The 68,015-nt window shown below is 37.8% G+C and overlaps 2 protein-coding genes and 1 long non-coding RNA gene across 17 annotated transcripts in view; 2 read left to right on the top strand and 1 right to left on the bottom strand.

The window, feature by feature from the left end:
- Positions 1-5,664, top strand: part of UFL1 (UFM1 specific ligase 1) — a 20,699-nt gene extending 15,035 nt beyond the window's left edge. For both annotated transcript variants that reach the window (XM_084513175.1, XM_084513174.1), the window contains 7 exons: positions 573-693; positions 1,341-1,504; positions 2,929-3,059; positions 3,203-3,283; positions 4,031-4,116; positions 4,535-4,715; positions 5,438-5,664. In XM_084513175.1, the coding sequence (XP_084369301.1) occupies positions 573-693; positions 1,341-1,504; positions 2,929-3,059; positions 3,203-3,283; positions 4,031-4,116; positions 4,535-4,715; positions 5,438-5,641 (968 nt within the window). In that variant the 3' untranslated portion in view covers positions 5,642-5,664. The remainder of the gene's footprint in view (positions 1-572; positions 694-1,340; positions 1,505-2,928; positions 3,060-3,202; positions 3,284-4,030; positions 4,117-4,534; positions 4,716-5,437) is intronic.
- A 4,998-nt stretch (positions 5,665-10,662) lies between these two features.
- Positions 10,663-40,029, top strand: FHL5 (four and a half LIM domains 5). Of its 9 annotated transcripts, XM_084514713.1 has the most exons (9): positions 10,665-10,958; positions 11,092-11,238; positions 12,886-12,946; positions 28,527-28,593; positions 28,669-28,850; positions 31,332-31,506; positions 33,682-33,851; positions 37,144-37,330; positions 38,338-40,029. In XM_084514713.1, exons 5-9 carry the CDS (start codon positions 28,692-28,694, stop codon positions 38,487-38,489), a joined length of 843 nt encoding a protein of 280 aa, XP_084370839.1. In that variant the 5' UTR covers positions 10,665-10,958; positions 11,092-11,238; positions 12,886-12,946; positions 28,527-28,593; positions 28,669-28,691; the 3' UTR covers positions 38,490-40,029. The 9 variants fall into 9 exon arrangements, 2 of the variants coding, with proteins under 2 accessions (XP_084370839.1, XP_084370840.1); XR_014691547.1 differs by lacking the exons at positions 12,886-12,946; positions 28,527-28,593 and having other exon boundaries at positions 10,663-10,958; positions 38,338-38,980; positions 39,144-40,029; XR_014691548.1 differs by lacking the exons at positions 11,092-11,238; positions 12,886-12,946; positions 28,527-28,593 and having other exon boundaries at positions 10,663-10,958; positions 38,338-38,980; positions 39,144-40,029.
- An 8,911-nt stretch (positions 40,030-48,940) lies between these two features.
- On the bottom strand, positions 48,941-59,904 carry LOC311434513. 6 transcript variants are annotated; one of them, XR_014691555.1, is made up of 6 exons: positions 59,768-59,904; positions 58,365-58,437; positions 57,857-57,976; positions 57,239-57,308; positions 53,665-53,715; positions 48,941-49,572 (listed from the first exon to the last, which is right to left on the bottom strand). It is a non-coding gene; the product is annotated as an uncharacterized lncRNA (long non-coding RNA). The 6 variants fall into 6 exon arrangements; XR_014691556.1 differs by lacking the exon at positions 48,941-49,572 and adding an exon at positions 51,730-52,691; XR_014691557.1 differs by lacking the exon at positions 48,941-49,572 and adding an exon at positions 51,730-52,691 and having other exon boundaries at positions 59,738-59,902.
- Positions 59,905-68,015: the final 8,111 nt, after the last annotated feature.

Genomic DNA, 68,015 nt, shown 5'->3' on the forward strand with positions numbered 1-68,015 from the left:
CAGATGAACTTAATATATTGCCCAAAACAAAAATACAGATGCAATAATTTATATGCAGCATAGAAAGTGATCTTAATACCCAAATTTCGTCCTAATTTTCTTACTGTATCCTGTCTGAAATTTTATGTAATCTTGAACTATAACCTCAAGTTGAAGATACTCTCTGTTACATGATCATCTACACTACTAACTGGGTTAAAAATATATCTTGTGAATATCAAGTAATAATATTCTATTCAGTTTTGACATTAAAAAAATATCTGTTTGGTCTTGGTAAGGTCATCCTTCCCATATATATAGGCCAGACAGTTTGAAATCTTCCACCAAAATGTTTTTGTATATTTCTTAAGTTGTCTGTAACAGAAAATAACTGTGATCAAAAGAGATTTCATCAATTTTTCGTATGTACAAAATTTTACTGTTGTCTGTAGTCATCCTTTTCTTTGTGTTGGTAATGCATTTCTTCTGAGGATGTTTGAACTATGAGGCGTTTCAATGTCTCATACACAGAGTAACTAAAGCAATGTTAAGTATAGAGTTTTGACAATGAATGTTGTTTATGGCTACTACAGATAGGAATAAGCACATGGAGTTCCCTTTCATGACCCAAGAGGAAATTCAGGATGTTTTAAAGACCCGTATGCAAGACTGCCCTGAGGAGCTTATTACAGAACTTGCTGAACATCTAATAAGGTAACTTCTGTAATTCAAACAGAGTTAGAAAGTCTGTGATTCATTTCAGATGAATCTTCTAAGCAAGAAAACAGAATCAAGAGAAAACAAATTTACTGATGGAAGTGAATCGATACTCTCTTTCTGTGCAGATCTGTGTTATATACTTCCTTTTGTATTAGAAAGCTGTACTGTCACAGTAATGAGAAATAATGCTTCTGCCAAGCGGTAGGAAGTTCTGTGTCCTGTGTCAGGAAGAGATTTCAGGGTCACGGTTATATTTCCACATCCTTACACTGATCTATGTTGGGATTTCACCAGTGCCATCTTATGTACAGCTCTTGTATGTCCTCTGTCCTTTGTGGCACTACTGGCACTTGTGTAACCGGATGGTAAGCTAGGTCAGCAAAGATGAATAATTTATTTTAAAAGATGTTCCATGAGAGAGTGTATGTGTTCAGGGCAAAAAGGACATGAGAAAACCATAAGGACATGAGAAAACCATAAACTTTATGGGCTTGCTTTATATCATCATTCTGTGGCTTTTATGTCCCACTCACTCTGTTGTGACATAGCTTTCTCTATTGGTATGTTTGGAAAAATCTTCAGCATTTTTACATTTTGCTTAATATTCCTTTTTTTTTCTGCTTCATCTTCCCTGTTCTAAGACCTCTAACAAAAAGTTACCAGGAAGTTGTGCGTTCCGTTTTTACATCTTCAACATCTTCCTCTGGAGCTAGCAGAAGACAGACTATGAAGGACCTGCAGGAAGAATTCTCAAACTTGTACAACAACATTCGGTTATTTGAAAAGGGAACAAAGCATTTCACAGGTATAATAAATACATAGTTAAAATGAATACACTCCTTCAAGGATGTTGAATTTATTCCAGAATCTATATTCAGAGGCAAAGAGGAGCAACAGTTTTAAGAAAATTAAAACTTAGGGATGTATTTACGGTGTCTAAAACTGACCTCCTGCTGGGGTGCACTGCTTTGCACACTTACTGAAACACATTCTCTTTATTTCATATCCACAGTCTTCATTCTGTCCAGGTCATTGTGTTCTTGGCCTTTCTTCCAAAGTGTTTGCGTCCCTTTTAGTTTTTGTTGTCTCTTTACTATTTTTTTAAACTGACTTCACTCTCACCTGTGTAACTAGTGAAAACAATGAATAGCATCTGACTCTTGAGAACTTACCTCTCAACCTTCTTCTGGTTTGGTGTTGAAAGTAACTGCTCCTTGTAAGTACTTTTTCAAAAAGGTGTAGGTTCATTTTGCAGTGGGTTACTCTGAAATGGGTCTTCTTTATCCACCTTTTTTTTTATTATTATTATTATTACAGAAAGGACTTCTCTTACAAGCAAAGACTTGTGGCTTTTTTCTTTTTTTTTTATTGGTTGGAAACAGAAGTGCTGAATTACTAACAGGCCAACTCCTGTTCTTACCCCTGCCATCAGAGTGGTTCCGAAGAGTGTTTATCAACATGGTCATAGGTGCTTTATATACACATGTGTACACACACACACACACACACACACACACACACATATATATATATACACACACACGCGTATACATATATATATATTATAGATTATATATATATATAAAATCTATGTTTATGTATAATCATGTAAATTACATGTATGTTATTTTTATGTATTTATATATAATGTATATATCTACAGCATTTTCCTAATGCTGTAAATGTTTCCAAGATTCTGTGCTCTTCAGTTTTCTTTGAAACTTTCCCTGTGGAAAGTTACAGCAAAAGGAAATATTAACACACACAGAACAAATAGATATAAACGTGTTTTTGAAATAAATTTAGTTATTTCCCATTAGCCTCTGTTCTTGTACACTGGTTCTTTTTTTCTTAAAATTCTGCTATTTCAATCTTCTGTCGCATGCCAGCTCATTTAACTGCTTGTCTTGTTGACTTTTCTTTTTCATACTTCTGCTTGTTGATTAATAGAATCAACAGTGTGTTTGTTCATTAGCAGTTCTTGCTCATACAGATACACCTTTGAAGTACTAACAGTGCATTCAAATGCTCTTACAGACCCGAAAGTCCACATTTTCACTGAGGAATGAAGAACTGTAAATGAGGGAAGATACTCTTCATGTATCTAGATAACTTTCTTGTACTGCTCTGGGTTGATAGAGTCCATGATTTAGGAAGTGTTGTGATAACTGTTCATATGAATCTGCTGTAATAAGTTACTTTCCAACTTTTAATCTTTTTTTTAAACAGATGAAACTCAGACTAACCTTGTCAAGCACCTGTTGAAGACTGTCTGTACAGACATTACAAATCTTATTTTCAACTTCCTAGCATCTGATTCAATGATGACAACAGAAAATTATTCTGCTATCACAAGTGAGGTATGCAGCTATCAGTTCCTTTTTTGACAGTCTCAAATAGATCAGTGATACCTATTTAATATTTAATAAACTTCTGTTTAAATATGCCTACAGTTAAAATAGTAATTCATATTGCAGATTGTTTCCATTCTTCTCTCATACAGGTCAGGACCAAGATTTTAAGTAAATTGCCAGAAGACACCAAAGGTCCTTTAACTAAACTGCATACTTCTCTGAATGGCAAGGTAAAGTATTCCAGAATCTTTTGAGTTCACATTTTCTGTTCTGGTGATACTATGCTAATAAACAGCTGAAACACATAGTGTAGTACGTAAATGGTGCTACTGCTGTAAAGGCTGAAGGCAAAGTCATCTTTCAAATTTATGTAAGTCAGTGAGAGTAAGTACATTTTCATATCTGTGAATTTTAAGAGGTGAAAAGGTGATCTCACATTCTGATATTGATAGTCACCTGGCTGTTTGCTTCCAGATGGACTCTAGTGTATCTTTTATAAGAAAAACAAAAGCTGATAGAGAATCTGCAGTTTAAAGTGATTGGTGTTTCTTGTATTTACTTTCTGAAGCTCCTGATGTTCTCCCATGTATTCCTTAACTAGTATTCTTGGGTATTTAAAAATAAATAAATAAATAAATAAAAACCAGATTATGGCAGTGTAAGTATAAAGGAATGCAATTTATAATTTCTTATATGCAAAAGACCATTTTTAAAGAAGAAAAATCTATAAAGAATTGTAGAATGAATTCCTATTTAGTATTTCATTTTTAATACTAACATGATAGTATAGTTTTTGTATTTAAATACGTTAACTATTGGAAGGTGGATAAACTTAATTTTTACTAAATACTTTTTTGTTTTTCTACCATGGTTTATTCTAAGTGTATTCATTGTCATCTATTTGAATGATTAATTATGAACAGTAGTTAGCTTATTTTCTAACCTACTTACACAGATTATTATTATTTTTTTAATAGAGTTTAGAAGATTTCCTTTCATACCTTGATTCTGCAGCAGATATTTGTGATATTATGGTGAAAAAAGGAGACAAAAAGAAAGAAAGGTACCTTAATTTTATTTATTCTGTTTACACTGTGTGAAATGTAACTTTATTGATGCACAAATGTCAAATGGTAGTTTGGTAGCAGTCACACAGAAAGTGTGAGAGGCAATCTTTCTTTCCAGACTGTTTAACTGAAAAATACAAAGTCAGGCAGCCTTAATTCCATGGGAGAAGTCAGAGAGGAGAGTTTGTATTTAGCTAACTTGCTTGGCTGGCTGGTTACTACAACATACCAGTTCAGGTTCACTAGGGATTTTTTCAAAATCTGAGCTACAACAGTGCTTTTTTTTTAATCAAGAACTGGTCGATCAGAGGAGAAAGTAGCATTATTAATGTTAGAAGAGCTTTAGAGTCTATTTTAATTATTATAAGACAGAATGGAAAACATATTTTAATCTAATATATTCCTGTTTCTTAGGCAAGTCTTATTTCAGCATAGACAAGCTCTGATTGAACAGCTAAAAGTAACAGAAGATCCAGCTCTTGTTCTGCACCTGACATCAGTACTGTTATTTCAGTTTTCAACCCACTGTATGCTTCATGCACCAGGGAGATCTGTACCACAGATCATTAATTTCCTAAGCGGCAAGATCCCAGAGGTATTCCTTTCTAGCCTTTTAGTAGGAAAGCACATTTTTTCTATGACTAAACATAAAGAGTTGTGCCTCATACTGACTCCTTCTGCTGTATAACACTAGCACCTTTGCTTTTCATGTCTAATTTTTATGTGCAGAGTATGCAGTTTGTCTGATCTATGTTTCTATTCAAGTATATCATTTCAGGAATCTCTTTTCAACATTTTTTAAATAAAATTAAAAATCCTTAAGTGATCTGTCTGTACTGTAGCTTTTGCTTTTATCTGTAGAGTCAGCTATCCATTACGGAATGTTATAAATTACTGAAAATTCTTAAAATTCTCTTTCCTCCTACCTAGAGCGTGGATGGTTTTGAACTTTTCTGATTCAGTCTTACAAAAGATGTACCTCTTCAAAAATAAAGTTTCAAATTCTATATCTAATCAGCACAAACTGATGGTGTTTACTGACTGCATTGCTTTACTGCTGCAGTGGTTAATTGTCCTGTTCCCTCAGTATGGGTGTACTTTTATTTTTCTATCTCTATCTTTCACAGAATTTAGGTTAGGTTGCAAAATACCTTGATGGAACTACATGCATCACTAACCTTTTTTAGACAAGAATGGAAGAATGTGTGTGGTTTTTTAACATTTATTCTTCAATTAATTAAAAGTTTGTGTACCTTCTCCATAATGTTGACATTTCTTTTTGTTGTTTGTTTTTTTTGTTCTTTTTTCCCCCTTCAGGATCAGCATTCTCTGTTAGTCAAATACCAGGGATTAGTAGTGAAACAATTGATCAGTCAGACTAAGAAGACTGAACAGGGGGACAGTGATGAAACAGAAGAGGACGAAGGAGCAGATGCCATTCGGAAAGAGCTCCAGGAAATCACTACCTCTATCAAAGATCTTGTTCTCAGACCTAGAAAATCTTCTGTAACAGAGGAATAAAATGATTATTGAGTGCATCCACATCCGTGATATACTCAGATTTTTTTTTGATTTTTTTTTTTTTTTTATCCTGAGGGGAAGGGTAGGAGAAAATGCTTGAAAAACTTCTAATATTTGGCTTCTCGCAAATCACAGCCAGGGAACACAGCTGTTGTGTGATAGTGACAAATGGAGTTTTGTTTATGTACTACTGCAGCATACCTGTAACATGCATAATAATGTATTAGATGTAGGTATGACAGAGCGCAACTGTGGGTACTTTGGGTATGAAAACAGTGGTTTTTTAATTGGCAACTTCATATGAGACCTCAAGAAATGGTTATTTTTCCTGTAACACTATTCTGTTACATGCTTCTAGTTATGCTCTTCTGATTTTGATTTATAATGATAAAAGGATTGCATATAAGTTTATATAAGCCTATGTATCAATCTTAAAGACTAGTTTTGAAATGATAATATTGCCATAAATGGTGTACAAATGAAAGGCCACTTTTACTTTTTGATATCATGAGTGGTTATTTTCAGCTTCTGTTCACTAAACTGCAAGAGTAAAAACACTGAGTACAAGTTTATGTTCCTAAACTTAAGTGACTCAGTATTAATGTGAGTTTCTAAAGGTACTGAAAGCTTTCAAAAATCAGCACACCCATACTATTCGTGTATTAACATCAATAATAGCAGCTCATTTGAAACTTGTAATTGGAACAGAAGAGGCAATAATCTTTTGCACTAATATTTTGAGGGTGAAGAAATAATGTTGCACCAGCCATATTTAACATACTACATGTTATTCAGCAGTCTTGTTGATTTCTCAGTCCAGTTCTAGTTGCAGTTTGAAGGCAGCTGCCTTGAGGGAACTTCTAGTATTCTGTTTACCCTGAGTTTCTTGAAAAAAAAATTTTAAAGTTAACTTTTATGATATTTTTACATAAACTTTATGGACTGAAATTTGTTTTTCTAACCTGAAATAGCAAAATATTGTTAAAAGTGTTTCACTCAAGTGTTTTCCCTGCCTTATTTTCACAAGTACTTTATGTATTCAGTAAAGCTGAAAATGTGTAGATTAAATAAATTGGAGTTCTGCCACTATTTATGACATAAAACTTGTCATAACACTATGTCAAACTAATTTCTAATTTGTCACATTAAATAAGGTCACTTTCAAACCATAAATATTTTAGTTGTATCAAATCCTTTTTAGATTTATATTACTTCAGTAAGGCCCATTGCTTTCACGTGTGTAATTGCAGGTTTTTGCATAAAACTAAATTTGAGTACTAAGACAAGAAAGCATTCTTTTCACTGAAAAAGTTGCTCAACCAAATTTCCAAAATTCTTTGATGCTGAAAGAAAGTAATTAGATTCTGTGCAAGTCCTACTTTGTTTAAATACTTTGTCAGCAAAACAAATACCATTCATGTATTCTACATGCTTAATCAAAATTATCTGCAAGCCTGAAATTAGAATAACAAAAGTTGACAAGGTGAGGTATGGAAACTCAGATTAACCAAGGTTGAGTTAATTTTGATAATGTACTTTTATATCTTTAAAATTGTTTTTTACTTTATATTTAATGATGTTCACATCATAATTCTGGTCTTTTACCCACTGTAAGACAAAAGCAGTGTGCTAGCTGTAAGGCAGAAGCAAAGGTAGTTGTTTGTTTTTCTTTGGATGGAGGCTATCTTAGATGACATTAAAGGACAGTGAGGAATAAGAGAAAAGTAGTGTTCTGGCTGTTCAGCTTTGTTTAAGAGAAAGTTTGCATACAGGGAACAGGCTTGATTTGTTGTTATTTAGCCAGAATAATGACAATTTTCCTATACTGAATGTAAACGATTTTATATAACATGGATCTATTTTGTAAATAATATGCCATATGACATTCTGTATGCAAATATGAAAATATTTTAATAACATTAAATGAAGTATTTAAAATGCACTTTGTTGATTTAACCAATGGTTGATGATCTTGCAACTTGAAGCTTTCAAACAGCAATCAGTTATATGCACTGTTTTATATAACATGCTGTTTTGAGCGTCCCTGTATTTTTGTTTGATTATGTTTTATGCTGGAATAATAACTTATAAAATCTACTAAACCATGCATTAGAGTTGCTATATGGTAGCCATTGTTATAAGAATTATAAAAATATGTGTGTTCTTCTAAGTAGATGAGAAAAAGATGCTAAAATTCAGAGGTCTTTTATGGAATTCTAGGACACACAAGTGGGAAAATTTTCCCACGGATACTTTTGTAGTCTCTTAGATATGGAAAAACAGTCTTTAGTTTATGAAGTAGACTTATCTTGAAAGAGAGGGAAAAAGAATATTTACAATTTCCTGAATATTATGCTAATTTGGGGGTTTTACCTCTCCATATGAGAAATTAAAGGTTAGACTTGGTGCTTAGGGACACAATGTAGTGGGTGACTGGTAGTATGGTGATGGTTGGACCAGATGATCTTGGAGGTCTTTTCCAACCTTAATAACTCTATGGTTCTGTGTATGTAAGAGTATTCTTGTCTTAGAAATCAGAGGTTCAGTTCACAAAACAAAAGTGTCTATTGGCATATCTAGGAAAATGAGAAGCGATGCACAATTACAACATTGTTACTTCGGCTTTAAGTAGTGTAAGCCTCTTGTAACCTTCACCTTAATCACCACCATTATAGCTTCTGTGAATGCATGTACATACATACGAACATTTATAAACAGACTTTTTGTAGTCTCATTTGCTGCTCTCAGCAAATTGGAGTAGGTGCATTAACTGTAGGCAGAAAAATATTTTTCTCAGCAGTAGCCTTTCCTTTCCCCATTACTACGTGGCAAATTGCAACTTTTTTAGCTGGTTATTTGCAGGTCTGCTGGAACTTGCAGCTTTCTTTCCTGTTCTCTTGGTGTGCAACGTCTTTGAAACAAGAATTGGCACAAGTTTCCAAATAATAGTTAGTATTGGGGGTTGTTGTCTGGATTAAAGCATCTTAACAGCTTGCTCAGATAAAGCTACAGGCTTTTTAGGGTCTTTTAGGCTTCTTCTGAAATACTGCTCTGTGATTTTCCTTTTTTAACTAGCAGTTACATTTCCTTAGGCCAGGAAAATGGAAATATCTAAAAAACTGAGTAGATTGTTGTTGCTGTTATTGGAATAGGAAGTTTAGTACTTACACAGAAAACATGGGAGTGATTGTACTGGGTCAGATCAACTGTCTGTGTAGCCCAGTATTGTTTCTCCAGCAGTGGCCAAAAGGGGATACCTAGGGAGGAGTATAAGCATAAGAGATGTACGTAGAGATTTTTCCCTTGTGTATTTCTGGAGCCTCCAAATACATGCTACTCAAACATTTTGAATGATGGTTGTACTTTAAACACAGAAAATGGTAATGATCTGAAGCTTTGGGGTAAACAGGATACTTGTGAGAACAGGAATCCTTCTCTCTGCTGGCCCAAATAGTAGCATATTCAGTAAAGTGTGAAGACATTTTCTCAGGAAAACAGCAAATAATTTGATAATGTTTTTTTAGGAATGCTTAAATATTTAAGCAAGGAATGATACCTTGGTTGTTTTGTTGTTGTTTGTTTGTTTTGTTTTTAATACAGTGAGATGGGAAGAGCAATTTGAGATTTTTAAACAGAAACATCATTTGGTCTATGAACTCCTAAATCCTCAACGTGAAGAGGAAGCTAGGTCAAGACAGATTGCATCTGGGGTCACACAAAATAAGCTGCTTTCTATTTCAGGAAGATCAGGAAAGGATGTGAGAGCTGTATGAGACATCATCTTACTGTGATATGAAAAAGCAGCAGAATTTTTGTTCTGTTGTATTCAATTTGCACCTGTTGGCAAAAAATACTTTCTTTTAAGAGCTTCTCCTGGCAAGACTTCTATTAACACAGCAATTATCTCTCCAATTAGAAAAAAATGAAAAGGATGGTCTTTGAAGTTTTAAGGAAGATGATATGACTAGAGGAGGTTCCTGTGTTTTTCGTGATTTCTGGAAATAACCTTCTGTGTTGAAACTAAGTGTCATTAGGTCTTCTGACAGATCAGTTTGGATAATATTTTTGTCTTGCTCATAGTTGCGGGTTTCAAAATGTACTTGATCAAAAAATGTATTTTCAGTTTTTTTCTTTTTGGTAGTAAAGGCAAGAGGAAATTTCATGATTCTCCCTTTGGACATGCATTCAGGCCTAACTTCCCAATCTACAAAAATTGCAAGCTTGAAAAATTAGCATTGAAGTGCTCAATATAAATAAAGCTTATAGTTTGTACAGTAGGAGGTAAAAGTTCAATCCAATTTTACTGGAAGACAGAATAAATGTGTGCAGAGTTTTAAGAAACCAGTCAGCCACAAATAGAAATGATGAATTTTCGGCAATAACAATCAAATGATCAGCCGTAATTGCAAGATACTACCCAGGATAACCTCCAGAACACATTATCCAGATTTGCCAGTTTATCAAAGAACATAATACATCTAACGTTTAAATGCTTCCTTCTTTCTTCTGCCTGTGATATGAAGCAGGTCCCACCCACTTGACATTATAGACTAAATGATTCAGATTCATTGGCTCTTAGCAGTGGAAAAATCTGCCTGGAGGTCAATAGTAGTTCATACCACAAGCACCCATCCTTGTTTTTTTCACTCTGCTTAGCTTGAGCCTCCTCTTTTAAATGGACACAATATACTTACTTTCGGCTAAAATTGATTAAAGTGCTGCATAGAGCCTGATGCAGTACTTTGCTTACAAGCTCTTCTGTGTGCTTCGTGCATGCAGTAGACTGTCTGCAAAACTTAGCTGGCCCCTCCTGTGTCCAAACAAAAAGAGATGACTGCAAGCTGAGGTAGGCCAGAACTGAGAAATATTGAGGGATAGCCTTGACGAGGCCGTGCCTACCACGAATGGTAATGCCGTATGTGCAACTTCCTGCATGCTGGAGGAGAGGCGACTTGTTCCAGCCCAGAAATTGCTTTAGCAGTGTTAGAGGAATTCAACTCGGTCCCCAAAAAATCTTTCCTTTAATTGGAGAAGTCTCTCTCCCTGCTCCCCCCCCGCCCATTTCCTGTACGCAGCAGTCATACGTTAGTAATCATGATTTTTCTGCTTCTTTTCTGAATTACAAGCCCAACTGAGGGCTGTTGGATTCATTCTGCGTGGACCACAGCGTAGCCGGGGATGAACGATGATCCATCTCTTCATTTTCTGCTGAACAGTTAGGGGATTAGGGGGTTTAACTCTTGAATTTTTTAACAGAAGTGCCTTTTTCCTTTTTGACAACTGTCTGAAATACAGTCCTTTAAGAACCTCCTACACGGTATGTATTTGCCATTTGTAAACAGAGTATGTCAAAAAAAAAAAAATATTTGATTAAGTGGTGAGGCAGCTAGTTATTTGCATGTCATGAGGTCTCAGGGAAACAAACTGACCCTCAGCCTTCTTCCATCCAGCCAAATTCTGATGGGACCCTCAAATAGCTCTGGCAAAGTGTTCTGTTTCTTTTGGACTTGATGAATGCTTGTTTCTGTGCAGACGTGTAATTATTTCTTCTTCATTTTGCTGCACAAGTTACCAGGAGAAGCAGCTTAAAACCAAATGTGAGTATTGAGGCTCTTTTCCATTATTCCTTTATATGATAATGCTTAGGTGTGGTACTGTACAAGGTAACTAACTTACCTTTTTGAGAAATGAAGCAGAAGTATTTTTTTTTCAAGACACAGAACTACTAATTCACATGGATACTGCTTCTTTAAATTCTATGCAGAATTCTATACATATTTAAAAAAATGATTCTGTGTACTGAAAGAGATACCACACTTTTTTCAGATGCAATAGTTTTTGTTTTATGAATTGGCTCACTCATTAATGTAAGGGAAGATTGTCTATGGTTCCCTTTGTAATGAGATGAGGATTAATTTTGTTTACTCCACAAAACAAGCCAACATAAAGAGTGTGTTGTTTCCTATGACATTTCAATCCTCATTCTCATTTCTTAGTAAGCTTTCATAGCTATTTGCTATTGCAAGAAAATTTTCTAACTAATGCCTTTTCATGTAAGTCACTTTTTCTATAGTCACAAATAATATCATCGCCTAATATTGATTGTTCTTGCATTTCCTTTGAAGTAAAACCAGTTTCCAAGCTGCTATTTACAGAAATATTTTGACTTGTTACAGAAATCAAGTAGTATTTTGCAATTCTATAAATTATTATTTTCAATCTGTCATGTTTTTATGAACGTAATCTTGGTTTGGAATTTGAAGAGAGTGGAATTGAAAGGCTAAGCCACTGCTTGCTGGAATTTTGCTGGAATTTTGCTGGAAATGTGGGACTATACTACAGAATTAAAAAAGAAATACGGGTAATGGGGTGGAAATATTCCTTTTAGTCTACATATATTAATTGTACTGTTACCTGATCTCACAGTGGCAATTTTTTTTTTTTTTTTTTTTTTTTTTGAATAATTGGGTCAAAGTTAAATTTGGATGAAACTATCAGAACTGAATTAAAATATTTAAATAGTACCAATGTTGAAAATATTTTCTTTAACTGTCTCTGTTTTCAGAAGTTCTGTTTTTATATCTGGAGCTGGACACAAAGACTTTTATTTAGAAAATCAATTTCAGATGCCCGTGTTGTTTTTCTTTAATATTTTTCACCCATTTTTCTTCTATTTCTGTGATGGGTTGACATTTCTAGAGTATTTGAACAAAACAGAATGTATCTAAAGTATTAGTGTTATAACAAATTGCTGATGGTTTTGTCATGCAATTTGATAGCAGTGCCATAAAAGTCACTTTGATTCAAAGTTGTGTAACTGGTAGAAACCTAAGATAACATACTAATTGTCTTGCAAGATTAGAGCAACATGAAAGCAGAAGCTGCTTGAAAGAGATTCTGATCTATTGTGACCTGTGGTATCTCCGGGTTATTTTCAGGCAATCATATTTTGCTAAGTGTGTGCATTTGGCTGACTTGGTAAATTGTAAGTTGACTTGGTAAAATGTAAATTCTATGGGACGCATACCAATAATCACAGCTTTCTGCATACCTTTTTTTAAATTTTGAGTTTTTAAGAAAAAAAAATAAATCAGTATTGCCTAACCATGGACAGACAGAAAGAAATGTGAAAATCTTAACCAGTATACTTACTAACCTCAACCCTAAACTCAGAGGATGAAATCCTGACCCTGTTCAAATGAGTGGTCCTCCTGACAACTAAACAAGCTCTAAACTTATTTCAGGCTTTTAGATCATCTAGGGAATAAAACTAAGATTTTCTGCACGTTTCCCTGCCAGTTAAAGGTAAGATGATGTCTTAAGTCTAATTCTATGATGTTCATAAAATTAATGATTTCCAGCTCAACTTTTCTATTAAAATCTCCAGAGCCCAAAGTTCAGAAGTTGGAATGACGAAATGCTCCATTTCTGCTCCTGCAGAGGAATTCACTCTTCTGGGAACATGTTGCGCAGTTCTAGTTAGGAGGCTGTAAACTTCTGATGTCATATACTTATATTTTCCAGTAAAATGTAAGAGGGATGAAATAAGGGCAGCTTTGTAGAAACGCACTGATGTTATTCCAAAACACTGAACTAACACCCTAAAAATAACTTAATAAAACTCCGTGACTTAATTTTATGTAACAGAGATACAATGAGGGACAAAACTATTACAAAGGCTCACTAATTTCCCTTGGTTGCCTCTATAATAATGGCTAAATTAAGCTTGTGCTAGGAATCACTCTGGAGAGGAATTTCTCTCTCCTTTACCTATAAAAAGTGTCTTGTGAATTAGCCTCAGTAGGCTTAGGTTTGCTTTTGTGAATATCCCCGTTTTCCTCTGATATTGAACAGCATACGTCAACTATCCCTTCTTTTTTCCCTTTCTCAGACTAAGAGGGTTTTTCTGGTTTTGCTTCATTCATGCTAGTAAGTTACTTTCCTTCTCAGTCATGGTTGCCTTCAAGTTTGAATTTGTTCTAGGTCCATATATGAGTACTGGTAAATTGTTGCACATCTCAACATATTATGGTTAAGGGATCTAAGCAGGCTGCTCTGGTTCATTGCTGGAGATGCTCTTAAGACTCAGAACAATGCTCATTTTCCTATACCTGTCTTTGTATGCAGATAACAGAATTGATAGGAGGAGGGATACTGGTGACAGCGTGGCATAACTGTGGGCAGAACGTACGTGGGAGGCCACAACTCAGCCCAGAGACACTTTCAGCAAGATATTCTTTGCCTCAGTTCCCCATATGTCGAACTGAGTTTGTTACTTCAGGGAGGAAAAAATGAGTTCAAAACCACGTTTATTGACTGGAAACAGCCTTAATAACCAGGAATTCTCTCAACCAATTGTGTAAGAATACTGATCATAACCTCAGAGTCCTTAAGGACAATTGTAATTTTCACACCTGGAACATTTTATTGCTTCAGCTAAGTTTGAAATGCCTTTTACCTGTAGCACTGGAAGCTGACCACCTGGCAACCTTTGTCCAGTGCTTTTAACTACCCTGGATCAGCACCATGCCCACAGCCTAATGAGCAGACCCACCAAGTGGCAAAGCTGTAATGTCTGGCTGCTTGTCTTCCCACTCCTCCAGGACTGCGCTCTGACCTTGAGCAAGCCAGTTGCTCTACTTGGACAAGCATTAACCTTTTCTGTAGACAAGTATCTCACAGCTGTGTTTTGCGATTGCTTTATTATCATTAGAAAATCATTCTGAAATCTTTGAAAGGAAGACTGTAAAATACTGACTGTAAAATACTTCAGAGTATTAGTTCATAATTCTATTTATCAGAAGCCCAGAACAGTATTAGGTTATAAATGTATAACCAGGAGCCCAGTCTTCCACAAGTGAGCGCTGCAAGTTTCTAATTCAACCACAACATGATTCATTTATGTATTATAATGTGAAATTGTGGCATAATTAGAGTTTTCTGAGTATCTGGGTTTGGGGTGCTATTTGCATGTGAAAAAAAGGAAAAGATTAGAGGAAAACTGTTTAATGCGATGAGCTGAGAGTCTGTTTAATTTGGAAATGAAGAGCATTGAGAAACATTTCAAATTAAAAGCTCAAAATGTTGGGGGGGGTATTTTGTCTTTTTAATGCAGGAATGGAATTTTTAGATGTATTTAATCATTGTCTTGCACTTTTTACTGGAAACATTTACCAACTTCATTGTAATTTAGCAAACCTGTATTTGTTTGTTAACAATTCCTGCTAATTCTTGTCACCCTGCCCCCCTCAGAACAAGAGCAGCCTCACCCACTATAGCTGGCCAGGTAGGGACTCTGAGCGTCATCCCCTATTGAAACAGGTAGTTTCCATTCCAGGTTCACTAAGATGGTTGCTTTGCTATTGCTAGGTATCAGGCTTCACGTTATCATTTGAATAGACTTTAATGGTTTCAACGGGCTTATTATTCCACAATATCCTTGAATTAAATAACCTGATCTTAAAATGTTCCTAAATGTTAGAAAGGAATTTCTTCATTCTTACTGTTTCCTCCAGCAGTATGAGAATTAACTGATGGTTTTTATTCCTTGTAATTCATCTGAGTCAAATGTTGGCTGTCTGAGGTGTTCAGATAATCTTTAGTTTTAATTTTCCTTCAATGAAAGTAGGGCAATCCCACACTGGAACCAGCTTTAAGATAGCATGTATTTGTAATCACAGAAAGAAATCCACTGTGAAAGTCATAGTGCCTATATATATATATTTTTTTATTATTATTTATTTTATTATTATTATTATTATTTTTTTTTTTTTTAAAAAAAGGACCTTTTCACATGCCAGGACATTACAAAGCTCCCAGCAGAGCAGTAACTGAAAGGTCAGTAACCTCACATCATAATAAAGACAGAATACCAAGATCTATTCATTTCTGGGTCTAATTTTAAATCATTGCCACTTTTAGGAGGATAGACTATGTTAAAAATAGAAAGAAATATGTCTAATGTCTAGCACAGAGATTTTAAGCCTTAAAGGAAATATTAGGATGCCCAGTCACATAACTATTCTGAAGACCTTATCTCCTAAGTAGGCAGAACAGGTAAAGAAAGAGGCACGCAGATTTCAGGTACATGAGAAAGACTGTACTGCAGTCACTGGCAGGGCATGAACAAAACCCAGAGCTGAGAATATCTGAGGACTGGTCAGTGGTGCTGCTCACATCATATAAGAACTGAAGTTAAAACAGAGCTGATGCCATGATACTCATCTTGTTTGGCAAGATGTTATCTACTCAACTGCTCCAGATTCAAGAAATCTTCAGTTAATATTTTTACTCTGGTTAATGTCTAATTCACAAAACCACATATAAAAAAATATTTTTATATTAATCTATACTCAGTCGTAAAAACACTCCTTTATTTTTCCTCCTCCCTGCTAAAGGAAGAACAAGAAGTCACAGATCTCTGCTCCCAGCTCTTTTGATCAGCCACTCCACTCCTAAAGGGGTTCACTGCCTTGAAAGGCCTGCAGTGAACTGTCTTCCATAAGGGAGTTCTTACACTGAGAGTCATTTACCCTTTTGGAATGAAATACGCTGGTTTACAGTGAATGTCATAGATCCAAATATTTTGTCTTTTTTTTTTTTTTCCTAGAATGCTAAGAGCAGCAGCCTGAATTTGATTCATCTGCATAGATAACTATTTGGTTTTCCAGCTTTACAGTATGTTTAAAACAAATACAGGGCAGAGAATAAAAACAAGAAGTTACTATGCCACAATTCCAGATCTTCGGTGAAATGCACACACAGCCATATTGCGCTAGTTTTTTCTGCAGCCTTGGTGCAAATGTTCAGAGTGTGTAAGTGAATTGTGCCCAATAGATACGAGAGCACCAGTGCTATCATGCGGAGTTAAAAACCTGATCCAGCATATATTAAATCACCTAATTTAACATCCATAAATTGAGCGAAATTGCTCGGCTATGTTAAGTTGTATATATATGTAAGTGTTTTAAGGGTCCCCTTCTAAGAGAAGACAAACCACACATTCATGTAACCCTTAGGGGAAAGAGAGGAAGTCAAATAAGTCTACTTAAGACCATCCACAGTGTGTTTTCCTGGCAACATTTCTTACCCCTGTCTCAATTACATTCTATAAACAATTTGTTGCTGCAAAAGCATCAGAATGCAAAGAGTACCGCACCTTTCAGGTTTTGCACCTAGCAGATGCAACATATGCATACATATTTTAACCAGACTGTGTTTATTGCATCCCTGCTTTCCAAAGAGTTTGCAGTTATAGAGGATTGTTACTGCTAATGCACATAGTTAGCAGTACAAGCTAACTATTCATTACAACTAATACAATATTATATTGTTGTCAGTAAAAGCCCAGAGTACATACGCAGTCCTCACTTTGTGGTGAGGCTACTAGTGGCTGTACTCAGTGTCCTTGCCCATTCCTTCTCAATGGTCACCCACAACAGCTCCCACATAACATGAAGGGAGGCTGCAGATGCTACGCTTGTTTTTGCTGTTTTTTTGCTTGTTTTCTTAGGCTGTGCCCAGCAGTGGCTTCACAGACTGAATCATAGTCAGCAGCCCAGAGTCTGCCTGCAGAACCAGGTCATTTTTGTTTTCAGTGTAAAGTTTGGTAACAAGGTGACAGCCAAAACCGATGGAGCCCCAACAAAACTGGCTGTTCACTGGGACTAAAAATATAAATAAATAACTGGGAAAAATGAAATTGAGGTAGGGATCTCAACTCTCTCAGTTAGATATGTACTGATACTCCTTACCAGTAGCCTTTGCTCTTCCTAAGCTGTAATGCTACCTAACTCATAACAATCTTTTAACAGAGCTGAGATCAGAAATCCTTAGATTTCTTTCATTTCAATAAGGTGTCATATTTTTATTACAAAAGCGCTGCAGCTCAGTTTATTTTTTCCTCAGAAAACTAGGTCAGATTGGCCCAGTACTGTTGGGAGAGAAAAGTAAAAGGCTATGCTGCTGCAGCAGATGCTGTTACCACTTGGGGGTTTTATGTTTGGTTTTGGAGGAAGGAGGTCTTTTTTTTTAAAAAAAAAAAAAAAAAAAAAAAAAGATAATGAAAACCCTTTCCAATTTTAGCTTGCTTTAAAACGTATCTGCTGCTGTTGCTCATCTTCTTCTTATCGCTCATTTTATTTCTTAAAACATTCCTAAAGTAGGTCACCAGCTTTTAAAGAACCCAGCTAGACAAAGTTATAGTGAGTAGGGAATTGTCGTTATTCTTTCACAAGGATTTTAATTCATGTGGTGTCCCTGTTCTCACAGGACATGACACTCTCCATCCTCCCTTCTGTCCATGAACTAAAATGTGAGAGTGGGAGAAATCCAGTCTGCAGCTGATACATCTGCAAAGAAAAGACGTAGCTTATTTCTTATTAAGATCTCGAAGGCTGCAGTCAGCATCAATGTTGCCTGCCGAAGCTCTGTTACCTCTTGTAAGCAACAAGGCTGCTTTGTTTTATAAGCATGTCACTCCCTGTGAAGCACAGGCATCATTGCCTACAGCTATTGCTTTCCCCAGGAAAGCTTTCTGTCCTGAAGACAAGCTTATTGTGTTTTCAGGTAAATGTGTTCCTGCCCAGTAGTGTTAATGCATTGCTAAGATGCTGCCATTTTCTTGTTGGACCTTTGGCTTTATTGCACTGTATACAGGAATTGGGTGGGGTATTTCGGTGTGCAGACCCACTTCTAGCAGAGTTCAGTAAGAAGTGCTGCTCTCATTTGCACGCTGCAGATGAATTCACTGGCAAAAGTCTTGGATCAACACTTCAATACAATTCTCCATTTGTAACTTTCATTTTCTTTTTATTCAAGCACTTTTAAAGTACTTTCAACAATTAGGGGATTCTAGGTGAGAGTGGAGGCAGGAAAGGGGACTGAAAAAAGCCAGGTTGAAAAGCTGGGGAGAATTTGTATTCACTGCCAGAGATCACCTGTGACCTCAGTTCTTATCCTGACCATTTATTTCAACCCCAAATTATTAATGTTCTTTTTTCTCTTTCAAAGACATTTATTACTTGCTGGGTTGTGGGTTGATAGAAGGAAAATACATTAGTATTTCCATTCAAGTACAATATGTTATTCTCTACCTTTCCACCATTTTAATTGAAGAAACTATCACCCAGCACAAATGTCTTTTTGCCACAGAATTTCTTATCTCAAACTGAGATGACTCTAACTCAGATTCCCATCTTTTTTTTTCCTAGAATAAAATATACAGCTAGCTATAAAATTGTTTCTCCCAGTGAAATATTCAACTCTCTATCAAAAGCCAAAAAGTAAGCTTTTACTAAAAGATTTTCATTGGAGAATTTAAGGTTCATTTTAGACCGTCTTTTTCAGATTTCACTTTTGTGAATGTTACTTTTCTAAATCAAATTGATATTTTCCATTATTTTTTTTTTTTATTCACAAATATTTGCTACTAAAATACATCAAAATTAAAAAAGATAATAAAAAACCAACTGCTACAGCATTTTCAAATAAGCTTTCTGCAAAACTCTTTTTTTTTTTTTCCCCAAAAAAATACCCTGATGCAATAACCTCTTAATTTATATTGGTTTTGGAAGCTTATAAATGCTCAGGTTTCAGAGCATGAATTTAAACCTCTAAGAAGGATTAGGAAACTTTCCTCATGAGCAAGTTGTTGCCTAGGCACCTTGTGTAGGGTTTCTTGCATCTTCCTTAGGGTATTTTTGCCTGCTGAACTGAAAAAGATAAGTACCCCTGTAGTCATTTAGCATCACAAAATTATTTTTAGATCTGCTTCTCCTCGTAACTTTTAGTATGGACTATGTTTAATGTAGATGTCAGTCCTTTATTCCTTATTGTACCATACAGGGCAGAGGCTGAGCAGTGGAGCTCAGCCTACATTTCCTTCTGAGCCAAGCTGTCAAAATAGTCAAGGTGACTGAAGGCATCCAGACCTCCACATCTCTTCTGTAGCCTGGTCTGTACTAACATCAGCTGAAATATAAACTGGTGAAAAAAGGAAGTTTTTTTTCTTGCATCTGCCTGCAACAACCACAATAACAAAATCTTCCTTACTGTGGTAAACCAGATACCACAGACAAGCCAGTAACTCTTTTTCATCAGAAAGGGCCAAGGTTTTGGGCCATACTCAGATCTAAATATCAGGCTGGTTGATAAAAGATATGTTGATCACATTTCACACTCAGTGACAATATGAAGTAATATCAGTCTCTTAATTTCACACATGGCTGGGACTTGAGAATGCTGGAAGTGATTTTTCCCTGCAGAAATGCTGGATCTACTGAAAAATGTTTTTTGTTTCTGTTTTTTTTTTTTTTGTTTGATTGATTGTTTGTTTGTTTGTTTTATTATTATTATTTGTTTTGACAGAAATTGTTTAGAATCACTAGTTCCATTTGCTGTTTCCTCTGTAACCAAATTTGTGCAATTCCACTGACTGTATTTTAATTGAGAAAGATTTAGAGACTGTGTTTATCAGATCTGAAATATTAGGAAACATCAACATTAATGGTAATGAAGAACCTAATTGCTTCTATACTTTTTAAAATCCCATTTCTTGCTTATCCTTGGAAATATCTTTCAAAATCTGTGCTTCAAGGATACAGACAGCAAAGCACTAAACACGCATTCAGTTTTGAGCATGTAAATATTCCAGCTGAAAGCAATCACATTTCTCCTGTGTTTAGACTACATGTATGGGTGGCTTATACATGGAATCACAAGTCACCTACAGGACACCTTTATTTCTGTTATGAGAATGACCCAACTTCTTCCCAAATGCTTATAAGAGAACACAGGTTTTGTGGACTGTTTCATACAGCCTCTTTTATCATTCAGCAGTGATAAACCTTTCCATTTTCTGCCACAGAATAGTTGAGGTGGGAAGGGACATGTAGCTCATCCCCCTGCTCCAAGCAGGGTCCCCTTAAAGCTGTTTCACCAGGACCATGTTGGGTTTTGAACATTTCCAATGAAGGAGATTCCACAACTTCCCTGGAAAACTTCTTCCAGTGCTGTCACCATCACAGTGAAATAGTGTTTTCTGGTGTTCAGAGGGAACTTCCTGTATTCCATTTATGCCCATTGCCTCTTGTCCTGGCACTGGGCACCGCTGAAAAGAGCCAGGCTCTGCCCTCCCTTTGGGTATTTGTAGACATTTATAGAACATCCCCTCAGCCTCCTCCTCTCCAGGCTGAACAGTCCCAGCTCTCTCAGCCTTTTGTCATCAGGCTCCAGTGCCTCAGTCATCTTTGTGGCACTTCACTGGACTCTTTCCATGTCTCTCTTGCACTGGGGAGCCCAGAACTGGACGCAGTGCTCCAGGTGTGGCTTCAGCTCTGCTGAGCAGACATTAAGGATTCCCTCCCCTGACCTGCTGGCAGTGCTATTCTTAATGTCCTGCAGGCTGCTGCTGCTGTTCTTACCTGCAAAGGCACACTACTGGCTCATGTTCAACTTGTTGTTTACCAGGACTCCCAGGACCTTTTCTGCAGAGCCGCTTCCCAGATGGTGACCCCCACCATGTGCTGGTGCCTGGGGTTGTTCCTCCCCAGGTGCAAGGCATTGCATTTCTCCTTGTTGAACTTTATGTCAGTCCTGGCAGCCCATTTCTCCAGCTTGCCAAGGTCCCTCTGGATGGCAGCATGACCATCTGGTGTAGCCACCACTCCTTCTGGTTTTATGTCACCTGCAAACTTGCTGCGGGTGCACTCTGTCCCATCATCTAGGTCATTAATGATGTTATTGGTCCCAGTGTCGGCTCCTGGAGTACACCACTAATTAAATTACTTTAAACTTGCTCCTTTAATGTTGTACCTAGGATTCACTAATGATTTTTCATCCACGTCTTAAATTCATGACTGCTTTGCTTTTTGAGCCTGGGCAGTTGAAGCTAATCTATTTTAAACTATCTAAATGTCTTTTAAGTATCTAACTCACCAGGTACTGTGGGTATACTTCTCTACATGGCCCTTTTGTGCCAGATACAATCCTCAAACCTGTTCTATGGCTAAATATATACAGTATGACTGAGAATACTGCCATGATTTTACATGAAAAGGCATACCAGTACCTGACTGAAACATTTCATGGCTTCTGTAAATCTCACAGTAACCATAAAGCGCTGAGATCCACAGTGCACACTGGAGAAAGTTCTGGCTGTACCAGACTGTGAAAACCTGTAAAAAAAAAAAAAAAAAAAAAAAAAAATGTGTGGGTGAGAATGATTCCAGAAAAATAAAAGCAGCAATCTAAGTCTTGGCATTAACCTCACTTTTTTTTCTTGAATGGTTGCTGTTGACGATATTGACAGTGCCCAGGAATCTGAGCAGATAGAAAGGATTTGTGTTCCTGGGTAACAGCCTGAGAGAGACTTGAATCAATACCGAGCACTCCACAGACAGTTTGTCTCAGCTTAAACACAGAGCAGCATTACAGAACAGCAATACTGATGAGCAGTTGAGCCTTCTGCATTCACAATAATGGTGCTAGTTCTGACTAGAATTGCTGGGATCCGGTGTAATGTTTGTTTTAAAAGATGAATTGCACTCTCAGACTTTCATATGCTGATTTGTTAAAAAAAAAAAAAAAAAAAAAAAAAGCTTTCAGCTATTACATGTGATATGCTTATTTCTGACCTCTGTACACTGGGTTTACTGTGATGGGTTTACTGTGATTTCCCTGTACAGTGGGTTTACTGTGATGGTAATTCTTGATCTTTGATAGCAAGGCTCGCAATAGGGGAAGAATATGCTTCAGGAGAGAAACATACAAAGACATAAATTCAACTTTTGCCAACTAAATCCCTCAGGCTGACCTTGGTAGCACATACAAGTGGTGTTGGACAAGCTGGGTGCTGCTGGTGAAAGTTCTGTGGAGGAATTTAAGGAAATATCCAGCTTGCTGTAGCAACACTGGAGCAAGGCCATTCCAACACACTGTAGCTAGAAAGGAGACTTTGAGAGACACAGGCTAGTCATGGCTCTGCTGCAACAGAATTTTTATATGTCTGCAAGACAGCACACCTTTAGTCCAGGCGTTTTCACTGCTCTGGTGTGCTTGCTTGAAGTTTGAGTAAGTAAGTAGTAAATTATGTTGCACTACTGGGATGAAGGAAGAATTTAGATGACTAACACCAACGTTTGAATTTGCATGGCGTAAACAAAGCAGACAGCAATACCAATTAAGGAGAAAATTGCACAATACTTGGGGTGATCAATCCCCCAGTTAAGCCAGAGCTCTTGCCCTTTTCGCTCATGGTCACAGAATGTGCGAACATGGTACAACGCAGTATGGTGCCACTATTAGATCAAGCTCTAAATGAGCTGCTTTGCCAAGACAGTCCACCACATCACTGTCACTGGTGGACCTTGAAGCACTGTAGTCATGTCAATACAGCACAGCCCTGCTTAGCATGGCCATCCTGGCTACTGAAAACAGGACTTTGTCAGTGAGAGCTCTGCACCTGCTCAAATGCCTTCAGGATTGGACTCTGAACCAGTGTGCTGCACCACTGAGCTAAAACGGCTAGTTCAAAGTTAACATCTGTCTGTACTTTCCTGTAAGTACACGGTTTGACTTGATTTGTGCTTTATGTCCCTGGTTCCTATTGCTTCTCTAGTCATTTTTAGAAGAGCAAATATTCTGGTATCTTTGAACACTCAAATATAACTTCAGGGTATCACTAGGAAAACTGCAGTTACTCTAAGGGAGGGAGGAGAGAAAGCAAGGATGTTGTAAATGTTTTGAAAATAAGACATCCATTTAATTGTCCTTGGTTTTTGTGATTTTTTTTTTTTGTGTGTGTGTGCTTTTTTTTTTTTTTTTGGTTGGTTTGGTTTTGTTCTTTTTTCCTTTTGAGGGGTAGGGGGTTAAAAAAGCACAATAAAGTAACAAATTTCTAGGGGGTAGCAATCATGCAGAGAAATCAAAAACTGTAATCTCTGAAATGTTTCTTGGAGAACATTGCTGAAAACTTCCATTTATAAAATAATGGCATTCTTAGGTACTTTTCATCATAATGATGTTGGCTTTATAATGCAGTTGTAACTTTGAGTCACTAAGGTATTTTGTAAAAGTATGCGATGAATTGTCCAGCAGCTTACACACACACACAGACACACACACACAAGGGAAAATTAAATCAGCAAGTGCATGTGAATAAGCAAAATTATGTTCCAAGATGAAAATACGTACTTAACTGAAAGTAAAAGTGTGTCTGGAATAGCTTGCAGGGGTGTCACCCTTGTAATAATTCGATTTGTTTTACTTACCCTTCATTGTTGCAATAATTTATTTTGCTATCACTTTTCTTTATTCATGACAGTTTTAGAGCCTAACAGAGAGCCCTGTTCCATTCCTGGTATGCTCTTAATGAAAAAGATGATGTAGTTTAATGGCAGCCTTATTTAGATCAAAAAATAATCCATTAAAATCACCTCAAAGCAGAAGATACATCTTTACATGCATGCATCTAAGTAAATACATATGTATATTCATTCCCTTCTAAGTAGGATTTATGTTTGTGCTTTTTATGCTTACATAATCTAAGGTGTATTATCACATCTACAGAGAATATTAAAATAAATTAAGAGATATGTTAACATTATGGATGTGCTTCTTAGGTCCGGTGAGAAAACTAGCACTCCTTTCCTGATGGTTCCACATTTATGGAACCATTTATTTAGGTTTGGGTGGACTTGGCAACCATTTTATTATGGCTCTCTGTGCTAGAAGACTTCCAGTGCTCTACATCTTATAAGAAACCATTCGACTCTACAGAAAGTCCCTCTCCTAATTTGTCGTAGCTAAATTCTAGCTTAATCTGTTAGAACACTAGGCAGACTAGTCAACTCTGTTGTTTTATTTTCAGCTGCTTTATAATTTATACCATGAGGCTGCTGCATTCTCAGATCTGACCCCAGGGACATCAGCTGCAATATCCTCACATCCTTGGCAACATCTCTGTGCAGCCCTAGGAGTATCCTAACAGTACAAATGGCGTCGCATGACTGTGCCTACTATCTACACAAAAATCTGCTGTACTTTAGCTTTGCTCCAATCTAGATAACAAAATCATCTTTTCCCAAGGAATGAAGAAATGGCAGTCTCTCCCTGTGCTTAGGACGCAAGTGAGCAGCTGGAATGCTGGAGTCAGCATTTCATTCCATGAGAGTGAATAGCACCAGACCTCCAGAGATTTCTGAACCGACCTTCAAAACACGGAGTCTAGCTTCCAGCAAACTTAAAGTAAACACATTTCTCTAGAGATCAGGATCAAAGCACAGGAAAAACATTCTACTTAACTACATGGTGCTTGTAACATGATTTACTTACTGGAGCAAGGGTAAATGGGCTGGGGGAGCCGAGATTCACTTTTTTGTTGTATTGTCTAAGGGTAAAAGCAGTTCACAAAGATTACCCAGACCTTTGCCAAAGGATTTACAAAAAAAAAAAAATAATAATAATAATAGTTCTTTTTCATACCATCTATGCTTCATACCCAAACATGGTCTTATTTAATCATGGTCAAACTCTGAAGACTTTCTGAAGAAAACTTTCAAAGACTTGAGGGCTTTACTTGAGGAGCAGCCTAAGGGTACCCTCTGCCTTTGAATCTGGTCTTGGGGATACTCTTTTTATGTTCTTCAGCAACCACTGTCATCTATAAAACAAGAGTAATAGGACTTTGTTAGCATACCCATATAGGTTTTAAGGAGGACTTTACAGATTTGGAAGTTGTTAGCTATTAGAATAGTGCATCTTGTGCAAACGCATAACCTGGGCTTCCTGAAATAGATTGGCCTGGGGTGGGGGGGGAAGAAAATCAAGAGAGCCACATTTTGAACAAAATAGTTCAGTATAGAGAGGTTTCAATAACGTTAAAACCTATTGCCATTCATTACAAAAAACAACAACAGCACCAAAAGAGATGTATCTGCAGATATCTGAAGCTATTTTTTGATGAGCTTTGTGCAACACAACCCACTATAACTGATAGATAAGTTCATCATATTTGTCCTGTTAGGATTTTACCATCACCACTTGTAGGCTGAGGTGAAACTGTTATGAAGCTGAGGAACTGATTCAGCAGAGAGGAAATCAGGAAGGTAGTCTGGTCAGGGTTATCCTCAGAGGCATTTCATAACTAACTAGTTCATAACTCTGACATAATTCCATCAGTGTGCTCTTGCAGCCCAGAAAGTCAAACGAATCCTGGGCTGCATCAAAAGCAGCATGGCCAGCAGGACAAGGGAGGTGATTTGTGGCCAGCAGGACAAGGGAGGTGATTCTCCCCCTCTGCTGTGCCCTCATAAGACCCCACCTGGAGAACTAGGTTCAGCTCTGGGGCCCCCAGCACAAGAAGGACATGGATGTATTAGAACGAGTCCAGAGGAGGGCCATGAGGATGATCAAGGGGCTGTAACACCTCTCCTATGAAGACAGGATGACAGGATGAGGGAGTTGAGGTTGTTCAGCCTGGAGAAGAGAAGGCTCTGGGGAGACCTCGTTGCGGCATTCCAGTAACTACAGAGGGCCTACAGGAAAGCTGGGGACGGAGTGCAGTGATACGACAAAGGATAACAGCTTTAAACTAAAAGAGGAGAGATTTAGATCAGATATGATAAACAAATTCATTACTACGAGAGTGGTGAGGCACTGACAAAGGTTGCCCAGAGAAGCTGTGGATGCTCCATCCCTGGAGGTGTTCAGGCTGGATGGGGCTCTGAGCAACCTGGTCTGGTGAGAGATGACCCTGCCCATGGCAAGGGGGGTTAGAGTTAAATGATCTTTAAGGTCCCTTCCAACCCAAACCATTCCATGATTCTAACTCCCCCAAAATAAATAAATAAATAAATAAAATTCCTCTGAAACACAGTTTCAAGCCTGTCCTATGACCTTCAACGCGGAGCCCAGCTAACCACAAGCATTCCTTCTTGACTGTCTCTATAACCACCAATTTAGAAGAATTTCCCAATATAGAAGAAAATGAGCAAAATTTAACTTTGGTTTTAGTGAAAACTGTGTATGGATCATGCACTGAATTACTGCACTGTGCCTGGTTTTTATATGTGTTGCATGATGGATGTCATTTTCACTCATACTTTGGTTATTCTTTGCACACTCAAAGCTCTCTTTGATCTTAAGGAAATACTATTATCCCAAGGTTATCACGTAAAATACATCTTTAATATTTTTAAGAAAGCACATTTCCCACTGATCTGAGTTACAGATTATTTGATTTCCTTACTACACTCTGTCTTGGCTAGCACTAAGATTTAGGGCAGTCAGAAAAAACAGTAAATCAATTCAACTCCAAAGATTTTCAATTTACAGGAACTAGTTTTCCATAGCTTGTGCCAAATAAACAAGTCATTACTTTTGGTCTGAGATAAGCATTATAGCCTCTCTCCCTGCCACTTTTTCCACAGGCTTACTACAGCCCCTCTAGGAATAGATTAATAAATTCCTGGTTATATGCATTAGTGCCAGTGGAGACCTCCAGTAACTGTTCCTTCTCATAGTTGAAGCTATCAGTTTGGATTACATCTCACAAACCAGAAACCCAGAAAAAGTTAATTGCCTTTTTAAAGCTGAACCATGTGTATAAGATAGCTAGTGAATATATACAAACAAGTATGAGTGACTTCTCCTAAGTGGATTATATGTAAGCTCTGTGGTGGTAAGTGATCCTTCAAATCCTGTTTCTAATATGTTTCTCTTCCTTGCTATCAGGCCTTGCATCTGGTTAAGATAAACTAACTTGCACCATTAGTCAGCGTAAAAAGATTTCAGCTGCCCAAATTCACTGATATGTAAGTATTTTAGGAGACCTTCCCCAGTTGTTTTCAATCTAAAATTTATGACTGCTGGCACTGTATGCAGTGACAATCACTGATGAGTTTAATGAAGAGTGCAATCCAATGAATCCAGCAGATGTTTCTGGGTTTGCTTCACTGGGAACTTTCTGGATTCTTCGTCTTTCATTCCCAGGAATCAAGACCCAATTTTAGCAAAGTGCTGATGATCCAACCAGTAACAAGATGACTGAAAAAAGTCTGCATCTCCACAATCCTTAAAATATTCATCAGTAACTGAACTATAAGCAGCTAAAGTTTGGATACTTATCCAAGCCTCTTTAGCCTGAAAAACTGAAGGATGGGAAATTCATACAATTGGATCTCAATAGATTTGTGGTATTTCCTGCACTTGGCTGGCACAGAAATATCATCTATCTCACAGTGTCTTGGCTCTGCCAACAGGGAATCTGGCAATACAGAAATGTATAAGTAAAAACAATCTTTTCCAATAACAACAAGACAAACTTGCTTTGAGTTATAATTTTGCTTGGATTTTATTTTGTTTATTTCTTTTTATATTTTGATTTTTTGCTACCCAGGGGTATTTTTATTACCCTACACTGCCATCAAGTATTAGCAGCACAGTTGGGATTATGCAAAAATAGTCATAAAGCTTGGAGACCTTTGTCTTCCTTCTGTTTTGTTGGTTGGTTGGTTTGGGTGGGGAGGAACACGTTGAAAATACAGGAATGAGCAGAAAGACAGGAATGAGAAGGGAGAGCCAGGAGAACACCAGAAAGTGCTTGACATTTCTTTACAGCCTTTTAACTCCACAGTTTGATTAATTTTTGAATTCTCATTTCTCTCTCAACTCCTTGATTTCTGAATAAAACATGCCACACCATCCAGCATCCATAATGCTCGTGACATCAGTAGTTGTAGATACAGAACACAAAGGCACCTTCGTTTTCAGGTACCTGACTTATTGTAAATGCCAGTCAACTAAGCTGAAGTAACTTTCTTGCTCCCCATTATTTAGGTAACAAAATATATAGTATTTGTCATTAAAGACTGTCATTTTATTACAGAACAGCCCAGAATTAGAAATCCAGAGCACTGCAAAGGACTAAAACACACCTATACTGACTTTCACAGGTAATGCAGCAGTATGTATTATTTGGGCAAGCAAACTGCCATTCATTCAATTACATGATTTTTCCATCTTTCCAGATCACCCGGAAAACCCCACCAGAATGACCAGCAATCAGACAGACTGTCATTACTGCCTGCAGTCTCTTCGTGGAAGGAAGTATGCATTAAGGGAAGAAAATGCTTATTGTGTCACATGTTATGACAACCTGTTTGCCAACCCCTGTGAAGAGTGCAAGAAACCTATTGAGTGTGATTCTAAGGTAAGGATTTAACTTCCTTGGTCTTTTCTTAGATTACACACAAATCCCATTTTTTAAAGGATGGATTCTATATCAGTCCCTCTACATACTCCTGTGCTAGTGAAGAAACCTAAGCATAGTGATTGTACATATGTATACAGCAGAGCTATTTTCCCAGAATAGAAAAGCTTCAGGGCTTTTTCTAAATGATGAAATCTGTGCATACATACACTTCAAGCATGAGTTAAAGCTGTGGTGTCCGCATGGACCACATCTGGATTCTATCCATCTCTGCTCACTCACAAAAAGAAGATGTTCACCACAGTGCTTGAGGAATAGCAGGGTGCCAAAGGAGTTCAGTGGGTCAGGTTGAGAGAAGCTTTAGAATATCTGAGACATGCATTGGAAAAATTGACTTCAACTATTGTATAAAATACTTTGACTGCAGGTGTGTTGACCTACAGATGTCAAGCTGAAAAGAAGCAATATTTATAATATGTATTTTGTGCCTTCTGAATTTTGGAAATGCTGTGTTTTCATTTTAACTTCCACTTTGCTCGTCTCTCAGAGAAAACATTAGAGGCAGTGTTTCTGGACTTGACTTTCCTTCCACCTCTCCCCTTTCTGAGAATAATTAATATTATGAATTCCTCTGTGGCCTTTCACAGGGTTTCCAGTACTCTTGAATTGAATTTACTGCAAGACATCTTTTTTTTTTTTTTTTTTTTTTTTTTTTTTTTTTATATATATATATATAGTTTTAACTTGAAAGGAAACCTGTCAAAACACCCTGGTTTGCTGAGGTCAGTATGTACTGCTCACATTCTCCCCATGCTCATTTTGTCTATGTTCTTTTGAAATAAAAGAATCATAGAATCATCTAGATTGTAAAAAGCCTTCAAGATCATCAAGTCCAACCATCAACCTGGTCTACTGAGTCTCATCACTAAACCTTTTCCCTTTGTGTCACAAAGAATGCTGGGCCATAAAGTTAATAAAATAAGCCTCTTGGGAGGTCTCCCTGGTCAACATATTTGATGGTTTTCAAAGTACATTATCTGAGTATAGCTCAGTTCCATAAAGGAATCAAAGGAAAACATTAATTTGGATGATGATTGTTTTCAAACACTCACCAGTGTTTTTCAACTGCAAACTTCTATGTGCAGCTCCAGTCAGGGTCACCAGGAGAACTTACACTCTGCCCTCAATAACTCTACTACTACAATTTAAAATTAAATGGCAGGGCTACTGATATCAAAGATCATTAACTAAATCAAATCAAATAAAATAAAATAAAATAAAATAAAATAAAATAAAATAAAATAAAATAAAATAAAATAAATCATGTCTTTTGACTGACTAGGAGGAAAAATTGAGAGAAAAAAAAAAGCAGAGATAACATGAAAGGAGAGCCACAGTATGAGAAGTGGTCCACAGAGGCCTACAGCTGGTTTTACCAATTCTGCCAAGGTGCTACATGTAGAACTTAGATCTCTGCCTCTCCGTCTTACAAGTTCTTTGCCTCAGGCTGCTCTGGGGTGATAGCCCATTTTCTAAATGGTTCAGGGTTCTAGCTAAAGCAAATGAAAGTGGTAAACACTCAGCACCTCCTAAAAATGACGCCTGGTATGTATTTCATTTCTCATTTTAGCATTTTAAGGGGTGGGGAACTGACAAACTAGAAAAATGAGATTGGCTTTTTGCCCTTTTGAGCTTTTTACTTATAAAGGAGACCTGGAAGGGTCTGGTTTATTTTTTACGGATTTTTTTTTTTTTTGGTGATGCATTTTTCCCTTGTTTTTTTAACCTTGGAAAAATAAAATCTGGTGTTTGCTCTTTTTGTGAATTCTTAGTGGAAATCTCATACATATACTATTAGCTTTTTCATCTTCTAAGCCTGCTGAGTCTTAAACAAACATCTTTCTGCCAGCTTTTTAGGAGGACTTATATTAGGTGTAAACAAAAGCAAAGATTTTTTAATACTCTTCCTAAGAATCATTTTTTTCTCAATTAATGAGATTTTAATTGCTTGCTCTCTGCAATAATATGATCTTTCTTTAGTGTTATGTAGAGTCAGCTGGAAGAAAAAGCAGTAACATTAAAAAATGCATGAAGTTCTGTTTAAAAGTCTACAGAGAATGTATTTCTTGTCAGGTGGCCTGTGCACATAAAAATGTTAATTACTTGCTTTCCCTTGAAGGCCAACTGTAAAAATATATGATTGGTCTTCCAATATAAACATCGCTCTGATGTTGCACAGGGAAGAACAATTGCTTCAATTGCCTGTGCCAAAGCAGATCCTAACATCCTGTACGAGAGAGTTACAATATACCCTAACACAGAGACTATGAGGGCTGACACACCTTCTGCTGGATGCAACTGTATTCTCTTTGAATTGCTATCGAAATGTTCTGCATTTTTCACTTTATTTCTGGGAGGAGCTGAGGAAAAAAGAACACTGTAAAGAAACGTCTTCATTAACATGGACATACTTTCTCCAAGGATCTGGCCTACAAAGGCCGCCACTGGCATGAGAGATGCTTCAACTGTGCCAAATGCAGTCGCTCTCTGGTGGAGAAACCATTTGCTGCAAAGGATGAGCTCTTGCTGTGTACTGAATGCTACTCTAATGAGTATTCATCTAAGTGTTTCCACTGTCAGAAGACCATTATGCCTGGTAAGACAACAAGGACCTTTCACTGAAAAATGGAACTGCATTTTTAATTAAAATCACATCCTTTAATAACCCACCTATAAAATCCTTGACATTCAAAACAGCTTGCGGGTGACTGCATCTCCCTCTTGTAGTACCCTGCCAGCATTAAAGAGGCAAGACAGACACCTCTGGTCTAGCACTAGCAGGGCTTATGAATCCTTATAAAGAATATTAGAGTTCAAAATAGAAAAAGATGTGTTCATGCTGAGTCCTTGATTCTGCCTGCAGTTCTTAGGAAGTGTATCCCACTGTGAGTGTAGGTAGACAAACAGAGATCGTTAGCAGGAGTGCAGGGCTAGACAAGACATCTGCATTTTGTCTGTCGCCTTGGCAAGACCTTGAGTATCAGACCTGGCTCACAGTCTTTATAACCATTTCTTTCCCTCAGAAATATCTTTTGCTTTAATTGTCAAAACATGGTGTTTTATGCTCAAATCATTATCAACATTTTTACTAAAAAACACATACAGATTTGTTTACAATAGTTTTATTTCCTAACGTGAGCAACTTTGAAAATTTTGCACTTTCCTCTGAACCGCTTCTCAGTTTTTGGTAGTTGTTTGTCTAGGTCTTTCATTGCTTCCACACCAGTAAAGCTAATGCGACAGAGACACTGCTTAAATCTGCCTCTTCAGAGGCTGCCTCTAAGAGAAGCAAGAGCAGTTTGTGTGCCAAAATGGAGTAGTCTGCCAAGGAGAGTGGGTCGCAAACTTCTGGAAACCCGCAATGTTTACATCCTCTTACAGATCACGCATATAGGTCCAAATACCAGCAGCAAGCTATGTGCCTTGGTCTCATAACTACTAGATTGGGAACCTCTGGCCAAGAACATCAGTAAACTTACCAGCAACACAGGAAGTTTATTTTTCAGATTCATGCCAAACAATAAGATCCAGGCTGTGAAGAATTATCATCTTAATATAGATATTAGGTTACACATGTCTTGGTTTAACCTGTAGAGTTAATAAAACTATGTACTAGTACTATTGTATTTATTTTCGTTTTCATTGCAGGTTAAAGTTGTATTTGTGGCAATATACTCTCCCCCCTTCCCCTCCTCTGAAGAAAAAAGGGGAGAAAATATGATGAAAAGGGCTCAAGGTTTGAGATAAGGACAGGGACATCACTCAACAATTATCGTTGTGGGCAGAACAGACTCAGCACAGGGAGATTAATGAAACCTACTGCCTATCACTAGCAGACTAGAGCAGCGAGAAACTCAAAATAAACACCTTCCCCCCACCCCAACCCACCCTCTTCTACCATCCAACTTGTCGATTTTGTCCTAGAGTCTAGGAGACTAAATCCTCACAGCAAATGTTGAGGGTAGGAATAACAGTGCAAAGAACTGAAGTGATGCTAACCAGTTCCTACCTTGTTAATCGTTGACTTCTTCTTCAGCTTGCTAGCTGTATATTGAAAAGACCCTGTAGGCAAAGATAGCAAATTTAGCCTTCTGATCACCAGGAGGAAGCTGCAAACCCTTTATGTTTAAGTGCAACTAATAGTTTCTCTTTCCTCTAAACCCACAGTCCAGAAAGCAAGTATTCCGTGATTAATCAGTTACATCATCAATTCTCTCCTTCCTTGAGAAAGGATGGTAAAGTGCTTGGCACCTCTCTTTGCAGTCTGATGCTACTGGCAGAGGTGGAAGCTATGGTGGAGAGTCACTGAATGAGTCATTTTCGGACATGTGTGCATATTTTAGGCTTCCACATCTACATTAAGGTGTACAGTGCACCTGTACACAACTTAAAAGCTCTGAAACTGGTGTAGCAGACATTTAACTAAGTGACTTCCTTTTGGAATTGCATTTGTCCTTGCAGTGAGAAAAACTTTGAGCAGCTGAATTGTATCACAGAACAGAAACTCTAAGAGTCATATAAGTAAAGACTAAAAAAAAAAAAAAAAAAAAAAAAAGTCACAGTTTGGTATGTCTTTTGCCATGTGACTGTATGGTATTGAATGTGTTTTAGAGATTAAATATGCTCTTGTAAAACCTATGGCGTTAAGGATAAGTGTTTTTTGAGGTAGGCGATACTAAGATAAAAATACTAAAAATAGGAGTCTTCCTGACATTTAAAACTCTTGTTACAAGGCTGTATTTGGGACCATTGTTTGTAATGATTTTTGCAGGTTCTCGTAAAATGGAATTTAAGGGAAGTTCCTGGCATGAATCCTGTTTTGTTTGTCAGTATTGCCGGCAACCACTGGGAACAAAACCATTGATCACCAAAGACAACGAGAATTACTGTGTGCCCTGTTTTGAGAAGCAATTTGCTCACCATTGCTACTCTTGCAAAAAGGTAATTACAATGGAGAAATTTCACTGTGCTGGCATGTTATTTTTGGTCAAGTCAAGACCAGATTGTCCAACAGCAAAAACTATGCTAACAGTTTTTTCTGCAATCTTTAAAGTTCAGGCTTAAAATAACCTATGTAAATTCTTACTTCCATTCTCATCTAGAAGTCTGAAATTTAAGTCATAATGGGCAAAAGAGATTATCAGTAGAGAACATGAATTCTTAGATGAGTTCTTTTCTGTAAAAAAGCCAAAGCTTAAAAAAATAAAAATAAAAATAAATAAAAAATTTACACATTAGAGCTTATGAGGACAAGTCACATAGCTGGATGAAAGTTCAGACTATATGCTTAACAAGCTTTAATAAAGTAAGAATATATTTCTTTTATCCCTGTTTCCTTACAGTTTTTGTCAACAAATAATGCTTTTAGTACTTTAAAGTGCTTTTCTAAAAGCAGATAAGGAACAGAGGAAAACAATCTTGAGATCAGCAGAACTCTTATTGCCTGTAACTACAGCTATTTATAATTGCTGTTAGCTGCTTTTCAGGAGCACCTGGAGCTTGCTTTGTTTCTCCAACAGGTATTCATATCACCTGTTTTAAAGTATTTAATGTGGATGCTTAAATTAGAAGCTTTTAGTCTTTTTTTCATCAGTAGAACTCTCAAGATATTCAGGAGAGCACCTGTGAGTATACAAAGAGCTTAAGCTCCCACATCTGACCCGCCAGTTATGTGGAAGTTAGGAAGTTTTAGTACTTCCCTTTCTGTTTCAGTCTTTTAACAATAGAATAGGAATGCCAGTTAACTTTCTGAATTTATGGAAATGTTGGGTGCAAATTATGGCAATAAATACACCAGAGATTATGGTATGTTTAGATAGCTCAGTAAAACAAGCCTGGGGAATAGCAGAGGTAAACAACAAAAAAGAGATGTGCATTTGTAACAAAAAAATGGTGTGTCTCTGTTTAGTGACTTGTTCACAGTAATTCAGGATCTATGGGAAACAGTGCTATATTTTAAATAACTACTCCTGTGGAAGACATTAATTCTTTTCCTGACAGCAAAGTTATATCAAGACACTAGGTTTCCTAACACTGGAGAAATAGGATGTAACGAGGGTGTCACACCACCTAACTTTAAATTCATAACAAAGATGCCTGTGCTCCTTAGTGGGGCATTATTGCTCATGGAGGAAGATGCTGGATCACGCAAAATGTCTGGTGAATGGATAGGAAGAGCCAAGTCTTCCTTTTGGTATTGATATTAGACACTGAAAACTAACTGTGACAGCATTTGCCATTTTATTCTAGCTAATATTAATATAAGCCTAATTATATTTGTTGACAAAAACAAATACTTTTATTTTTTTATTAGTTGTGATTTTTTTAACAAAGGTTGAAATTTTACAGAAAGTTTTTTAAAACCCTTCGTTCCTGATAACAACTGACCTTGCCTTGATAAATATGCCTCTCTTTACATTTGTCAGATGTTTTCACATGCAAAATCGGCCACCTTAGCTGACAAAGGTGTTCAAGGTCAAACATTGTTTTCTCTTGAAATGTATCAGGCAATAATCAGAATAAGTAATACTTAGTTGTGATAATACAAGTCAAGAGTAACACTGTTTCAATACATGAGGTTTCCACTGTGGTTACCAGAAAACCTGTTTTCAAATGATCTTTTCTTTCTTCCCCCAAATACAAATAAATTTTTCCCTCCCTCAGTTTCTCATGTTTTAAAATTCTCTGGATGGTGAAAACAATTGAAGTACTGCATTATTCTGGTGTGATACTGCTGCCTAACAAATGTTTTAATCTGCTTTTTATGGTAGAATTTCACTTATTCTTTAGTATCTCTACCACTCCAGAGGCAAAAAAATTATTTTTTTTCAATTCAAATGACTTATAACTTCTAAATTTATTTACTGGTTAGTTGTAAACTTCCACTTCTAACAAAACACTTTAATTTAAGCAAAACCTGTTTCCTGTTTTTTCTTCAACAGTTAAACTTTAGAAAATACCTCCAGATATTCCTATGCCTCTATATATAGCCATTTATTTGCATTAAATGATCACATGACAAATATAGTAATTCTGCTCCATATTTACTAGAGAAATTGAGGTTAACAGCATTTATATGAAATAATCAGGATTTGCTTCTTAAAAACTATAGGAATGCAAATAGACTACATGCATACTAAAACAATTTTACTAAATAAAACTACATCAGTTTCCATAAATAAGTGAGCTCAAAGAGACTGAATTGCTGAAGTCTTCAATTCTGTGCCAGAGAAAAAACATTGGAAATTTTGAGATTTTAATGGAAAGACAGATTAACTTTTATTGTAACCCAATACTAGAATACTAAGAGGATTGGGAACCATTTAAATTTCTTATTGCCTGACATCACCCAGTATAATTCTTTATTTTCATGAAGCTGTGTTTCCCAGGAAATTGTCATGGTGCCTTATTTTTATTTAATTAAGTTTCTCCAAGTCTTTCTTTTCCTGTTCTAACTATACTAATTCACTCACTTATTCACTCACTCATCTATTCATTTACTGTCATACGTGTCTTGGTGGTAGAAACACCATCTTAGAGCTCATTTTTATTTCTAGAGAAATTCCTTTAAACAGTCCCTCAAAACTTCTGTGAAACTTACTCTTTACTGCACATATGGAAGCCTTAGAGCAACTGGAAATTTCCTTCTTCAGAAATAACCAGTGGAGAGCTGTGAGCGAGTTGCAGGGAATGGACATTTGATGACAGTGACAAACACTATTTTTCCTTTTTCTGACAATGTAGATCTCCTTTCTGTCTCATTTCTGCCTCTTTACTGTCTTTTTCCTCCTACTTAAAATGCTGCTTCAATTTTGAGACAGCAAAATATCGATTCCAGTTGGAGATTAGCCCTTTTCGCATCGTCATTTCTATCAGCCACTGTCCATCACAGAATTGTTGCACTGAGAGTATGCCTGATGCTCAGCCTTTACCCAGATGGGTAATAGAAAAAATTCATGACAAGCCAACCTGTTCATTACTAGCCATAAGGTTATTCTGTGATAAGAAATCAAAAATAACAGAACACTGGTATATTCATATCAGTCAGGTTTTCAGATGAAGTCTTAGTTGAGTTTTCCAGATGAAAAATAGTCAACATAACCATACTGTCTCTCTCTTCACTTGTGCATGTTGGAAGAGAGAAAACAAGTGGAAGGACTTATGAAACACTTGATAATCCTTCATGATTCATGCCTTTGTTTTATTGCTATGTCCTTTTTTATCAATATGTTAGGTAATAACTTCTGGGGGAGTGACCTACCATGACCAGCCTTGGCATAAAGAATGCTTTGTCTGTGCTGGATGTAAAACTCAACTGTCTGGACAAAGGTTTATCTCCAAAGATGAGTACCCATACTGTGTAGACTGTTACAGCAGATTTTATGCTGAGAAGTGTGCTGCTTGCAAGAAACCTATTACAGGTGAGTCTTATCTTTTAGAAGGGACTAGACACTGAGGACTCATCAGTCTCATCTCAAAATCTTTACTGTAGAAAATGGCATTAAAAATAGTCCCATCATAATTAAAGACAGAGAGAGCTAGGTACTGGAGAGACCCCCTCTCTGTCAAATGCAACACGTCTCACTAGGACATACTGATCACACGTGTTCCCTGAATGCTGTGCTCTTTTATGTGCCAAACATTCTCTCATCACTTGACTTAGCACTTTATGCACTAAAAATGCATAGAATCCCAAGAATATATGAAAAGGCATTTTTGGCTCCTCTTCAGCCAATACACACAAGTCCCTCATGGCTGTAATTGGTTTGCCTTTGTTTTTAAATACAAATGTGATAAAACTGGATGTGAGGTAACTGCCTGCTGGTAAGGCACACCTGTCAAGTTCAAGAGCTTGCCAAACATAACAAATCTCTATTGTATGCATCCTTGTGCACTTCCATGGTCTGGAAACTCCATGACCTGGAAATTTCCCAAAGACACTATCTTGAAGATACTTGGTGAAAATAATTAAGTCTCACTCAGTATTGTATAGAAACTATATGTATCTATGCATTGCAAATAATTTTCATGAGAGTTTGTTGGGAAGATCTGCAAACCTTAATGGACATTCTGATAAACTTGTTCCATTCAGAGTTCATAATGGGATATGAAAACAATCAAGTGACTTATAGCTTTACTTAAAATATTTCCCAGTATCTCACTATTATTTTATCTCACTATCTTAAAGTGGTTGGTTATTTGTTGTTGTTATTTTTTGTTTGTTTGTTTGTTGTTGTTTTGTGTTTTCTGTTTTGTTTTGTTTTTCAATTCAGCTAAAAAAGGGCATTTCAGACTATGGATTTTTGTTCATTAATTTGTCTGCTGTATGAATAACAATGTGATCATACATCTGAAAACAATCTGTTGCATTTCTGAACCATGTCCAGAAATACCGGATTCACATCTTCATTCTCATAATCTCTTTCAGCTCTTGGAGGTGCCAAGTTTATTTCATTTGAAGAGCGCCAGTGGCATGGGGAATGCTTTAACTGTGCAAAATGCTCTGTCTCACTGGTGGGCGAAGAATTCCTCACTAAGCAGGATGATGTCCTTTGTAACGAATGTGGCTCTGCTTCATAGTTCTGTGGAGAGCTATACAGATGCATTATTCTCACTCTTTAAACATGTTCTTTGTTACTTGTAATAAGAAAATCATCTAAACAGCACACTACTTATTTAGTCATTCACATAATTTTCAAGCAGCAGTTTAATTCTATCATAGTTCTGAACTGCTTGTTAAAAATATAAAAATAATAAATAGCCACATACTGGCTAAGAAAACTGCAGAAAATATTAGTATATATTTAAAATGTAACTACAGTATGTTTCCTTGTAACATACTGCACTCTGCTGTTAGAAGCTTAAAAATTTACATTTCATCTCCCATGAACCAAAAAGTATGAAAAGTCTATATGGCATACAAGTAATGATGAGGCATTAGCACACCTAACAAAGAGAATGTAGGTGTACACAAAGAGACACCAAGTCAGAGAAGTCCATTCCAGGGCCAGGTAAAGGGATAAAAGTGTTATTTTTTTGTTTTGTTTTGTTTTTCTCTCCTTACTGAGATTGCTCCTCGGAAAACTAAATGTTTTCCATGACTTTAGTCATCCAAAAGACTGAGTGATGGGTCCTCTCCCCAGAGTGGTTAATTTTACTTAATTCTTTAGGTATAAATATTTCAGAACATAATGATATATTTTGACCTACTGTAAGAGGTAAGTATTGCCCAAGATTGGATAGTACTAATGTACAGTTTCCCATAGCTAATATGCCTTAAAACTCTGTCTCCATTGTTTTCATTGGAGATTCAAATGCATACTTAAAATATACTTTTTATTAGTAGGGACAAGAACCAACTCACAGTTGTCCCTTTAAAGTTGTACTTTGCAGTCTTGCTCCCCACAAAACCCATTTGCCAGCAATCAAGACACTTAAAGGCCTTGACATTTCCACATTGCTGTCTTTTATTCAGTCTGCTTTTTTTCTTGTAAATGCATGCTTGTCAGTAGCAGGCTATAAGCTCTTCAGAGCCAATACCTGATTCATTTTGTCATGCACCACATGCATTTGCCAATATTATGTCAAGAATTTGTAATGTTGCCATTGCAAGCTAGGCAGTCCTCACTTGCAGTACAAGGTATTCATTTCTAGGTAGCTGGCTTTGAGAAGGTTATACCTTGCTGAGCTTCATTGCTCAATTGTCTATTATTAAAGGTCATCTAGAACTGATTTACAAGCATTTTTTCTCTTCCTTGTTTCACACTCTATGTTACAACAGTCTGACTCATGTTGCAGCATCTACCAGGCCATGGTGAATGGTACAGTGGTTCTGCACCACTCAGCGCTGTTTTATTCGTCATCTCACATCTCTTAAAACCATGCATTCTCCTTTAGACCCTGATGTTAATTGCTTACAGTTATTTGGCTGACTTGAGAGGGCTTTATTCATATTGAAATCAGACACTACTTTAAGTGTAAAAGGGAGAAAAAAAGAGCATGTGAGCATAAGTAAGGCAGAGCTGAACTGCAGTGGCGTAAAATCAATATGGATAATGACTGACCAACAAGTACATAGCAGTCTGTTTTCCAGTCAATAAAATATTGATCTTTTGCTCTATGTGTTGTTCTTTTTTCTTTTTTTTCTTTTTTTTCAGTTTCTTTTTTCACAACAACTTTTATTGGGGTTTGGAGTTCGATTGGTTTATGCCTTTTCATTTAATCCCAGCTGCTTCCTTTTCTATTTTCACATTGCACATGGCTGATACAGGTTCTTGGTAAAACTTGAATTCCCATAAATAGAAATTGCCTTAAGAAAAGGTACATATATATATATATATATGAATGTATACATACATATATACACACACATATACTGTGTGTGGACACGCATATAGACACACACACATATATAGTGGTGCAGTTAAGTATGATGCTCTAAAAATGTGTACTGAACTATTACAAATTATCCCATTAGTAAATGTTAATGGTCTTAGATTTTTAAATGAAAATGATGAATCATCAAATGCAGACATGTTTGTGGGGCATACCTTTTATTTTTGTTGTGTGAAATAACATTCAGCAAATTGCAAGAATGTAGCTCAGGCCCTTTATTCATTCTTGTCTGAGCAATGTTCTAGCTTAATTATGAAGTGACGCAGGAATTATCAGGCAAAATCCTAAGACACGGCAGAGTCACAGATCACACACATTGATCACGATAATCCCAATCTTCTAGCCTTAACATTTATGAAAATGAAATTCTGTTCTGACTCATCAACCAATTATATTTTTAGAAATACTAACTGAATTATTTATCTCTCCTGCAGTAAATACACTACAGTCAAATCTGAAACTGAGCCTTTTCACTTCAGAGTAATAAAAAGAAATAAATGTGATCACTATAAATAGTTGGAATAAAAGTTATATAACGTATTAGATTGATGTTTCCTAGTTTCTGTCACCAGCTGCTAATGTCTAAACATAAATACAGTAATACTCTGCACAATTTGGGTCACCTGTGCTCATGATAGATGAAACCCAACTTGAATAGGAGCCTAGTAGGGCTACAAGAATAAACCACATATCTTTGTAGAGGACCACAGATCATGGAGGGTATAAGAAGGCTGCTGTAAGTTAAGAGGCTATATTTGGCTGAAGAACAAAGGAAAGCAAACCTCTCAGTATTGGAAACTGGAAATTAGAAGGCTGCTTCTAAGTAATGTTGAGGCTTGTAGGTGAGCTTGGAACCAAGGGGGGCAGAACTATGTGGTCAGTTTTAAGCGTTGTTTGATCATTGCATGAAACAGCAGATACAGCATGAGTGCCTGGGTTAGCAAAGCACTGGGCAAAATAGCCAGATGGTCAGCTTCAGTTCTTGTTGCTAACATTTGATTTACTGCTGGATAATCAGGGTAAAGACTCCAATGCAATTCAATTTTGTTTAATAAACCTCAGAGGATGGAAGTTTGAGGGATTTATTTTTTGGTAGGTCAATTTGTTTTTGTTAATGTTGTGCTTTTCTTTAACATTGTAGTGTTTTATTTTCAGATATATCTATTTCTTCCCCAGCTGCCCAACTCTAAGGTAATCACCTTGCTTTTGTTATGGTTAAGCTAAATTGTCCCAAGGTACAGTGGTGTCTCTGATGTCCTGATCACATGCTGCTGTACTCACAATTGCCTCAGGGGAGCAGGAGGACTGTTATTTGAGACTAACTTCTTAAGACTGAAGTAGGTGCCCTATTACCACCCTCAGTGCTTGAGGCTGAGGTTCTTCAATCACTGCCTAATCCTGAGAGAACACCCAGAAAGAACATGCTTAAAATACACAGACAAGCCCTGCAGTATTATCACCAAGTGACCCTTATCTATGCATAATTCTGAATGTCACATTTTTCAGTCTGAGACAAGTTCATGCAGTGAGAGGAAGTTGTCAGTCTTTCCCCGGACTACTACTTTTAAAATCATGGCATGTTTTCAGCAGATGCTGTTGCAGGCAATGCACACGAGCTGTAACTTAACTCTGGAATGTGGGATTATTTCCCAGCATTTCCAGGCCAAGGCACATGCTCCAGACCCATGACTTACATGCAAGATGAAACCAGCTAGACATCCTCCATTCTCTTCTTCCCTTGTCCCCTGGTTTTCTGGAAAGATATGTGAACCTAGACCGGGGAAGAGCTACAGCATGGTCTGGCCACATCAGTGAAGTGGGTGCTACATCGCAGTGTAGTTTTTTTGCAGTATTTCAGCGTATGCATATTCAACTGGCTGTTGTAGTCTACCAGTGGATATTGTCCCCAGCCTTGTTGTTGATGGTAAGAGTGGCACAGTCTAGCCCCAGGTGCATTAGAGGGGGAGCAGCAAGGTTTTGTGAGATCTTCCAGGCTTGTTTCAAACAGTTCATGGGCCTCATCACAACAGAAAGAGATATCTGCTAAGACCTCATTGACTTCACCATCAGTTTCAGCACCTGGTCAAAGCTTTTGTGAAACATGCTTCATTTAACAGAATGGATCTAGAGCAGCATACTGTATTTTAGGAAGACAAGTAAAAGCAACAGTGAAATTTATACAATGACAAATATCAATAGCTGAAAGAAAGTGATGTTAACTGACTGCCTGAGTGGAAGCTGGGAGATCATTTCTGTAAGCAAAAATGTTGGATGGAATTCAAGTCCATACCCTGAACAAACTTGTTTACAAATCAAGCAGGAATGCTGCAATAAAGCCTCTACATTCTTGTTAATAATATCTCATAGAGAAAATATTTGTATGCCTGCATGCTTCTTTACCCTCAAATTACCAAAATTTTAAAGGACTGAGTCACAGGAAACCAGGAAACCTGGCAACTTAAATCAAAGTACAAAACACCTGGTAAGGTTACAGACTACTATTTCTAAACAGAAGTTTCAGTTCATCATATCCATATGTACAAGGTACAAGTATTTTGAGGTACAAGAGGGCAATAAGACCTTTGGAGGACAGACATGGCTGCAGTTATCATACTGCAGGGGTGTTATACAATTGGCAATAGGTGGCTGCAGTGGAAGGTCTAGTGATATTATTATCTGCTTTGGCCTGTATCAGTAAGCTTTTCTTGGCTTGTTAGAAAGAACGTGTGTCCAATAATATCCATTTCAATATTTCTGTAGGCTTGCCTTTCTGCTCCTCCAGATTTACTGACAAATGCAACTGGCCTCCATTTCCCCTGATATCCTTTACTCAATAGTGCAGGGGACATCTGCCAATGAAGTACCTGATTAAAGTGAGTTGTTATTTTCAAGAACTGTCAAAAAAAAATGTTAAGGAATTGCTGAAACATCCAGAGTACCTCCAGCACAGGGTCATGTATCAGTTTCCTTCCCACATCCTGCATTTTTAAACTGAGTTCTTACTGCGGCTCCCTGAAGATGAGACCAGATAGCAATATCCTTACAGCACAGCCACACAAATATCTCCAATGGTGAGCAAATACGCCACGTAAGAAGCTGGATCTGTTCAGTGCAAACTAACTCAGTGTCAGAAGGACAACCATTGTACAGAATTACATCCAAAATAATGAACCCTATCTCTGTCTTGGTTATAATGTATCTGGTTTTATAAGCTTGTGCCTCTGCTCTTTTACTGTCCTCTCCCATAAGATATTCAAGATGGTTGATGTTCATCTCATTCACTGCAGATTTTTTTCGCACTACCTAAACTTCAAAGTTCCTGCACGCAAGAGGCTGCATTATCACCACATTCCTGAAAAGCATGAGCCACAAATCCTTTTAATGCTTAGTCTGTGTGAGGCTTTGAGGACAAACAACAAACACTTGGTTCCTGCCTATAGACTGGGCACCGATACAGAGGTAACTAAAAAACAGAGCAGGTTTTGAGGGGTTCAAATATTTCACTCAAGCATCTCAGCTCCTCCTCAAGTCACTTATTCCCGCTCACCCAACTGCTCACGTCCTGGTAGTCTTCAGGAGTATTCGTGCAATGTCCACACATGACCAGAAGAGCAGTTAACAGGGAAAGAATCTCAGTCTGGCACAAAGGCACAGTCACAAACCTTTCCTGGGAGAGTTACTAAATAGAGCACTGCCCCAGCAGGAGGTAACAAAATCCAAACAGCCTCAGACAGTTGCTTATATTTGAACCCCAGTGTTCAGCTTAGAGTAATTTTATATTAAAGGCTTGCCTCAGGTAGGCATATTAACAAGATCCTCATTTAGCCATCTCTATCTTCACCTTAGACTTGGGGTCAGATTTTGCTAGACTAATTAGCAAAAAATAAAAAAATAAAAAATCGTATTTCCCACCTGAGCGCAGACTAAACAACAACAAAAAAAAAAAAAGTGCAAAATCATGTAAACGTCTTTATCCAGTTCTGATGAATTTCATTTTTTGTCATTCTTGTTTCTCACAGGAAATATATATATATATAAAAAAAAAAAAAAAAAAAAAAAAAAAAAAAAGACTGCTCATTTCTTGCAAACAAGCTCATTTTTATTGGAAGGGCTGCAATCAGAGTAGAAATTTATGGCTGTGAAAGCAGATGTCTGTAAAAGGTTGTTAATAGCACCTACCCCAAGTAATAAGAAACTGGTAATAAATCTGTTAACTAAATGGTAGCCCAGCATGTTCTCTGTATGTGACAGAGGACCATCCTTAGGACACCAGTCTCCCAGTCTCCTGTCAAGGGCCTGTTCTCATGCCATCTTAGAGAACTGACAAGTTGGGTCATCTGAATATCACCTTCCAATGTTTTTAAACATTTGAATTTCTTTAACCTTTAACTCTTGAATGTCCTAGATTTCTCGTGATAGCCAACTTATGCTTTGTTAGCTTGGTTCTTTTTTTAATTTCTACAAAATCCTTACTGCAGTCCTAACTCTTAACTCACTGAAAGGTAAACCAATCCTGACTGATTTATTTTTTTTTTTTTTTCTGGAACATGTGTAGTACTGTTTAGTGAGACCTTCAGTTTAAAGCATATTTCTATTTGCCTATAAAACACTCTCAAAGTTAAATGCTTTTGGTTGAGCTCTTTACCAAGCTTTCTCAGGCCATCTCCTGTTCTCCTCTTTCCCTTTTTCATCTCTAGAAGATTTCAGTCAAAACTAAATTATTTCACAAAACAAAGCAAGTGAAATATATATATATATAATGTTTGCAGTATACTAAAGAACCTTTTCATTGAGCAGGTCATGTGCTTTGCTTGATTTTGATTCAAGAACCTAATTGACAATAAAAAGTGAAACTTTATCTCATAGAGATGTCTCGTGTCATCCCTGCAAAGATCCACTGGTCCACTTAGATCTCCTCTGCATTAACGATTTGCACACACATTTCCTGGCAAGCAAATGCATGGTGCAGATTGGGGCTGCAGGATAATGAAGGGTCTTGGCAATGTTACTTAAGTGCCCACAGAGATTTGCCTTAGGGTCCACTTCGGTAATGCTGGCTAATTCATACAGCCCCCGCTGTACCCATCTCACCATGGTGTGCAGGAGAGCATGCTGCCCACCTTGCAGAGCTGCTGCATGCCCCCAGTACCCAGGGGTTACGCCAGAGGCCTACCTTGCTTGTACAAAGCCCTGTGTAATAGTAGGTGCTTGGTGAAATACACTTGTAAGCTTTTTAGGTTGGGTAATGTTCCAGGCCGTCAGCTGTAAAATGGAGGTAACTGTACCAACCTGACAAGGCCAGCCTCAGAGGAAAGGTCCCTGTCTTGGCCAGGCATTCAGCACAGAGCCATAAAGCAAGCAGGGCTGCGAGGCCCAGACATAGGCCAGGGCTCACTGCAAGGGCACAATCCACTCCAAGATCACAGGTGATGATGGGGAGTGGCTTCCCTGGAAAAACATCTCAGAGGCCATTTCACGTAAAGGCTTTGAGTCTGCCTGAATATGCAGGAGAGCTGCAGGGACAGTTCTAATTCTGGTATTTCCTCACTGGGATCAGAGACAAGCTCTGAAAAGCCTAAACAGAATTAGCCAGGATTAGTCGCTTTTATTCTCATTTCATATTTTTGGAAAACCGCCAAAACCCGCAAGCCTTGTCTAAAGCAGGATTTAGCAGGATTTCTGTCTTCTGCCCGTGCCTTGGGCCCACGGGCCCCTCCTGCCAACCCCCACTAGATGGCACATGTTCCTGTCCTACAACCACTCTTAGGAAAAACTGGCATTAACAGCCAACCTCCGTAAACCATCGCAGTCACAAGCATCCACAAAAGTTGCCCTCACGTCTGAGGCAGGGGTGATCTGCCTGGATGCAGGATCGTTGCACTTTTTTGAGCAACTGTAGTGTTATTTATTTTGCAGATTTATGCACTGCGGTCAGAGACGAGCATGGGAGGTGCATGACACCCAACTGCCTTACTCCCCTTAACTGACCCCCACTGATTTCCGCAGAGCTGTTTCAGGAACACGGAGTTTTTTCCATCAGAAAGCAAGCCACGGGACTGTTTACTGCAGAGAAAAGATTCAGGCAGAACATAAGGTTGTGATACTGTTTTTTTATGTGCTTCTAATTGTTTTTCATTACTGAAATTAAAGTCACCCTGTGTGACGAAAAGCAATGGTCAAGGGCAGAAATTCAGCTGCAACTGCAGCCTGACAGTTAAACAACAGTAACTTAAAACTGCCACAACTATTAAAGAGGAATTAAGGCTTAACATGATTCCTGCCTTACTTCCCCTTTGCCCAGAGGCTCAAGTAGTCAGCTGCATTCCTGGTACAAAAACAGTCGCCATTTCCTCATGGGAGGGAAGCAAAGTCACATCCCTATTCCACCCCTCACACTTACTGACTTCCAGTGGGAGCCCTCAGAAAGCAGGGGTTTGAGTCTATAGCAAACAGAAGACTCACAGCAAGGGAAGGGAACCAGGAGTCCACTTTCTTACTGCCTAAAGCAAGAATATACCAGCTAGCAGAATAACACAAGCTTTCCTTTCAAATGTGATATCCAACAGACACTTAGTGCAGAGGTAAAGACTGCTAAATAGCCTGTCTTCTGCAATGGATGTGATGAAAAACCATACCACTGACACTGTCTCCAGCCACCCTGGAGCAGTTGTGCAGGAGTTGCACAACTCAAATAGTTAAGGGCCTCACTGTCCCGAGGAATTATGATAGGCTTCCTTTTGGGAGGCACAGAGAGGCTGCACAAACAAAAACCGGGATTCACAGAAGCCATTGGTCTGAGAGGAGGAGCGTCTAAATTATCCAGAAGAAAATATTGTTTGAAAGGTTATAGGCTAAATCATAGCACTCACTTCCAGCTACTTAGAGGACAGGAAAGCTACAAACGTTTTCTGCTTAGATTCAAAGCTGTTAAAGCTCTACCAAGGTACTGAAGCACTCCACCAAGTATTTCAAGCACACACAGTCCTGAGAGAAGGAAGTTTGTGCATTACCACCCTTCTAGACATGAGAGCAGCAGTGAGCACACTCACCAGGAATGTCAAAAACCTAGCATCCGCTCTATCCAGTTTTGGTTATTTGGTAATTTGTACATCCTGCATGCAAGAAAAGCAGCATGTTTCTTGCCAAAGATATTTTAATATGACATGATGTAATTAAATATTCATTGGCTCAAGCACGTGAGAAGAGCTCTAACATCCATAGTCACGTTATTCAGCTGGGGAATCCTGAATGTCCATTTGCAGCTGCAGCAAATGAATGCAGTCACCCTTTAACTATATCAGCTCTATCTAAGAATCAGATGTGGGTTTGTCAGGATGCAGAGTTTCCAGAGGAGAGGTTGCTTCTGCAGGTGTTCACAGGGCAGGGACATTGTTAACCTCTGTCTGCTTGAGACTGCACTACAAGGGCATCCTGTACCATTACAGCCACTTTCAGCATGGTGGTACACAGTCAGGGTTATTAATCAGCATGCCGTATTCTGAGCAATTTACTTTGTTTTCTTGGAAGAATAAACATGGGAAGCAAGATACTTAGCTCATTCATTGATTTTACCAATAATACTGTGATTTCAGAGACCAGCCCTGACAAAAACTGTCCCTTTCCTGAGGAGCAATAGAGAAATGGGTTTGTAGAAATGCTGCTGGACACCCAGAGACTGGGACAATAGCAAGACAAGGGGCAGTGAGTCCTCTGATGGGAGTTTAAGTACTTCTGGTCAAACAACTTGAGAGCTACATTTAGGCCACATTCCCATGGGCACTCCGGAGGAGGTGAATAATAGATGCTATCAAGTAACTGGGAAACCTTTCAAACCCATCTGCTTTCTACTGTTTCTTCTATGTGGCCAGATGGGAATTTTAAAATTACATAGAACAGAAACTGTCAAAAATAACTCTCAATTGGTGTATTCCAGGAGGAACTGCTATGATAAAAAGGATTACTTTACTCTATTGTAAGATTGGATACAATAGAGATAGACTGCCCTTAACAATATCTCTGGTGGGTACTAATGTGGATATAACTAGTAACAGCTGGATGAAAACTTCTGAAATGCAAGGGTATGGTGTAAGCAACTAAAAGAAGACATAGTAATGGAAAAATAAATCCAGTAAGAACTAACACAATGAGGCAGAAAACAAATAGGTCTGTTGGCTCCAGCTTTATTGATCAGAATAATCTTTATAAGTATTAAATCAAAAGTATAAGTGCAATTCCTCTGAATATCAAATATTAAACATGCATACAGTGTTCTAAGGGTGACAAGCATAGGAACAGAAAAGTGAAAAGGTGCAAATGAAATATAGGAAAATAGCAGTAATGGATCAATCAGTATTAACAGCAAAACTTCCTCATACTAAAATGATGCAGCAGTTTAGTCATGGAAAGATGTTAAATCTAAAGACTTATTATATGTATCAGGTATTAAAGGGAGCAATCTCTGTAAAAAAAAAAAAAAAAAAGATATATATATTTAAAAAGCAAAGTACTTTAGCCTATAGAGTTATCAGTAATATTTGATTTTATTATCTACTGTATTGCCACAGCAGTCACTAGGTGACAGGTTAACACAATAAAAATGCAGTAACAATTTTCAATGTTTTTTTCTCCATAAATCATTGATATATTTTCAGCATATCTAATATTTACATCACTTAGGCCACATACAGTAGAGTCTGTGTAGATGCCCGACATTATAATCCAAGGTAGCTACGATTATTTTCACTTGATGAAAGCATTTTGTGTTACCACACATATTTCCGTATCTTGTTAACAGGACAGAATAGGTGTGTGCGCACGCATTTATTTCTTAGTTGTCCCATAAACTTGTTCATAAACAAAGAAGGGTGCTATTTTCCTTCTATGAATCTATGGGAAGCAAGTCTTTCAACTGATTTACTCCTGTGCCCAACAGAAGCAGGACAAGATTTTAGAGGTTTTGGTTACCTCATCTTAAGGCCACACTCACAGTAGAAAACTCAGTCCTTGGTGATACTGGAGTCATGAAAAGTCAGGAAAGGTTTTGCATCTACAAAGTATAGGAGAACTGGCTTTTTTGTTCATGTACAGAAGATCTCAATGAGACTGCAATAAATCTCTTACCTCACTGCATGAAAGTATGACTAGCAAGGATGCAAGTAGCTAGCACAGCTTCTCTGCCATTATACAGCACACAGGTTAGCAAGACAGCCAACAAGGCTATTTCTAATCCACCAGGTCACAATCAGTCTTCTACTGTGCTCAAATGAATCTATAAAAAAATAATAATAATAATAATAATCTACTGAACCTAGAGCTGAAGCCTGTTATGCATTGTGCACCAGGCACCTAGCAGTGATGAGAGCTCCCATCCTGACCCGGTAATGCACAGCTCACAAAGCATCTCAGCTCCCAGTTGTCCTACCCATCAAGCTTGTGCTGAGCAAACCTTCCAAAGTTCATTCTCCAGTGAACTCAAAAACCTGTTTTGTCAGGTCACGAAAGAGAGGTGGCTTCTCTGACAGATTTAATGGAAAACCAGAGCAAATGGCTTTTACACTCTTCATACCAACTGTCAGAAATGACCAGAAACTCACCTTTTAGCATTAAAAAAAAAAAAAAAAAAAAAAAAAAAAAGGCAGAAATGCAAGTCATTTGCCATTATCCTTTATCAATTCAAAACTCACTAAAGAAAGCTGTTGGAAGAATGATCTATTAGAGTTGGTTAAACATCGTCTGCAACACAGTAGTTTTTCTCTCATACCACAGGAATCTAGTTCAGGTACCACGCAGGTCAGCTATGATACCCTCACAAAGGGCTCTTCACAGGGGCTATCTAAACAACTGCTGCTAGCTCTCATTAACTTCAGCATTAAGTTCATCAAAAATCATGTGCCACTTCTTTGTAAACAATTAGTATTCAACATGACACACTTTTTCTATCTCTACATTTCTGGGGTTGAAAGTCAGATCTTTTGAAACAGAATTGATTAGTGTTCCCACATGGTACTTGACAAACATCAGAGAAGTATATCACACCAACACCACATATAATCAGACAACACTGCCAGTTACCTGAAGGTTTACCACTCAACACTGTGTAAAATTACTGTAAAAGTAAAATTACTGGTAAGTAACATTTACTGTCTCTAACACCAAAATCAAGTAGAAAACCATCATGAGCCAGGAGCTACTGCTTTGCAAGGAGGTCAGGTGCTAATAATATGGACTAGGAACCTATCTCCTGTTTGGGATCAAACTCTCATTGATGGTCTATCAGCACACCTAGGTTCTATTTATGTGTTCTGCTTGGGAAGGAAGAAACTCAGTCTGGGGATGTCCTCAAAAACTGCAGACATCTGGACAAGTCATGAGAACTACTGGAGGTCAAGAGAACTTCTTTAGGCCTGTCAGTATTGACTGACTGGTCTGAGTTTGTTGGTTTGTTTTTAAAGATCATTAAGAGTAATTACCCGTGAATCAGCTTAACACCTGGGATGGGAGAGAGACTGCTTTATTAGAACCATCATAAGAGAGAAGATGATGGAAACTTTTCTGACAATGGTGCACCAAGCTGCATGGTTCAGCCAACACACTGGAGGGAAGGGATGCCATCCAGAGCATCCATCTTGATGCCATCAAGACCTTAACAGTTTTGAGAGGTGGGCCTGGGCAAACCTTACAAAGTTTAACAAGGCCAAGTGCAAGGTCCTACACCTGGGTCAGGGCAATATCAAGCACAAATACAGAATGGATTGAGAGCAGCCCTGAGAAGTACTTGGTGGTGTTTATTGATGAAAAACTCAACATGAGCTGTCAATCTGCTCTTGCAACCCAGAAAAACAACCATATCCTGGGCTACATTAAAAGCAGCATGACCAGCAGGGTGAGGGAGATTATTCTCCCCCTCTGCTCTGCTCTCATAAGACACCACCTGGAGAACTGTGTTCAGCTCAGAGGTTCCCAGCATAAAAAAGGAATGGACCTGCTGGAGCAAGTCCAGAGAAGGGCCATGAGAATGATCAGAGGGCTGGAGCACCTCTCCTATGAAGACAGGCTGAGGGAGTTGGGTTTGTTCAGCCTGGAGAAGAGAAGGCTCTGGGGAGACCTCACTGTGGCCTGACAGTGCCTAAAAGGGGCCTCCAGGAAAACTGGGGAGGGACTTTGTGTCAGGGAGGGTAAGGATAGCATAAGGAGTAACAGCTTTAAACTAAAAGAGAGGAGATTTAGGTTAGGAGGAAATTCTTCACTCAGAGGTTGGTGGGGCACTGGCACAGGTTGCCCAGAGAAGCTGTGGATGCCCCATCCCTGGAGGTGTTCAAGGCCAGGCCGGATGGGGCTCTGAGCAACCTGGTCTGGTGGGAGGTAGGGTAGGCAGGGGGGTGGAATTAGAGGATCTTTAAGGTATCTTCCAACCCAAACAATTCTCTGACTAATATTTAAATTGGAATTATGATCATGAACACAGTTCTTTAACTGGGATTTTCCCCTTTTCATATCTGAGATATTAGGCCGTTATTTTTATACTCCAGAAGCACAAATCTGTATTTAATGATATTTGGCAGTTTTTCAGTGCAGCACTTTACTTCATAGTGCTTTGGAAACATTAACCACATTTTCAAGGTACAGAATAACAGCTGAATAAATTGATTGACATATTTATAGAGTCATGGGCAGTTGAGAAGAGGGGAAAATAGGCACATAGCTGCAGTTCTTTCTTTTGCGGTGAAACAGAACTCTCACCTTCATAAAACTTCAGCAAGCAGCATAAACAAAACCAAAACCTTTAGATGCAACAACAAGAATAGCATAAAGCACAAGAATACAGATCCCTTTACTATGTAGATAGTACTGGAACAGGAGTTGCTTACTTTTTTTTTTTTTTAAATGATCTATGCTATAGGAGATAACATACCCCCAGCAAAATGTGGACAATACCAAATCAGAGGAGGAAGTTGATATGAATTATGGCTGAGTTGCTGTTCAGAGTCTAGATGGGCTGGAGAAACGGGATGATGGGAACCTCATAAAATTCAACAAAGGGACGTGCAGAGTAGGCCAGAACAAACCCTTGCACTGGTACAGGCTGATGACCACTGATGAGACACTGTCTTTGTAGAAATAATCCTGTGGATCCTGACAGACAATAAGCTGAATGTGAGCCATCAATACAGTCTTGTGTGGAAGGAGACCAATCATATCTTGCCCACTGTTTGGAAGAGCACTACCAGCAGGTCAAGGGATGTGATGTTTGCCTTCAGCACTTGTGATACTGCATCCAGAGTCCTGCTGTATCCCTCTTCTACTCTGAAGTTTTGGGACTCAGAATTCAGGAGAGACCTTGCTAACCCAGAGTGAATTCAGCCCAGGTCATGGGCTGGAGCATTTGTCCTGTGAAGAGAGGTTGGCAGAGCTCAGCTTGTTCAGCCTGCAGAAGAGACAGCAAAATTTCACTGCTGCCTACAGTCACCTAAAGGCAGGGGGTACCAAAGACTGAGCCAGACTATTCTCTGAGTGAAGAGTGACAGGATCAAAGGCAGTGGGCATGCAGCAATAAGATAAACTCAGAACCTGCGTACAAATTTCGTTTGTTTACCATAATGGTTGTCAAAGCCTGGCACTGCCCCTTAGAGGCTGTCAAGCCTCCATCCCTCGAGGTGCTCAGATCTCAGCTGAGCACAGCCCTGAGCAACCTGCTCTGCTTGGTCCTTCCCTGAGCAGAGCGTTGGACTGTATAACTTCTGGAGAGTCTTTCTAACCAGCATGGCCTCTGCATCTGTTAGTAACCTGACGATCTTCACAGCATCCTTTTAAGGCACAGGTATATATTAGTATGTCAAACCAGAGAGGCTGAGGGAGACCACATGGAACATGATGGTGATATATTTGGTATCAACACTGCTTAACGGTTGTTCTGAAATAGTCACAAGCATGCAATTAATTAAACATGCAATTATAATGGTAGCAACTGCCAAGGAGTTTGAGTCTCCTACTAAAAATTTTGTGTGAGCTTTAATCATGTCTCCAAGAGGGGAAAAAATTAAGACTAAAAATAAAAATAAAATAAAATAAAAAAAAGACACAAAACAAGGTAACAGAAGATGCACCCCAACTCAAATGACTGAAAAGTTTCAAATATTTTCTACCCAGTGGTAATGCTGTCATATTCTTCTAGATAAGATTCATGATGCCATTGTAATTAGCCCTTAAGCATAACCTATTGATTTCAACAATTTTCGATTACAGCCACTTATGAAACTTCTCAAGTTAGATACAATTTTGTTACATTATTTTCTAACAAGTCCATACTTCATAACCACCAAGGTGTGTACAACAACACAAAGAACTCCACTGGAAGGCTTACCTATTCATCACATGCTTGGAACATAAATTACTGTTTATAAGCTCTCCTTGCCTGGCAAAAAGAGAGTACAAAAGGTGAAATTACAAGTAATATAAAACCATTGGCTAGAAGTTATAATATTGTACAAAACGTGGATTTTGAGGAGTTTATTATTTCACTCTTGTATTTTTCACCACTGTGAAGCACAACTATTTAGCTGATGCTTTAGAAGTGCCAGAAGAGTTTTCAAAGATATATTGTCTGTGCATAACAATAAATCATGCCCACAGAGAAACCAACACACTTCATAAAAAAAAAGGTTTATTTTCCTTTGAAATGATGATATTGCTAACACATTCCAACTTGTTGCAAAAACCTTTTACTAACTCTCCTCTTCAGAGGAACATATTCTAATGTATTCCAAAAGCAAAAGCTTTTGGAGAAATATATGTATGTGTATATATATATATATATATATATATTCATATTTCCTAAACAGATTTTTTGATTTTTTAAGCAGGTTGTTAGGGGGAGATTTGTGTGGCTGTCTTACCACACTGAATGCATTTAATTCTGAAATGAACAACTATGGGAGTCAGATACCTTCTGCAATTCATCAGCTATGAAGTAAGTCAGTAGAGAGCAGAGATAGCAGTGCATGTCCTTGACCAACCTTCATCCACACTTGCTGTGGCACTGAGTAGACCTTTGCACATGAGATATCACTCCTACATATGTGTGGTGGAGCAACTGATTCCTGTCACTACAGAGAGCTGTGTCTTGTTGCTCTTGGCTGAGAGGAAGGAAGCCCAAGGCCTGGAGGGGGCCATATCAGAGCAGGAAAGTAGTCACTGGACAGGAAGATACTGGAAAGAGCATGGAAAGACTTAACTCCCTCTCTCCACTCCAAGAAAAAACAATATTACAAACAAAATAGAAACTGGCAACCCAAGCTCAAAACATGGACTGGGAAAAAGACATTTCCCACATCCAAACCAAATAATAATTTCATGTAATTGATTCATTCTTTCAGAAAGAAAAATAAATAAAGCTCATCCTTCCTTCTCACCAAAACTCCCTCAAATCCACGTGAAAGGAGAATATACATTATGTCCTCTCAAAGGCAGGGAGAGGAGAAGAAAGCAGAGCCCACATCCAACAGGAGCAGTCAATGGCCCTCAGCTATACCTACATCCTCAGATGGCTTTCCAGGGGATGTTAATGAACAAGTGCATCAACAGCTACCGTAATGGTAGCTACTGGTGGTGGCAATGCACTGATCTAACTCTTTAAGAAGTTTCAGAACTTGTTACTAAATCTTTACTTTAAAAACAATTAGTAAAGTATATTTTTCTAAAAAGATAGTACAAGAATTAGGATTGTTTACCATAAAGAGTATTTATCCAAACATCAACAAGAATTAATCAATTTCATTCTGATATCCTGGTGATATTTATTTTCATTTGAAAATATAGTGGGAATGTTTAGTTTGCTTTTTATTTGCCTCATACTACAAGAAAATGTTTACCTGGAAGTTGTGCATGACAGCTATGACTGATGAGGTTTGGGGTACGAACACACTATTAGCTCTCTATCTGAATGTCATTTCTTCTTGTGGGTACCACAGCTAAGCTGCAGGCTTCCTGGATAATGCAGAGATATTCATTCTAATAGTGCTGCGAACTGGGAGCACTGATGATTTTGCTGGAGGAAACACCAACACTGAACACAGCCATCTTCCTCTCAGACAGCAATATTCTCCAGAACCTTCCTGTTATGTCTTCTGCTGTGCCCCAAACACCGGTTACTGAAGCTTTGACAAATCAAATCAGTGAATGTTATACAACAGTCTGCTAATAGACAGGATTAATCATTTCCTCCTGTAGCTTGTTCCAGATATATCTCAGAGGTAGCAGTCTCCCACTGCAGACATTTAATTAGGTCAGTTTGGGGCTGATTCTCTTATGAGTAGCATTGAGAAAGGCAGGCATACATGACCCTCAGCAAGCTGTGCTCAAAGCCCAGGTTTTGAGAAATGGCTTCCGTGTGGTCAGCCCAGCTGCACTCAGTTTTCTGCCAGACAGACTGACTCTGACCTGGATTAATCATTGTGCATATGCTTTTGGCCATATACAGCAAGTGTGAACAAGCTAGCAGCTGTCTTTTGATTCTCTTTTATAGGTGGTATTAGACCTTGCAGGATGATGCATTGCTTTCAAAATTTTTTTTTAAAACCTTTTGTTCCTACATACACATGCAAAGCTTGTAAATGCCATTCATTTCAGATATACATTCACGATAGCGATTTTAACCCCCTGAGTTTATCTCCAGCTTCTAAATTAAACCATAAAAACTCCTCCCATGCTGAACTTAATCATTCTCCACTCCAAAATGCTTACGTGCATACATATATGCACACTCACAATGTTGAGAAACTGTATTTTCAAGAGATGCTGTTGCAAAGCTAATTCAGCCAACATCATCTGAAATGATACTGGCATCTAGGGATAATAAAAATTTGCTTAACACCACTAAAGCTGAAGCTATGTCAGTTGGTGTCAAATAATATTGACACCTTCTTCCATATGGAAAAAATTCAGGTTTATTTCTACTGATATACAAGGGTTAGACTTCTCTTTTATCTGCACAGTGAGAATCTTACCCTGAATGGTATCTCAAGTGTGTTTGGTTCGTTTGTATTTCAATATATTTAGTATAACCTTTCAGACAGTGATTCAGCAAGGCAATGTAACTTTCCAGATTTATTTGATCTGTATCTTTGAAGCAAATAGTTAAGCTGCCTGTCTCAGAAGAAAAATAAAACACTTGAACTCTTGCCTTGGTCCTAATTTAGAGTTCTGTTTGCATGTTTGTTTTAGCATCTTCTGGGAACATTCTGTCTCCTCAAGAGCTATTCCACCAGCATAGAAACACAATTTGATTGCTTTTTTATTTCTGAGGCTTTGTCAACTTAATTTTCCTCTCAAATATGCAAAATGCAAGGATATAAATTATGCTTGGCATTATAAATGCATATGGCCAGAAATAAAAAATGTCAGCAACTGTTATGCTGCCACTATATGTGAACAGAGTATTTGGCCACTAAATGGCATGTCAGCTTGACGTTTTTTAGAAAACTTGAAAGTCCACTTTTCACCTCCCTAATAATTTTCTCCAAATGACCTAATATCTGTGAGACATAATAACTAAGTGCAAACTCACATTTTTTGAACTTCTTGCATTTATATACGTCAGTGTTAATCATGCCTCATTGAAGTTAATGTTATTCGACCTTCTCAAATTAGTGCTACAGGAAGGCAAAGGGGGCAGTTCTTTGGGTTTTGACAGTCTGACCAATATGTAGAGAGTCAACTTTTAAATTCTTCACTTGCGTTATAGTCATATCAGAGTACTTTATAGCATGCAAGAAGTTTGTCTTTATTGACATTATGGACACAGCAAACATCTGTCAGGACTGAGCCAGAGAAGCATTGTCCTGCATAGCAGAACATATTTTTCTCACTGCAGAACCACATAAAACCTCACTATAGGGAGAACCACTTGCACAAACACATGGGAGAAAATAATTTGTTACCTAAGGCTTAAACTTCAAACAAGAAGCTGCTTGTGACAATCAAGCTGGGATGGATGTGCAGGAGGGTTGACTGAAAAAGGAGAAAAGCCACAAAATAAATACATTCTGGACCACAGTACCACGTTTGCATTAGATGTTCTTGGATGTCATCCTCAGGGTAATCTCAGTGATAGTCTGTCAATATGAGATCCTTGCCTTCCAGCTATGCCACCCTCAGAGGCTGATCTATACCAGCCCAGCACACCGATGTTACATTTACGCTACCACACCAGAGCTTGTATAGTTTTAATCACTTATTTTCTCATTGTTGAGCAACACTTACTGGTCTCTTGAACTTAATGCTAATTCTGGAGTAATAAAGTTAAAGGCAGTTAAGCCATCTCTATTATGCTGTAAGAACCAGCTTAAGCAAGCTCAGCACACAACGTCTTGCTTTCAGCTACCTAATAAAGAATACCCATGTGCTAGATGATGGTAAATCAGGATGTGATAGAAAGTTGGAGTATTTCACAGACAACAAACTTCTTTCGCAATAAAGCACAGCTGGCTCTCACCCAGTGATACTCCAGCTCATGCCAAGTTCCACAAAAATCACAAACCTGATCAAGTATCACATACCAAGAATCAAGTGACAGATTTCCATGGAGTAGACAGCAGCAACAATACATGCCCATGGAAAAAGCCATCCAAAGTAGCAGCTTCTCGTGTGAGTGGTGGGGGAGGAGAAGAAGAGGAGTTCTGCAATGTAAACAGCTTTTGCAAATACATCAATATTTAAAAGTAGTAAAAATATGTAAAATAGAAGGACCAGGACTTGGTCACCCCAGAATACAATGTACTTTATGACTGTATGAAAGACTACAACATTATTTAGTCAGTACAGTTGTGTTAAGATTTTTAGAAATGTAAACATCCTTGATGCAGGAGAAATTCTGTGGTCAGAAGTCTGTTGACATAATGAAATTGCAAGGGATTTAGACTTAACAAATGAGTTTAAAGTTGACCTACCACCAAATAAGCTTGTCTTCCCTCTTGTCTTATTAGATAAAATAACCTGGGTGAAAGATCCATACTTGTTCACATATTTACTCTCTTGGTGGAAATAAGCCAGTCACACTTCTCTTACCTTTGTAGGTCTGAGCACTGTAACATCTGACAGAACCAGCTGTTCTCCATTCCTCTCTTCTCACAGGTTTTTCCTGGCAGAACACCTAATTAAGTTTTGCTTCGATGCAGTTTATGTGGTATTGAGTAAACAACCCCATGTATTTACTAAAGTGAAAGAAAAATCCCTTTGTCTGGTTGGATCGTACTACTCAAATCACAGCTTGGAGCCATCACTATACCCCATGTAAAATTGCAGAAAAATAAACATCCAAGGCCTGATGGACGATAGAAAACACTAACAAGTATATAAATTTAGCCAAGATAAAGGAATATATTGGAAAACGGATAAGAAAAATAGATTCTTAGTGGCCATGAGCATTCACTAAAGAAAAAGTTGGACTACATCATAATCAAAATAATTTTAAAAATCAATTGTGATTTCTGGGACAGTAAGTCCAGTGTCTCTCTCATTAAACCAGTAGCTTGAATGTCTGTGAAAAAAAGCAGAAAAGATCTAAAGCAGATAACAGAGCATGCTGTAACTGAAATCTGCCAGTTTATTGCTAATATAGTGGAGAAAGCATTTTCTAGAGCCAGTGGAACCAACTCCTCTAAAGATCTGTCATTCTTCCTCAAGAAGAAAAGAAGAAAGATTAAGTGGAGGAAAAAAAAAATAATAACACTCCTGGAAATGCAGTGGTATATTTGTCATAAAATCTGAGGTCTGTGCTTTTCCCTTTTGGAGTCAGATATAATTAAATTTTTTCTGGAATGCAGTGAAACAACATAAAGAAAAATAAAAAGCAGGTAATGGTAAAAACAGGAAAATAGCAACAGTTGAAAAATTCTAGCTAGTGCCTTATTTAAATAATAATAATAATAAAAATCTGAATATAACCAAAGAAAAAATGTGTAAGACAGGGGTGACCAAGCTTCAGGCAAGCGATACAGAACCAGTTGATGTTAAGTGTACATTTGAACTAATGAAAACCAATTTCAAGCCACTTACTCAGGGAGCTGTACCGTTTAACCTACAATGACATTTCTCCTAATTTAAGCACAAGAGTTCTATAACAAAGCTCAGAAAGGATGCAACAAAATGTAATGAAAAAAATGTTGTGTTTTAAATACAACTGAACTAAAATGAAAAATAATTCTTCATGTCTGTTTGTATATAAGAGCATTTGTTCCTGCCAGTAAGTGTTTTCCTGGTTTCTTAACTGGATTCTAATTTTAGAGTTGGATAATATCATTTCTGTACATTTTGTTTCCACACTATGCAAATGCTATTAGTTTGGACAACAAAAAGAGACTTTTGTTGTCACCACCTTCCTAGAGAAAGGCCTAAGTAGAATATAAAGTCTCATTTCAGTGAAACAACCCATTTTTTACCTTATTCAGCTCTACTGAACAAATACACACCCTTCCAGATTATATGAGCTTCCTCAAAAGTTCAGATGAATCAAAGGATAATTCAATTCAGTTCAGTTATACCAAATGCAGTAGATTATACTAAATGCATTCAACTAAATATGTTCAACCTAAAACCTTGACAGCTCTGATTACCCACCTTAGTTCTCTGTTCTTGTCTTCACATATTCCTTTAGCCTCAGCTTAATTGCTAACAGGTTTTTTTAATTGGATGTCCCTCATTTCTCTTGCAGCTTCTTGCAGTGCTCTCAAAGCCATATACCACTCAGCTTCCAAACAGGTGTCAACAAACTTGAGAGCTAACTTGAATCATAGAATCATAGAATCATTAAGGTTGGAAAAGACCTTCGAGGTCATCTGGTCATCACCCTACTACCAATGTCATCCACTAAGCTATGTCCCTAAGTGCCAGGTCCAACCTTTCCTTGAACACCCCCAGGGACGGTGACTCCACCTGCATGTGAAGCAGTCAGTCCTTCACCAAACTGGGTTTATTTCTGAAACTGGCTGTACAACAAACAGGAATAGCATTCCAGAAGATAGTTTGTAAAAGCCCATTTTGGTGGTGCATTGGTCTTAGTGTTTAGCATTGTGACTGGATTTTTAGTATCCGCGTCTAATTAGAGAGTCCTCAAGCCAGGTATCTTACAACCATCATTCAGCTTGGGTGCGGGTAGAGGAACTGATCCTGTGACATTTTAGGCCTTCTCTGGAAATACAGGACACTATACATAAGCACCGGTGTTGCTTAGCCGAGACTTGACATGGCTTTTACATCTCTCTAACCACAGAGCTCTTCTCTAGCAGGTTTTTCACTTCTTAAATGCATACCAAACCTTCCTTTTTTTTTCCTCCCTTCCAGATAAAGAGATCTAGCTACAGTTCATGGCATCATGTATTGGTAGAAATATATATATATATATATAAATATCAAAATAAATAACATCTGTTACAAATTGATTGCTACATACAGACAGTATCGGATGCCATGCCTAAAGAGCAAGAAAGACAATTTTTGAGCAGTTTATGTTGCTTTCTCCCATTCTCGTTTGGGCCTCTTGTTCTCACTGCCTCTCCACTGTTGGCACTAAAGTAATACAGCTCTGCAGTAAGCCACATCAACTGACAAAAGCCACATCAGGCAAGTGTTCTACCTTGGGCTACATCTACTTTGTTAACTGCCAAGATGAGGGCAGGCTCAGGTAATAGGCAGTATGGAGTGCAGATGTCAAGGTAATTGGCAATTATTTTTAAAGAAAGAGAAAAAAAGTGTTATTAAAGAAAGAAATTGTCTTTCTCTCAACCCATAAAACAGAAAGCACATCAGAGTGAGGATCTTGACAACATCATGGAGCACTCTGTCATTTGGATACTTATACAGTGTAACTGATAGGATATTTTTGAAATTGTCAAACAGAATTTTTGCAAAAGCACAAATTTTTGTTGAGTCTGGCATGAGTTTTCAGGGTTAAGTGTCTACTGGAATGTAGATTACACTTAATAACCTCTTATTTGCATTAATCCCTTGAGAAAAATACATAAATAAATAAATAATGATAAAAACAGATCCAGGATAGAGATAATTCAAGTGGATTGATCCAAGTTAAAGTCACTTCTGTATTCCTATAATTCCTATAATGGTTCCTGACAAAGTTTATAATCAGCTCATCATTAACTTACATTCTTAAAAATAGTTCCCATTGCACAGAGCTGCCATTAACTGCACATGACGAGGAAGGTAAGCCCTACAAGAAATCTCTGATCTCAGCGAAACTGCTCCCTAAACTCTTGGTTAGGCCCTTCATGGAGAAACCCAAAGTAATCAAAGTTTTCCAGACTTGTAATTTTCCTAGTCACTGAGCACATGCTTCTCAAGAACAAAAAAGATCTATTTGCAGCTTGTCATTTGTGAATTCACAAATTCGCATGTGCGGTGTTAATTAATTCAGTGCTATAGTGGGATTATTATAAATACAGCACTCTCAAGAGATTTACTAGGATTCCAGGCAGGTCTATATATACACTCAAGAAATGATAAAAGAGAGCATTTTTTTTTTTTGGGGGGGGGGGGGGGGAGGGGGAGGGTGAACTGCAGTTGATTCTGACAGGAGAGGTTTCAGTATGCCTTTTTCCTCTCTGCTCCTCCTGCCAACTTTCCAAGCAACTTGGAAATATATATTTAGGAAGTATAGCCAATGCCAGAGTCCAAAATTGTAGCACCTGTCATAAGATTAAAAATGTTAAAAACAGCAGCAATAACAAAAACATCCTTTTTGTTGCTACTGTAGGTACTTTTGTTATATTCAGCTTTCGAAGTTTCCAGAGATTTGATTATGGTTGGGGGGTGCTTCTGCAGCACAGAGAAATTGAAAGATCTTTTGTTTAAAAAAATATGATAATAATCATCATAATCTATATAGATAGATAGATAGATACAGATATTTCCACTGATTCATCCAAAGACCTTGTTATTAAGAAAACACCTGCTTCCCAAACCAGGCAGGAAAATGGAGAAGAGTGGCAGTGCTGCTTGCCACTTCTTTCTCATCCCTCCTAGGAGAGCAGAGAAATGCTGAGGACTCAGTTGACAGTGAAAAGATAAAAGGAAAGGACCAACACCTGTAAAGAACTGTTCCTGCTTAACTCTCTGGAAGTTGCACATCTGAGAGCAAAACTGTTTCAACAACTTGATTTGGTTGCAAAAAGCAGCCTTTTGGTACTTACATATTTTTGTGGTCCTCTGAGTATCAGTGCAACTCCCCTGAAGCTGTAGAAGCCTTCGAGCTCTTTTAGTCTGTGCTTAAACATGAACAACAGTTATTAGGATGGCACTTTCTGTAGGGTCAGCCAGCTTTGGAGTGTCGAACAGCAATCCTACCTCCAGTTTGAGTGGCCTCATTAAAATTATCCTGGGATCCCTCTCCACAGAAGCCCCTGCTCCTGTAGGTTGGTTAGCTGTGCGTGTGCTAGGTATTGTGTCTAATCCTCACAGCTAATGAGGTCTGTCCAGATCCGAGGCAGGCTCATTGTTCTCAGTCTTCCCAAACTGACAAATCTCCCAGGGACGTAGCATGAGAGAGCTTGCTGGAATAACTAACAAAGGTGCCAAACATTACTATAGCAACTGGGGAAAAATAGAAGCTCACTGTATATCCAAGCTATATTTTCTATTTCTTTTATCATTCGTACTCAATCTTTATGCAGCTATACTGCAGTCCTTTGGCATCATAGCCTTTATATTTATTACAAATAAAGTAATACAATGTTACTCAACATAATTGCATTTCCTTCCCTGGAGACTCCCCTTGCACATTCACTGACAGGATAGCTCCCTTTCTGTGTCAACACAGAAAATTAAACCTTTCTGGCCTAAAGTGAACTGAAGAGTAGGAAGAAGCATGACAGAATGTATAATGAAAACATTCTTTGAATGTAAATCATGTCACTTCTTATTTTTTTTATGAGGTGTTTCATTGTTTTTTATTGTAACTCTCACCTCATTGTAAGGGGCATGAGGGAGACATGAGCTTTAGATTTTCTAGTTTCCTGGCTTTAACACTTCCCTGTTAGGTGTTTTAAGGAGCATAGGATATGGACTGTTACTTCAATTGCATAAGAATTTATATATGTTAAATCCCCCTATTTTTTTCTTTTTTTCATTCTTTCCTTCACCTAAACGTATTATGCTCAGTGAAGACAGTTTAGTCTGACAGAGTGCTGAAGGATACTCCAATACCTGGAACACCAAAACGGCCCAGGACTAGGGAGCAGACACCAAGATTTCCCCTTTATGTGAGAAAAAATATGCCAAAAATTGCTCTGAATGTAGTAAAACATCTCAGTTTTCTCCATTTTTGCTGTATGGGTTTCTGCACTGGATTCTACTAAGTGTTCTGGAAATTCCTTCTACCTTCACAACACTCTGGTGAGCTATGCCACATAAACCAGAGATACAATCCAGCAACTTTCCAGTAATATGAGCTCAGTGCTTGTTTTTTTTTTTTTTTTTTTTTTTTTTTTGTGCTGGACTCCAGAGCTCAGCAGGAGAAGATGGTGATGTAAGCTCCACAAGGATCTTTCTTTCACAATGGCTTCTTCTTGGGTAAAGAAGAAGAAAAGAAAAAAGAAAAAAATAAAAAATAAAAAAAAATAAAGCCTTCTCTCTTTTCATAGAGAACATTTTCTGGAGGTAGATATATTTATCGCAAATTGTTTTTGATGAAATAATTCCCAATTTTTGTCATACATTTTATCTGAGTTTTGGGAATGCTCTAATATTTTTCAGGCTGTTTAACTGTATGTATATTTTAAATGGAATTTTAGTTCTTATCTTTACAGTGAACAATCCTGCAATCTTGTGTTTGAAGTCATAACCATGTAGATCCATTGTGCAGAAAAAGTGTTTGTTTAAGGTGATTCTTTCAATATTAATCCTAATAATTTCCTACCTCTCTTAACGGTTCTCAAATTTGAGCAAGTACCTTATTAAGCAGAGTCAAAACCAAAGAAGACTTTGCTCTTCCTAATTTTTTATTATTTAATAATTAATTGCAAGTTATGATCATATTTATTTAATAAAGACAATTTTACAATTAATATTAATTGGCTAAATTATAAATCAGAACAAAGACCTAATAGGTTCAGGATCATTTTTAAAAATACAATCTTAACAACTGGGAATGGGTCATAAAAACTGAGATGCCTTGACTATCTATGGAAAACTTTAAAAATTTTCTCTTTTAAAGGCATATGTCTGGTATATGTTATCCCAAAGATAAAGCATATAGCACTAAGAATAGCTGTGCTATTCCCCAGAAGACATCTAAGCCTGCTTTATAAGTCAAATACCTACTGAGCGATCTGCATTTCTGAGTAGGCTTACATTATAAATCATGGGAAATATCCAGCATCTATAAGTAAATACAGTATAATGAGCAAGAGATAAAATTTATGAGTAACCATGAGAGTAACTGGCTGAAGCAATAACAAAATAAAATGCTTCATGAGCAAAGAAACAGAAGAGGTCTGGAAACATGAATTTATACTGTGCCTCTTCTCCCTGTCCTGCTTCTCACCCCAGCATGTCCACATACACTTATAACACACCCACTGGGAAAAAGAAATCAGTGGCTATGACTCATCTGGAGCTGGGTCCATGTGGTTAGGCCAACCTGTTATGTGCCTTATTAACCAGGAGGTTGCTATGAAAGAGAATTATAATGACTGAGTTGTGCCTATCTCAGAGGGGTCATAAATTTATCGTTTATCCTGAAATTTATTTCCATTAGACCAGTAGGAACATAAATATCCTTGAGTACTCTACCCTTTTTTAAAATCTGGTTAAAATTAGTCAGCATCAAAAATAACTGGGGGAAGGGATTTGGCAAAGGGATCAATGGCAAATATTATGTAACGACCTTTTTTTTTCTTTTTTCTTTTTTCTTTTTTTTTTTTTTTTTTTTTCCTGGAATCCAGGCCTAAATGAAACATACTTTGAAGCATCCATGCTCCTTTTTATGATTAAATGCATTTATCCATCCAAAATTCATCAACATGAAATGTTCATTAATTTCCAAAATTAACACATTTTCCACAGCTCATAACTCAAGCCCCAAACTTGCAGTGTGTGCTGAGTCTGCTGCAAGCCCCACAGGTTTCAGCAGGGCTGAAACTTCCTGGATAGAGACGTGGAGCTGCTTGCCTAGGTTGTTTTAATGATAATATTTACTCAGACAATATTTCCTTGGTAGCTTAGCACCTCATAAACTGCAAGTTATATATTCTTATCTCTGTGAAGTATGGAGGCCCCTACTTTACCCAGACAGTAACTCCTAAAGCTACCTCCACCAAGTAAGATGACTAAAAAAGCATTTAGCATTGTTGCAGTAAGTTTTCAGATGCCAGGCTCCTAAGCAGAATACATGATTATTCTTCAGGTGCTTGATTTCCTTTATTGTGCAAAGAAGAGCAATTTCAGAGTCCAAACACAGGGCTCTGGCACAGGTTGCCATTTGAGATGCCTTAGGGTTTCCGTCTTGCCCCCAGATGCCTCTCCAGGAAGACACACATCTCCAAACATACCGCTAGACAGCTACATTTATGTATCTAAGTTCCACTGTAAATGACGTACATTTCACAATATGTAGGAGAATTCACAGTCACCAGAAATCTTTGCTTGGATGAGATTTTAACATCTTAAAAAATAACATAATAAAATACAAAATATAAAATATAAAATAATATATAACTAAATTACAAGTCCAGAATAGGCAGAAGCATTATAAAAAAAAATACTGTATGGACTCCAAATCTGTGAAATCTGTGAACCAGGTGTGTTCTGTCCAGCATTTGCCAGGAAGATACTGCCAGCACTAGAAGCTGTTGACATGTGATGAATTTTGTAAGATTTTAAAGTCACTGACAGGCTAAGGAACATTTGGACTTCAGGACATAGATTTTGAACTGGTCAGTTAAATGATCTAGATGATGTTTTAGGAACTAACATCCGATATATGCTTAAGCTGAATGGATTTTATCTGTCATAAATAAAGTCTTACGGATAGGGAGAAACTAAACTCCTTTCTCCCATCACCCAAAGCACTGGATGATGTGGGTGACCACCCACACCACTCTTACAGCACATTGGCTCACAAATTAAAAACACGTCAACTCTAACTCAGTCCCTATTTCCTTGATTTTTTGTTTTATTTATCTATTTATTTGCATATTGTCTTGCAGATTCAACTTCCTCTTTCATATTAAGTGTCTGAGAAATGATTCTTAGAGAAGTACAGCATGACAATAGAGAGGAGTGTTTTAGGACAAAGGGGCTACAGATTTTCTGAGAAGTGAAAGGCAGAGCTAATGGAAGATTGGAGGAGGTTAAATAGGACTCCTTCGTGCAAATGGATGGTACCCCTAAAGAAAGGTCTTACCTGCATTTGTTCTGGTACCATGACTGGCAAGTGTTAAATGCACTGGCATGATGCAGCATGATTACTGAAAAATTTGAAAAGCAAAATAAATGGCAGTCCTTACTCTCCCTAATTAAAACAGATTAGTTACAGCAATTTACTGTCAGGATTAATGCAGCATCAACCAGGCAGATGTGATCTATTAAAAAGCTCTGCTTTTGCCAAAAGAAATTTATTCAGCACAACTGGATTTTATAAAGTCTTCATTACAGCTAGACATCTGCATCTAAACATCTACAACTTTATGGCATTTTTAAATTCCCCTTTCTAAATGTTTTATTACCAAAGGGTATTATAGGCTTTAACAGATCTATAAATATGCATTCCTTTATCTGTGTCCTCTACTCAGAGCACAGATATACTGCAAAGTTTTGCCTAGATCGTTGTGGCAATGATTTCAACTTCATCACTAACTTGAAGAATCAAGAATGCTGCAGTTTTCATGGCACTGGACCTCCATCTAGTGAGAAGAAGAATAGTGCATGCTTCTGGGGCATAAAACCTGCACAGTTCTTGTTTCTATGTTCAAAATACTTTCATAAGTGGAACTGTGCATAGCTGCCAGAAGTGATGTGGATATCTTTAAATAAAATGCATAGGAAAGTGTCATTTCTAACTGAAAACAAACAAAGAAACAAACAAACAAAAAATCTTAACCTCGGTTCCACTTAAATGCTAGTGATTGTTCACAAATCTCAGTAAAGGAAACAAACCTTGAGAAAATCCTGTGTTAGTCAGACATGTCTAACAGCTGACATTGTATCACAGTGTCGTGCTCTGCTGTTTATCCAGTTTAAAGCCTTAAATAGGCTGGTCTGTGGACCCTGTTCCGAGATAAGGCGGTGTTATTACCCCCTTCACACAGATAGAGAAGATGTGTTCCCCCAAACACATGGATCAAGGGATGGATTTTGGAGGTCTGAAAATTTCCAGTAATGTAGAGAGGCACGTACTTGAGCTTTTCTCGCATTAAGTGCCTAACTCCTCCTAAGCATCAGGGCAGATGCCTGTCTGCACCTTTCGCCACATCAGTGCCTATCAAACATTTCCTGGTGTGCCAGGCTGACAGCCCACTCTCCTTCCCATCCGGAGGGTCACAGAACTGCGGTGTTAGCATCTGCTGTGCCAATGAGCCAGCAATACACCAAGGCTTGCATTGAGAAAATCCTTAGAGCATGTTTCATGAGGTTGCTGTAAAAATATCAGAGACCTTTTTGCACAAATGATAAAGCCACTGTGTGAATGAATCTGAATGCCCAGATTTC

This window comes from Aythya ferina (assembly GCF_964211825.1).
Source record: "Aythya ferina genome assembly, chromosome: 3".
Classification (NCBI taxonomy): domain Eukaryota; kingdom Metazoa; phylum Chordata; class Aves; order Anseriformes; family Anatidae; genus Aythya; species Aythya ferina.

Coding starts and splice junctions, on each gene's coding strand:
- FHL5 (XM_084514713.1), top strand. CDS start 28,692: ATGACCAGCAATCAGACAGACTGTCATTACTGCCTGCAGTCTCTTCGT. Junction 31,507..33,681: donor TCAGAAGACCATTATGCCTG/GTAAGACAACAA, acceptor TGATTTTTGCAG/GTTCTCGTAAAATGGAATTT. Junction 33,852..37,143: donor ATTGCTACTCTTGCAAAAAG/GTAATTACAATG, acceptor TCAATATGTTAG/GTAATAACTTCTGGGGGAGT.